At 38.0% G+C, this 52,094-nt stretch overlaps 1 protein-coding gene and 1 pseudogene across 1 annotated transcript; both read left to right on the top strand.

The window, feature by feature from the left end:
- The first annotated feature begins 2,558 nt into the window (after positions 1-2,558).
- Positions 2,559-21,738, top strand: LOC149016076 (ureide permease 2-like; annotated as a pseudogene).
- A 3,508-nt stretch (positions 21,739-25,246) lies between these two features.
- Positions 25,247-27,236, top strand: LOC149016075 (uncharacterized). The gene is made up of 3 exons (XM_089156667.1): positions 25,247-25,830; positions 25,922-26,105; positions 27,153-27,236. Exons 1-3 carry the CDS (start codon positions 25,247-25,249, stop codon positions 27,234-27,236), a joined length of 852 nt encoding a protein of 283 aa, XP_089012793.1.
- The last annotated feature ends 24,858 nt before the right edge of the window (positions 27,237-52,094 follow it).

Genomic DNA, 52,094 nt, shown 5'->3' with positions numbered 1-52,094 from the left:
ACCTTGGGATTTAAGTTCATTTCATATAGACATTCAATTAAATATTATTTCAGCTATGTATCTACTAAATAAAAATGAAATAAACATCTAAAATGATTGTCAAGAACATTTAATTCCATGAAATTGATGCGTACTTCTTTCATTTGACGGAGGTCATGGAGACCAATTGGTTCAGCTGCCATTGAATATCTTACTTTCCCATAACTTCAATTTAACTTATAACGATAAATCCTTTTCTCTATGGAAAACAAAAGGTACTCTCCATTCATAATGTTGAACGCACATATGACTGGGTCGCTTCTTCTGATGCCATCACTTTAACTCTTGTTTTCAAGATTAAAATCCATGATTGCATATCATAATCATTCAATACCTATGCCATGAAAATGAATTTCTTCAACCTTACTAAGGTAATAGATGATTGTGATGAACTAGAAGTTGAATGCTTGCACTCTTGAAGACCTTCATGTTGCAAATTGGATGTTGAATATTTTTTAATGCCTCCTTTAGTAGTTTGAGTCTTCACGATGTTTGATTATGAATATTGCAAGAAACAATATAAGGTTTATAATAGGGACTTCTTTTTGTTATATAATTCGCGGTGCTTGAAATAAAAAGCTGAGCACAATTGCAATATACTAGCATATGATATTGAATATCTCGAGTATCAATATAGAAGTTTCCAATCTCTTTCGGACTTCAAGCTAATGATACACCACTTTCAGAGGGCAGGTGACAGGGATGAACACTATTATTGGATTGTGCAAACACTCTTTGCTGGTGCTTGCTTCTCCCTCTTCTCACCTACATTTTAATCTTGCTACCAATGATCAATAGCATATCATAAAAACAGTGGTTCCTCATTTGGTGGTGTACACTGCATTCTTCTACTTCAAATTATCATAGTTCATTATTTCTGTCATGTTAACAATCGTATTCTTGTACTACCCCATACTCAAAGTACCGAAATCTTCTCTGATGGCTTATCTAAAGGATTGTGATGGTTGATTGTAGGCACTCTTGGCAGGCCTATTGTGTGGTTTTGCAAATTGTTTGCAATTCATGGTAGGTCAAGCTACAGGGTTTGCAAATCAATTCTGGGTCCTAAATGATTCTTCTTGAATCTAGTCCCTATCGGAACTTAAATATTAGTTTTGGTGAGTAGAGAATTAACATTAGCAGGAATAGAAGATTCAACATTCCAGTAACTTTTTACAATTCCAATAGGTTCACAGGTATAAAGAACTTAAATTAACTGTCTATCAAGCAAACAAAACTGCTGCATGAGGTTGGAATATGCTCCTACCATTAGATTTTGTTCTATGTAGAAACTGATGGATGTAAGCATTCATAAAGAACAAACATAGTATTATGGACTTCCTACAACTATGTTAAGGGAATATCTTAGTAATACTTGTATGCCACTTGGCATTTTATTATTGGTTGATATGTTGTATCTTGGTCTATAAATAAGAGTAACTCCTTCAGATTAACTACTAATCTGAAGATTCTAACATGGTATCATCGAGCCGTTCCGGTTTATTGGGTTCTTTTCCGTGTGGTTCTGTTTTCAGCCGTATTCTTGAAAGTTCTTGAACTTTCTTTTTCTATCTTGCTTTTTGTCTCTGTTTTCTTGAAACTCACCGTCTGCAACAAAGGTTTTCTGGTTGTGAATAGCGTCTGCAGATTCCATAGAAATCTGGTTTTTTCCCATACTCAACAAGAGATCGACCTATTTCGAAGAGGTTTTTTCGTCTACGTTTCTTCAAGATCAACAGAAATCTGGTTGGCTTTTCTTCAAGATCTATCAACAACGAGTTGTGAATGGCGCTACTTCTTCTTCAACCACTGCTTCGTCTTCTCCTTTGCCTGGCATCCTCGTCCATCATTTTTTACCGATTAAACTCTCTTCTTGAACTATCTTGTATGGAGGTCTCAATTTATTCCTCTCTTGCATAGTTCTGGTTTAATGTGTTTCATCGATGGATCTTCACCTAAACCACCGGAGTTTCTCTCGGACTCTTCTTGTGATTTTCCCTTTGTTAATTGCAGGCCACACATGATCAAACCTCTGAGTTGGATCACGCCAACAGAGGATGTCACGCAAGTGGTTGGTGTCCCCCGAGGTTTGGAAACTTGAAACCACAATGCGCTCATCGGCGCCGGAGCAACATCCCTCATAACGGAAAGGATCAGATCAAGAGGCACTCCCCGCATGAAGAAGATTTTGATCAACTTCCGGTGGAAGCAACGATGATGAGATGGGACCCGGTGGTCGGGAGTATTTCTTGTAACCTATACTACTCGGGAATCTCCTACGATGCGGATCTCATGGTGGAGTGAAGAGATCGAATCCACGTTACAAGAATGACCAAGTATGGCCAGCGGTGTCAAGAATGGCCACTACGTGAGCTCTCACGCCCACCATGGACGAATGTCTCGCGACGGCAGGGTGACGGACATTCGGGTGGAGGTTTTAGAGGATCGAAATTATCCCATAGTCGGGTCGGACGAGCCTTGAGAAAAAATGGAATATTTGTCAACTTTGTGGCGCAGGGATGCCAATGACAAATCATCTCCTCAAGCGAAAGCCTCCTCTCATGAATGGTCGACAGGCTACCCACCACATGACTCCTAATATTGCCTCTATGGACTCGCGGGCAGATGGTCTCGCGATGGAAATGGGGCAGGTTTGAAGATTCTAACCAGGCTCTCTCTGCACAATAATGGTGGACTGATAAGATGCCGATGTCTCATTACAATCAATCATCGTTGAGGTGAAGATAATCGTCTCTTTGAATTTCATGATAACCGCTTATGTTAAGGATGATTCTGGAGAGTACCCCAGGCCGGAAGGTGGTCTCATCGATTGGATCTTCTCACCGGATCTTGCGCGGTGAGCTCCTCATTGCGGCATCACGGGTCAACATCCGATGCAGTGAGACGATTACAGCAAACTAAACCGACAGACTCTAATACTTGTATTAACAGGACGTGTAATCTGTCAACGGCAAGGCCACAACGACCTTTAGTTCTGCTACTTCACCCCTACAGCTGATTCATTCAGATCTTTGGGTCCTCACCAATGCTCCACGGACAGCACTATGTACTTTCATTGATGATTTACTAGATACACGGGAGGGGCAAGAAAGTCGAGCGCTGTTCAATGAAAAGTAGTGGAAAATCAGGGTACAACTATAAAAAGTCAATCCGATGGGAGGAGAAATAGAAGCGCATGTGGGTCACAAGACGAGCCACATACCAAAATGGCGCGAAAAAACATCGCAAGTGATAGGGCACGCGCTCATAGCATTACCAACGGACGAGCCTCAGAGCGTCAAATCAACGACCAAGTGAGCCGAGCACATAGTTCCGAACTCCAGGGTCGGGGTGACCACGCCAACTCATAAGTTAGTTCACCTAAGTGGGTTATAGTCCAACAAAGGGTTCGCTGATAACCAGAAACCGAAAAGATCAATGTCACGATGAGTCTCAACGGACCCTGGCCCAGCGAGGCCGCGGGCCCCTGTCCCCCAAAACACACTCCAAGATCTCTATGACAGGTCAGCAGCCCCTCCGCGGATGTTCTACCTGAAACAGCAACTAAGAGTGAGCCAACACAACGCAAGTGATGGGCCAGATGAATGTTGTATGCTAATGGGTAAGCTATGATACTACTGCACACTGCTCTGCACACCAAATGGGCAGCAATGCATCAGATACACAGGGCCAGCCTTACTAAATACAGATGGGCCAGCCACTAAACACAGATGGGCCAGCCAATAGATAAAGATGGGCAGCCAAAAAATACAGATGGCCAACCTAATGGATGCAGATGAGCCTGCTCACGTGGCTATGTCTCCAACTGTTGGATCGTCACACCTATGATTACTCGAGTAGGATGGTACGTGTCCTCGTGTCTACTAGTCGTACTACAAAATACCTCCCAGGCCATCATCTCGATAGTGAGCCCAGGATCACAGGCTGAAGCACATGAGTGGAGGGTGCATGGATGGGAAAATGCACGGTAAGGACAGGATCTTACCCCAACTCTACCGCATCCATTGGATGTAAATGGATATCGACTCAAAAGAAATCGATGGTAGTGTTGAGCGCACAAGGCTCGGTTGGTTGCTAAAGGTTTGCCAAGAATATGGAGTTGACTATCGAAACAGTCCGGTTGTTAAAACCACTACCATCGTTATTTTCTTTGGGTTCACGTGGTTGGGTGATTCGCAACTTGATGTTACTAATGCCTGCATGGGTCCATTAGTGAGGATAATATATGGTACAGCCCATTGGTTATGTTAATCCTCAATATCCCGATATGATCAAGCTGAAGAAATCCCACACGGTTGAAACAGCCCGGCGGTTTCATCGTCAGCTCCTTTAGAATCGTTGGATTGTGACTCAATACGATTTTATCGGATTGATCCTTTGGCCCACTACATTTTGATCTACGTTGATGATATTAGTCCTGGGCCTAGTAGTGTTGCTGTGATACTCTTGGCCCAGCTGCTCATGAGTTTGCCATAAGGACTGGTCCAGCCCGCATCTTGGTATTGATCTCACACCAAATGCTGATGGGCTTGTTGTCTCAACGAAAATATTTGCGGCTTCCAACGTACAAATATGGTTGATGTAAACCAATTGGTTCCCATGGTTTCTTCATCTTGTCTCGTGATGGTGTCATCCAACCAATTGAATATCGAAGTATTGTTGGTGCTACAAATGCTACCCACTAGACCCGATCTGCTATGGTTAATAAACTCTACCAAGTCGTCCGTCCGATGCATTGGCTGCTCTCAAGCGTGTCACGCACATCAAAGGCACCTTGTCATGGTACAACACGGACTCTACATGGATTACAGCCAGATCGATGGGTGGGTGTTGATGACCCAAATCCCCGGTGGATTTATATCTTGGGCTCCAACTTATATCTGAGCCGAAGCGGTGTGCGATCTAGTCAGAGTGAGTTGAGCCTGCCACAGCTGAAATTGTTGGCGTGTTACGAACACAACATGTCCCCCGTGTGTGGGGATAATATTGGGGCTGCACGTCAACAGACGCCGCACCAAACACGTTGAAAGATATGCGCAAAAGGCCAGGGATTGCGTTACACCGGGATGACCAGGCCCCTACCCTGTTTCCAGTCCAAACTCAACCTTTGATGGATGCTGAGTTGCGGGGGGTAAGGGAATATCTAGTAATACGTATCCACTGGCGTTTATTATTGGTTGATATGTTGTATCTTGATCTATAAATAAGAGTAACTCCTTCAGATTAACTACTAATCTGAAGATTCTAACAAACTAACACAACAAACTCATAAGCTAAAATTTGAATACATCTTTTAAAGAGAAGATTAACATACCTTTGGAACTGATCTAGGTGACTAAAGAGTGAAGAACTTGTCCAAAGTTTGAGAAGTTAAATGGTGAACCCAATTATCTAAGGATATAACCTGCAGAAGATAAACCTTACATTACATTTTGAAGTTAGAATATTTTGCAAGAATCGATTTATCTGGGACAAGGCTTTTCGTTGATGATGCTGTTTAGAAAATTTTTAACTCAACTCTTCCAACTGAATGTGATTATCACATTATTTTATGCATCTCTTTCTCCACCTCTAATACCAGAAGACCTTGCCCAGAGCCTTATATTCCCATCTAATGTGGAATAATTGAATTTGAACTGGACTTAAGCTATTCTTAGTTTTTGCTGCAGGAAGATTAGCCTTGTGTTTTGTTTGCAATGGCAGGTAGGCTTGTTCTCAGCCTTGGCAACATAGCTCTCAAGCATGATACACTTCATCTGAACAATTCATCTTTTCCTTAGTCAGGAAACATGCTTCTCACAGGGTTAATTTGCAAAGTTTGAACTATAATTTGCTTACATGGTATTTAAAGAAAATTACTTCTCATTGAATGGGATGTAATAGTGACAACCTTGAACTACTTTTTAGACAACAAAATTAACAATGCCAAGATTTCTTTTTCCTGAAGAATTTTTTTGTCTAGGATCTGCTCTTCATTGCGGAAAATAAAGCAAAACTTACAGGTTTCTCAAACAGTAAACATGATGGAACAGGGTATGTTTCTTTCCTTTAGTAGTACTCAAAGCTTTTAGAATCGCTGGCAGATCAATTCGTGTCAACATTTATTCATCTATTAATTGAAAAATGACAACTACGAAGGGTACAATTTTTGGGTCCTAACTGATTCTTATTGAATCAAGTCCCAATCGGATCATAAATTTACTCGAACTCTAGATAATTGTGCAAAGCCTGCTATACCAATCTCAGAAATATATTGCATGGTAGACATGGGGATTAAAGAAAAGATGAGAGAATAATACAGTGAAAATTCCAGTGATATGCTATAACATAACCTTTTGATAGGGCTATAGAAACCCTAGGGATTGGATTACTAACAACCCTAGACAATGGTACAGAATTCACTCTTTTTCTTTCTTTGCATCCAAGATACTTTGGTGCCTCATTCAGAACATAAGTACCCTGTCTCTTCTATATCTCTAAATAAAATGAAAATCTAGAAAGAGCGAAAGATGGAAATGGGATCTAGAAAACAAAAGTAGCAGCCTAGAGAAGGTGAGAATTGGGACTGCTGAATTCCTCATCAAGCTTGAGAACACAAGAGCCATCAAGGTTAGTGGTTTCACTACATTGCCAAAGAAATTATTCTCCTCTATTTGTATTAACATATACATCTTCATACTTACACGCATAGAACAAAATTCCATAGAAACTTGCAAAATTTTCACCGAAAATTCCCATTTTGGGGACCTTGAAACAAAAAACTAGGGGACTGAAATAAATCCCAAGTTTCGATCGAAACCGTCAAAATTTCGTCTAAACCTCGAAACCTGGTTCAACCTAGCTAGACCAACTGGTTCATGAGTTTTCAAATTTTGTGGGAAACATGGGAAATTTCGTAGAAACCTGGGAAATTTCGTTGAAACCTAGGATTTTTTCCTGCAACTTTGCAAGTTTCGTAGCTTTCCCATATTTTCAAATTTTTTTGTTTCTTTCATGTTTTCCCAAATACCCCCTCCATCAAGACTTTCCTATCCAAATTGTTTATTCCCTCAGACTAGTTATCTTAGGCATGTTGATGACCAGACTTATAAAGTTATAGTAGTCGATTACCTTGACAACTATAGGCATAAAATTTCATGGGGTGTCTATGTTCGTTGGTTGGAAGATAGGATATTACATGCATAGTACTGCTAGGCTCACAGGATTGATCCGTCGAGACACTCCTCTTGGCACTGAGTTGTACTTTCCTTTTATTGTTAATTACTTTGTATTAGATGTTTTGAAGTTAGAAATTATATATTGAATGTTATGTACCTAAGTAGTTAAGTTTATAGTGTAATTATCGGACAACTCTACATTGATGTTATGTACATTAAATGACATATCTACATTAATTTTTTTTAGAAAAATACAGCCAATGTGTTCTTTATACTCTAATTAGCTTAAATGCAAAGTCCCACTCTAAGATACTCCCTAAAATCTGTCGAAACTTCATGTCGAAATCGCACAAAAAAGTCCTAACTTTCCTCGAAATTTCCTAGTTTCCCACCTAGATTTCCCATTTTCACCTAGTCACAACTTGAGTTTCCCTCAAATTTTTTTCTATGCTGTTACATGGTTAGCCATATAGAATGTGAAATCTTGCAAAACCGCAAACTAGAAACCCATATTGTAGGGTCAAAAACCCAAAGTGTGAGAAGAATACAATTGTGGGCCATCCGAGTTGAAACCATTGGATTGGACTCCGAAACAATGGAAGTAGATGGAGATGTTATTGAGTTGGGAGTTCTGTCAAAATCTGGAAGAAGATCTAACTCGAACATTGATGGACTTGGTAAATTGATCAAGAGTATAGTGATGGCACAAGTAGAAGGTCTCGAAAAATCAGGTAAGGCCATTCTATAACTTAGAAAAGGACCTAAGATTGAGTTAGGGCTTTTGGAGCATCAAAATACCACTCCTCGAGCAGAAGTACCAGGGGTGGGTTGCCTGCCCTGGTCACCCCAGGCGACCCCCCAAGTGGGGCAAAAGGGAATTTTGGGTATTTGATGTTTTTGAAGCCCTATTTAATGATTTTTCGTTCTAAAGTGTGTCATTATGTTCTAAATCCGTTAGAGCTTCTCAAGAACCCTCTTCAAGGTGAAGGAAGGTGTGGAAATTATCCGTCAAGGTTTTCAATTGTCATTTCACTTTCTAAAAGGTTAGTATTCATTTTCTTCGTTCTAATTCTCCTCTTTTGATTGATTCTACCTATTGTCAAGACCTATAAGAAGTTTGATACTTGCTGTAATGACCTATCTCTTCTATCATTTTTACTTTAGAGTGAATCTTCATTCACTCTAGCTCTTCCATGAATCTCACGATAAGATTTTGGAGAAGACCTAATATAGGATTCATTAGATTTTCATCATTGTTGCTTTGTTTGATCTCTAAACTATGTTAAACCATAATTTAGTATGATTTCAAACCTAAATCTTCTATCCTCTTTACTCTAAAGTAAATCTCCATTCACTCTAGCTCATTCGAGAATCTTGTGGTAAGAATTTGGAGAAAACCTAATATAGGATTTGTTAAGTTTTCATTCTTTTTGCTAGGATTGATCTTTAAAGTATGTTATATAATGCCCTACTATGATTTCAGATTTTCTAAATAATTTTGGAGTAGTTTAGAACTCAAACGAGAAGTTTCCTGTTGATTGGAGCCAATTATGTCCATACACAGAGCCTTGGACGCCTTGCCCTAGTCACCCTAGGCAACCCATCCATGTTTTGGTAGTTTCATGGGTGGGTTGATTGCTCTGGCTGCCCCAGGCAACCCACCCTAGCAACCCACCCACTGCCAAATTTATTGTTTTTTCTCTTTTCAACACCATACCTCAAGGGTTATTTCCAACTTTTAACCAACATGTTTTTAGGTATTTTTGAGAAGTGTGAACTCACTCCTTGACCTAATTTACAAAGGTTCCAAATCGATAGTAAGGTGATGACGTTCATTTGCACATAATCATAATGTTTACATTCTTGTTTATTATGGAACTTGAATATATGATTATATATTGCTGTTTTAGGGTTTAGGTATGATTATTATGACTCTAGAATTTTAGAACATAGATGATTAATGATATTATTCATATATGATCAATATGTGATTGTTTGGACTTGGAAATGACTTGTGACTTGAGAATGTAATTGAAACCATCTTGTAATGTGAATGTATGTTGTGATTGTGAATTGGGGAATACCATTCGAGTGTTTTTGTCTTGGGACATTAGGGGAGGTGGTATGAGACACAATCCTATGATGTCACCTTTTCGCTTTTCATGGTCACTGAATGTCATAACAAGGAAGTCTAGTTGTGTTTGGTTAGAAACCTCGTCATATCACACCCTATTGGCGTGGGTATTGATGCCAAGTGACTCATGGCAGTAGTGTGGGGGTCGTGGGCACTCAAGACTGGTGGTCAACCCGTGAGAGGACACAATTACATTGTGGGGGCCATTTATTGGTAGGGTTGCATATAATAGATTTGAGCTCATGGGCGCTCAAGTCCGGAAGCCAACCAGTGAGAGGACATGAGAGTTTCCCGTCCATTATATGTGGATGACCCATAGGGTTAAGAGTCAGCATAGTCCGAGCTGGTTGGTGCTATAGGATACGATGACTCTAGTAGGGAAGGATACCAAACCAAGATTGTGAGATGCATGAGAGGAAGTATTTGAACTTAGGTTAATGTGACTAAGTAGTTGACTTGCATTGGGCTAGGTATAACCTTGACATGCGTTAGTACTCATACTAATGGTGGTGAGAGAGTGGTGACCTAAATCCCAGCCATGGTGATAGTTTGAGAGGGATGCCTTGACCCCTTACCCAGGATTTTAAGACCGGTAACCAACCCATGAGAGATTAGAATGACGATACCTTCTTAGAGGAGGCCGGTATTCCATCTTAATGCTTGTCCACCATTAGAGACTAACATCTGTTAGAGTATGGTTGCATTTTTGCATTTTGTCTCATATCATATTGTGTTATGTTATGTACTGATTTGGATTATAATTGGTTATTTATTTGTGAACTACTTGTTGAGTTTTTTTGAGGTCACCTTTTGGAGACAATGTTGTTTTAGACTTTGCTGTAGATACAAATGTTATCGAAAGCCAAGAATACGAGACACCAATGATCGATCCGTACGGTGTACAAGGTTTTGGAGACTATGATGTTCACAGTGAAGAATGTTCATGTCTCAGCTGTGTGTACTAGAATTAACTTGACTCATGAACTGATTTATTCAGTTTGTGATACAAAGATTTTTGAATTTAGAAACTATATTTTACTTAAGGATACATACCTAATGTAACACTTTAGAATAGTTTTGATATTTCTTTATTTTTTCCAGTTGTATACATTAGGTTTAATATTACTTCCACACTGATTATTTGACATTACTTTCGCACTCTGATTTTGGTTTTGAGATCCTTAACTTTTGATTTAATTATTTAATTATATTAATACATTAATTTAATTCTTGCTTATGATTGGACTATTGTGTGGAATGGTTGAATGATTGTCTGAGATTTGATCTTTGGGGCTGTGGATCACACCTCTAGGTATTCAGGTAATTGGGTACCGGCTGGGGGGATGTGACATAGAAACCTCTAGCTTACCACTACTCTAGAAGAAAGGAATCAACTAATGTCTTAGATAGCAGGTGATAGGGATGGGCATTATTATTGGACTGTGCATAACACTCTTTGCTGGTGCTTGCTTCTCCCTCTTCTCACCTGCATTTAACCTTACTAACAATGATCAGTGGCCTACCATGAAAGTAGGGGTTCCTCATTTAGTGGTTTACACTGCATTCTTCTACTTCACATTATCCTGGTTCATTATTTCCATCATCTTAACAATCATCTTCTTGTACTACCCCATACTCAAAAGTACTGAAATCTTCTTTGACAGCTTATCTAAAGGATTGTGATGGCAGATTGTGGGCACTCTTCGCAGGCCTATTGTGTGGTCTTGCAAATTGTTTGCAATTCATGGGAGGTCAGGCTATAGAGTATGCTATTGTTGATTCTGTTCCAGGTAAGTGCATCTATATTTTTATGCTTTCATATCCAATCTACATTTATATTGGATTCGTTTGGTTGGCCACTATGTAAGTATCTATCTTTCTATTTATCTATTGTATCTCTCATTATCATCATAGCTTGTCAGCAATGTCATCACCATTGAAGGAAGATGTGGCAGTGACCATTGGTTCAAACGATTTACAACCAACATGTTGGGATTCCAGTAGAAGAGAAGAAACAATATGAATTCAACAACATCACTAATTGTTTGCCCCCAATTGTTATGTTTCTTTCTTCTGATTCCAGCAGTATTCCAGCCGTGAAAGGACCCTTTCTTATATCACCAATACTTATCTCTACAAGTTGTACAAGAGTTTACAGAAAAACTAGCATAGGAGTCAAGCAAAACATGACAAGTTCCAGAAGAAACCTAAGACTCTCTCACTAAGATTCCTACTTTTATTAAGAGCACAAGAAAGCAAGATGAAGCTGGACAGTCTATACCAAATTCCTCATTTGGTGCTTTACAGATCGAGAATGCATCTCATCCTTAATACTCAAAGCCCAGAGAGGAAAACTACAGTTCCCAAAGAAAAGAAGAGCAACCCTTTACAATTTGAACAATAAGCAACCAATGTGGTATACCATTTTAATCACTGTGCGTGTAGAATATTTGAAATGCAAACAAAATTCTAAAAGAAGGGGTGGGAAAAGAAAGAAAAGAGAAGAGCACTGAGGAAAGAAAACATTTGGAAACCTTCCCCTCCCCCTCCTCCACCCCAAATTGTAACTCCAAAAAGACATTTTGGAAGTATTTTATATGATATCAAAACACTCAATAAAAATTGATTAGCATTCATAAAATAATCTAGGAAAGATAGCATGTCCAAATGTGACATAAGCCAATGCATTAAGAGCATAAAGAATTTACTCAGAAGTTCTCAGGGCAGTGCTTTAGTGAGTGGTGGAGGGAAGGTTTTTTTTAAGCCAACTGATAAAACTACAGTGCATCCTGCGCGGCTTGCTACACTTTTCTTGCTCTGCCCCTAAACGGTTAGGGCTTTTTGCCGTGGCTTGCGGAAGAGGGCATTTCCATCGCAAAGGATTCAATCCAGCCACAGGTTCCCCTATGGCTGCCTTGTTTCTACTTCACCCCAGTAACTGAGTAAATGCGAAGACCCAGATGATCTTCTAATCTACGACTGCCCTCCCCGATCTCATGTACGGGCTCCCATTCATGTCAAGTTCGTTTGCCTCCCTTCCGCTAGGACTGTTCTTTTCTTCCAACTAGCACCCATCAATAAAACATATACCAACATAAAGGAATATGTAATATCCATGAACATAGTTATGAAATGTGATAGCAATTAAAAGGCTTTAAACTTGGAAACTCATGATAATACCCAAACAACATACCTTCTTCTCTGCAACTAATTTTAACTTCTGCCCAGAATAGCTCTTGAAAAAAAAAAAAAAAAAAAAAAAAAAAAAAAAAAAGAAAAGAAAAAGAAAAAGAAAAGAAAAGAAAAAGAAAAGAAAAAAGAAGAAGAAGAAGAAGAAGAAGAAGAAAGAAAGAAAGAAGAAGAAGAATATTTGTATCAAAATCATTACTATATAAGGTTAGTGCATCAAATGAGTTTTCGCACTTCATGACAGGTTTGGCCTACAAATGAACTAAAATATTACTATATTAAGTTAGTGCATCAAATGAGTTTTCGGCTCTTCATGACAGTTTTGGCCTACAAATGAACTTATTTTAGTTGCGAACCAACACCAACCAACTTGGCTATTTGCATAGTAGATGGGCTTTCAAATTGTACGAAAAGAATCAACTAGAGAACGAATTAGGTTGATTTATATGAATGCTTCTCATATACTGATACATATTATAATTACATATTGATACGAAGAAAATTGCACCGAACCCATCGGTCGGGTTCGAACCTTCTGTTTCGGTTAGACCGCTATCGGGACCCACCTTAACCTAATATAAACGATTGTAAGGGCGCCGCACTTTGGCTACCAACCACGAACGACCTCCCAAATCTTGCAGTAAGCGAAGCTAACTTGTAGGAAGCAACTATCGTCAAGGCGGTGAGGGAATCGTGCTAAGATCGGTAACTACCCACACTCCCGAATATCTAGGGCAAAACCCTATGATTAGACGGTCATCTATAGAGATCGAGAATTCACTTAACGGTCGAGAATCAGAGGTAAAGTCTATATAAACAACTGATCTACTCTCTCTAGAGGTATCTAAATCGTTTCCCAACTATTCGTATTTATTTTTAGACTCTGTATTCAGCCAGAGCATTGTGATCAGTTCAACGACTGACTTAAGCTTCGGAGGTGGCCTTCCGACCCCAGCAGTTGGGCCACATCTAACCCTGTTTTGCAGACTATCTAACAGATTCGGAGGCTTAACAATTTCCGGACGTATCACATACCTTCTATGTCAATTCCCCAAATTTAGGTCCCCTTTTTATCCTCTTGATCACTCCAAGTGTCTTGCCATTCTATTAGCTTTGACAACAAAATTACTTGTCATATTGAAGTTCACATTAAAATGATGTGTTGGAAATAAAAGATGAATAATGCTCGAGTAATCCCACCTCATCCCTTGAGTGTGAAGCCGATTGATTCTGTTGGAATTTATTAATATGATTAATAAATTAAATGCCCAAGGGCAATATTGGAAACTCACTATTAGGGCGGTTACAAAATAGGGTTATATATTTTGGTAACCACCGCATTAGTGAGTAAGTGTGTGATTCATTCGCACGAGATTTATCTCTGAGAAACGGCGGCTCCATCTCTCTCTCCCTCTCTCTTAGAATCGCAAGCTTGAAATTTTTTTCCTTTCCTCGTTTTTGATCTTCATTCCATTAATCCACGGCATTTGGGTTGTGGATATCATTCCCTTTCCTAGTGATTGTGGAATCGCTCCGGTAGAGCTTTGGTGGTTGAACGAGAACGTGGATCTAGACTTCCGCTGCGAATACTTCATAAAATGGAAAGCGAATCCAGGTAAGAAATCTTTCCCCCGTCAATTAAACAATATTGATATATATGGAGTATTACCAACATTGGCATCAGAGCCATTGGTCCCACATTTTTGTTCCTCCCCATTGTTTATTTTAATTGTATAGATCCAATGGGAGGATCAAGAATTTAATACAAAACCCATGGGAGGATTGATAGGGTTTAAGGAAACCCTTATTTTGGTTCGGATCCGAGTGGGAGATCCTTGTGAATTTCCCTAATGAAGATTTGCATGAATTGATAATCCATGATGATAATTTTTTGTTTAAAATTTATTGTTGGATTTTTTTCATGTATTTTTGGATGATTTTTTGGGTGAAAAAAAACGTGTTTTACCATTTTTGGAAAAAATTTCGTTCATAAAAAAATCCAGAAAAACACCGTTTTCTGGTCACGAGATGGGGGGGATGTTTCCGCTCTAGGTAGACGGTCACATCCCCTGCCCTCGCCGCAACGGATTTTTCGCCTGGAAAGACGTGGGCATGCCGCCTGCGAGTAATGCCGACGGATTTTTTCGCCTGGGCAGACGGTCATCCGTCTGGGCATAAAAGGGGGACGGAATTCCGCTGGGGCAGACGGCATCCGTCTGGGGAGATGGATTTTTTTGGATATTGGTTTGTCCAGTTCAGAATGTGTTTCTAACTTACTGGACACCAATGGCCCGACAATCTGTGTGATGTTTGGGCATTGAGGGCCTATTGGGGCCTAGTGGGAGCTAATGAGGTAGAAGTGTTCTGTGTGAACCACCTCATAGCTTTAACATGATTGCATGTTTTATTTTAATAAAACTATTTTTTATTTTGGGTCTATCAATCATGTTTCTTGCACAGAATGAAACTAGTGTATAAGTCTATGTGGGTTTGCATGAGAATTTGATTGAATGTTTGTTAGCATCTCTTTTGGTTTAAATGCTTATCCCATAGGTTGACTATGCTAGTGTGATTTGCTATTGCTTGAGTTGTGTTTTATGCTAGAATAGTTGAACTCATCCTAGTATGTAATGTCTCTAGAATAAATAGCTGCTACCAAGAGCATTGTTGCTAACTTCACGAAAGGAGATAAACCGAATGAGATGTATTATGACCTTTGGCACCGAAAGGTGCAGTATCTCCTAGAAGAATATAACATGCTGGAAACCGTAAACTAGACCATGTCCCCACCTGAGGAAGGTACCATTGCACAGTATAGCAGGAACCTTGAGCTTTACAATGCCTGGAAGAGGAAAGATCGGGTAGCCAGGATTACAATCCTGAGCTCCATGAGGGATGACCTGATGCTTCGTTACGAGAAGCATAGGACTGTAAAGTCTTTGTGGGAGGCTGTGAAGTTCCAGTATGGAGGGACTTCCACCACAAGAGGCCGCCAGCTCAGACTCACCTTTGACGGTTATAAGATGCGCCAGGGTCACACCATGAGGCAGCATATAACCATCATGTCTAACATGATTAGTGAGTTGAGCGCATGTGGGCGCCAGAAGACTGATGAGGAGCAAGTCTCCGCAGTCATCAGGTCATTGCCAAAGACTTGGGAGCATATGAAGATCTTCTTGACTCATGTTGATGAGGTCAAGACATTTGATTAAGCTGCCAAGCACCTTGAGCTAGAGGAGGATCGGATGTTGGCCGATGTCCCTCACGCTGAAGTAGTTGCTGTTGAAGCAAGCACTAGTAAGGGTGCAGGCTTCAAGCGCAAGAAGGAGAGAGCTCAACCTCAGTGGTCTAGGCAAAGTAACAGAGGTGGGAACAGAAACAAGAGTGGTTTATGAGACATGGTTTTAGAGTTGTATTTGAAAACAATTCTTTGGTTTTGTATCTGGGTGATACAGTTTATGGTTATGGTTTTCTTCTGAATGGTTTCATTGTATTGGATACAATTGATTATTCATTTAATTCTAGTAGTGCTTTTGTTTGCCAAGATACTGTGTGTATTGATTATAATTTGTGGCATGCTAGACTAAGACATATTGGCTTAGATAAGATGAATAGATTGGCAAGAGAAGGTCTCTTAGGCCAAGGTTCACTATCTGATTTGCCAACCTGTGAGTCATGTCTAGCAGGAAAAGCAACTAGAAAACCATTTAAAAAGGCTTTGAGAGCCTCTGTTCCTTTAGAATTTATCCATTCAGATGTGTGTGGACTCATGAATGTGCATACTAGAAAAGGACAGGCTTATTTCATCACATTCATAGATGACTATACACGGTATGGTCACATTTATCTAATTTCTCATAAGTCAGAAGCTCTGGAATGTTTTAAGAAATTCATGAGCTTAGTTGAGAATCAGTTAGATAAAAATATTAAAACTCTTAGAACGGATAGAGGTAGAGAGTATCTCTCCGATATGTTCAAAGGGTTATGTGATGAAAAGGGGATATCTAGACAACTTATTATTCCAGGGACTCCACAGCAAAATGGGGTTGTTGACAGGAGGAATAGAACCTTGCTAGACATGGTGAGATCCATGATGGCGCAGGCAAATCTACCCATCTCTTATTGGGGAGATGCTTTGCTGACTGCGGCCTATATCCTCAACAGAGTTCCAACCAAATCGGTTCCTTCCACACCATATGAGTTGTGGACCGGAAGGAAGCCAGATTTGAGTTACTTGCGCGCATGGGGATGTGCAGCATATGTTCACTCTACTTCTCACCAATATGGAAAACTTGGACCCAGAGGAAGAAAGTGTATCTTTGTGAGATATTCTGAACCCTCAAAGGGCCATGTCTTCATTGGACTAGATGAGAATGAGAGGAGAACGGAACTTGAGTCTAGGGATGCAACATTCTTGGAGAATGATTTTCCATCTTTTTCAGGAGTTAACAAAGAATCATCGGAATTCTTTGAGATACAAGATAGTGGTCTTGTCACTCCAGGGATTCAGATTATGGATAATGAACCTGGGGTTCATCCAGAAGATCCTAGTGGGAGTGGGAGTGCAGATGTGATAGCTACCTTAGACGGTGAGCGATCTGACATGCACTTGGGCCGTAGTGGGCGCGGGCTAGTTCCTCGTCGACGTTTCGACATAGAGGATGAAGTCTACATGGTAACTCCTGAAGAGATCGACTGTGAGATGACTTCAGTCGATGAGCATGAACCAAAGAGCGTGCAGGAAGCTCTTGCGGGGTCAAGCTCAAATGAATGGTTGAAAGCAATAAAGGAAGAGTTGGAGTCGATGAAAGTTAATCATGTCTGGGACTTGGTTGATTTGCCGCCAGGCCGAAAGGCAATTGGGAACAAGTGGGTTCTCAAGATCAAATGAAAGGCGGATGGATCTATTGAGAGATTCAAGGCTCGTTTAGTGGCTAAGGGCTACACCCAACGAGAGGGCGTTGATTATGAGGAAACTTTTTCCCCTGTGGTTAGGTTTGCCTCAATTCGCCTTATACTAGCCATTGTTGCTCAGTTGGACTTGGAGCTTTATCATATGGATGTAAAAACTGCTTTTCTCAATAGAGAACTTGAGGAAGAGATCTATATGGATCAACCTCAAGGTTTTGAAGCAAATGGACTTGAGCGCAAAGTGTGCAAGCTTAAGAAGTCCATATATGGCTTAAAGCAAGCATCTAGACAGTGGAATGTGCGCTTCCACCAAGCTATGATGGAAAATGGTTTTTCCATGCTTGAGGAAGACCACTGTGTTTACACCAAGAGATCTGATAATAATTATGTCATTCTGACACTGTACATAGATGACATACTTATGGCTAGCAATAGCAAGGAGCTATTGGAAACCATTAAGAAATGGTTGTCCTCCGTATTTGATATGAAGGACATGGGTGAAGCAAGCTATGTGCTTGGTGTCAAGATTGTCAGAAATAGGCAAAAGAGATTACTGGGTTTATCTCAAGAGACCTATATTGACAATGTCTTGACGAGATACCAGATGCACAACTGCAAACCATATGATACTCCAGTGAAGAAGGGTTTGCATTTGAGCCTTGATATGGGTCCTAAGACTCCAGAGGAGAAAACCAAGATGGAAAGAGTTCCATATTCCAGTGCAGTGGGTAGCCTTATGTACACTATGATGTGTACTAGGCCGGATATTTGTTATGCAATGGGTTTGGTTAGTCGGTACCAATCAAACCCAGGCATAGAGCACTAGAAAGCAGTCAAGAGGATATTGAGATATCTCAGAGGAACGAGTAACTACGTGTTGTGTTACTAAGGATCGGATTTGCGGTTAGTTGGCTATAGTGATGCCGACTGAGCTGGAGACATCAATGAGCACAAATCAACCTCTGGATATGCTTTCGTGCTGAATGGCGGGGCCATTTCGTGGTGTAGCAAGAAGCAGGCTTGTATATCCCTCTCGACCATGGAAGCAGAGTATGTGGCATGCTCAGCTGCGGTTCAAGAGGTTGTTTGGTTGAGGAAATTCCTTCGACATACTGGGATTGTGATGACATCCAAAGAGGCTGCCCTTGTCTACTGTGATAGTACGGCAGCTCTTAGCTATGTCAAGGACCCCAAGTATCATGGGAAGACCAAACATATACAGTTGAGATATCACTTTGTTAGAGACATTACATCAAGGAAGAAAGTTGTACTTAAGCACATATCTACTAGTCAGATGGTAGCTGACCCTCTTACCAAACCTATAGCCAAGGATGTTTTTATTTCTCATGTAAAATCCTTGGGCTTGCATAGATTGTGACTTATTTTTGTACTGAGACTTTCTTATTAATGAGTAATATGAGTTCATTCCAGCATTTATTCTTATTCACTTTCTGTGTGATTGTGTTTCTTCTAGCATAAAACAAGATATGTCAATAGGCAAGAGAATGGCTCACTCACACGAGCATTCGCCTCTGGCGCCTTGGAGGCGAGCAGAGATGAGACGGATTGTGAATGACTTTGTGTAGGTCAATTCATAATCATGATGTCGCCTTGATTTGGAATCAAGATGAGTTTCTCTATTGTGAAGAGAATCGACATGAATGTTCCCACTATTCATGTTGCCTATAAGATCCAGGTGCGAGTACTTTATGTGGCACTAGGGTGGCGACAACAAAGAAACTCGGGTTAGGCGCAAGAGGTTGCGACTAGACTAAGACCTGTATGGTGTTGAGATGGACATACGTTCTATTGTATATAGAATGCTCCACCATAGCACATATATCATACTATGTGTGCTTAGTGATCATTGGAAGTAAGAGGATGGATCCCTGTTCCTCTCATTGTGTGAGTCCTGGACCTTATGGTCCATTAGTGTTCTTAGTGACTTTCGACGACATCATGAAACGAAGGGTTGATGTGGCTACTTTGGGGTGTTACCTATGGTCATGATTGATTCGACCTAAAGGGGCACTACCGGGAAAGGAGTCAATCCTAAGTGTAGTGATGGTCTCTGAGGCGAAAGGAAAGGTTTGATTCAATCGCACCCTAAAAAGTGTTCATTGGCGCCAATCGTATGTGTTACAAAGAGTGAACATTTTAAGGACAAGAAGGTGATCTCTTAGAGGGATCGAGATACCTTTAGTCTGGTGAGTTTGAATAAACCTAGGACACTGTGTTATACTAATGCTTATTTTATTTGCTTCTATGAGTGATGTGCCATTCGCCTCGCGCTCCCGGGAAGGTTTCTAGTTTGGGGCTCACGCGTGCAGGTGTATCACCGGTCGCACAACCCATTTTGCCAGTATGACTTGTGGATATTAGTGTTTGGGACACAGGTGGTCTATTTATCTGGGATACATAGTGAAGAGATCAATATATATGTATATCTGGGATATACATGTGTGTCTGGGACACAAAGAGGTCTATGTATCTGGGATACATAACAGAGAGATTGAATATATATATCTAGGATATACATATGTGTCTGGGACACAAGAGGTCTATGTATCTGGGATACATAGCAGAGAGATTGAATGTGTATATCTGGGATATACAAGTGTGTCTGTGACACATTGAAAGATTAACACTTGCCCTTGTGCAAGTGGGAGCTGTTGGAATTTATTAATATGATTAATAAATTAAATGCCCAAGGGCAATATTGGAAACTCACTATTAGGTAGTTACAAAATAGGGTTATATATTTTGGTAACCACCGCATTAGTGAGTAAGTGTGTGATTCATTCGCACGAGATTTATCTCTGAGAAACGACGGCTCCATCTCTCTCTCCCTCTCTCTTAGATCGCAGGCTTGGAAATTTTTTCCTTTCCTCGTTTTTGATCTTCATTCCATTAATCCACGGCCATTTGGGTTGTGGATATCATTCCCTTTCCTAGTGATTGTGGAATCGCCCCGGTAGAGCTTTGGTGGTTGAACGAGAAAGTGAATCTAGACTTCCGTTGCGAATACTTCATAAAAGGGAAAGCGAATCCAGGTAAGGAATCTTTCCCCCGTCAATTAAACAATATTGATATATATGGAGTATTACCAACAGATTCCTTGGGGGCTCTCAATCAATCTAGAGTGTAATGCTAAGGTGAGTATAGAATCAACATTAACAAGAATAAAAGATTCAACATTTTAGTAACTTTTTACAATCAACAAAAATCTATAAATAATGATCCTGAAATATTAATTGTCCTATAGGTTCACAAGTATCAAGAACTTAAATTAATTGTCTATCAAGCAAACAAAACTGCCGCATGAGGGTGGAATGTGCTCTAACCATAAGTTTTTGTCCAATGTAGAAACTGATGGATGTAAGCATTCATAAAGAACAAGCATAGTATTATGGACTCCCTACAACTGACATAACAAACTAATAAGCTAAAATTTGAATACATATTTTAAAGAGAAGATGATCTAGGCGATTTAAGATTGAAAAACTTGTTCGAAGTTTGAGAAGTTAAATGGTAACCTAATTATCCAAGGTATATCCTGTAAAAGATAGAACTCACATTACATTTTGAAGTTGACGTACTTTGAAAGATGGAAAATGGTGAACTTATGGTTAATAGAGAAAATATATTGATTTAAATCTTAGGAAGCAACGGATTAATACATTACCTCCACTGAAGACTACACTTTCACTAGTTCAAAGGTGGAGCAGATTAATCTAGTTCACCTCCATTGACAAGGAATGTAAGAAATGGGAAGAAGAATGGCCTTGACACGCTGCTTCCTCTTCTTTCACTCAATTCAGGACCTTCCAACTATTGTAATTGACGGAATGCTTACTGATTGCCAATGAAATTGTGTTGTTCAAATTAGGAATTTAATACACGTTAACATCCATTGATTCAAATGTTCATGTTGGCTTAAACGTTTTGTAATCCATGCATTAGAAAAAAGGACTTCTAATTATTATTTAATTATTAGTAAATGATCCATTAATAATATGAATTATCATAAAGACAATGATGAAATTCACCTCTCTTGCATTTGTTTTTGTCTCTGTTCTGCTTTTTCTTTATCTGTTTAATGGAGGAATATCCTTTGGTACTGGAACCAAGGATGGATTAGAGGAATGGGGTTATGTTCAGCTTCGATCTGGTAAGTATTTCTCTCTGCTTAATCAAATTTCTTGGTTGGTTGGTTTTTCAGGAATAGCCTTTGGTTTGATTTTTTTCGTGGGTTTCTTTTCATGGAGGAATAGCCTTTGCTACTAGAACCAATGATGAATCAGAGGAATGGGGTTATGTTTAGGATCAACCTAGTAAGTATTTCTCTCTGCTTAATGGGGTTTGTGCGTCTGTGTGTGTGTGTTTTTTTAATCTTAGTAATTAATTGGTTCAGCTGTAATAATATTCACATTTGATCGTTATTCCTTGGTTGGTTAATTAGCTGTAATTTAAGTTTACCATTCTGGACATCATTTATTATTAATTTAAATGTCTAATTGATTACATATATGTACGGCTATTATAAAAGCATGAACTCAAAGAACATGGCTACATTATGTAATATTTATTATTCATGAATAATATTAATTGAAATGCAATAATTATTATTAATTGATCATATTACCTAAAACACCCTGAATTAATAATAATAATAATAATAATAATTACCTATAGAATCCTTATTATTATCATTAATTGAAATGTAATAATTACTATTAATTGACCATATAATATTATTATTATCATCATCATCATCATCTAAAACTACTATAGGTTTGGTTGTTTGCAAATCTTTCATTGGACAAATTTGTCCTATTTATCACATATAAAACCATCTTTTGCTTACTAGGACTAGTGAATTTGTTTTTTACTAAAAAATTGTGAATTTGTTGTTTATAAAGACTTTTTTTTTTGGGGGTGGGGGTGGGGTAAACGTTCATTCATTCATTCATCATCTACAAGAACAAAACAAAAAATAAAATAAAAGTTTCATTCATCACAAGATTTGTAGCTGATTTTTTTCTTCTTGGAATTGAGGTTCATCCGGGTCAGTTTACACACACCTCAACTACATCCTCAAGGGAGCTTTATATAATTAATATAGGCGAGGCTTTGCCCCTAGCCTCGAAGGGATTCGAACTCTAACCTTTATACATGAAAGTGTTGGTCTTTTGCCAATTAAGGCACCCCTCGAGGTTACTTGTAGCAGATCTTTCTTTAACCAAATTTTAATTGAAAAAACTTATTTTTAATCAACACATTCGATTAAAAATTTTGTAATGACTTGAGGAGTGGATGTGCTTCTAGCATAGTAGTGTCATCTTCCTATGTATAGGCAGTAAGTCCAAGGAGATCATGGGTTTCGAACTTCCATCACCGTTAACACCCCCCCCCCCCCCCATCTAGTGTCACCACGATCCTCCAATTGGGGCCTTTTGTAAAAAGAAATATTCATCTCTCAATATGAAAACCCTTAAACAATTGGTTTGATGATGAAAAAGAAGACTTGGAGGAAGAAAAAAATAACCTAATCAATTTGTCAATTTAGGGTTGGTAGAGTGGTAAGATCCATACTTCTCGGTGGATCTTTGTCACATGGCTTGAAGATTGCCTTGAAGCAGTTCATGCCTTCAAAGATTCAAGGTTTCACCTCACATCTTTGCTCATTGGTGCCAAACACATCTTCTAGTGTATGTCTAGGAGCTAAGAAGCTGTTCTCTTTGACATAACACATTTTTCAATCCAAACATTAGGTTCCCCTAAGTTTTGGGGATGTGCAAATTCAGGAAATTTCTCCCCATGTACAAGATTCAGTGTCAATAGACGAGCTAGTCACAAATAATAAGAAATGCAAGAGTCTGCAACTTGTCATGAGACCAAGTTTTTTTTCCCTCTTTTAAGCTAAATCTATACTTATGGGTATGTATCATTGTACATTGCATCGTATCGATGTATATTGCATTGTATTGTCATGTATCAGCTGAAACATTGAAAGACGTGAGAGACAATTAGGAAAAACCAAAGAATAGATACGTATCGACATATATCATATCGTAGGCTTGTGATACTGATACATGTCTGTTGGTATGATACGATACGATACATACTGATACTTTAAACCTTGATCCTAACAGGTAAAGGAATAAGCTCCCTTCACACCTCTCTACCACATGTTTAGGACCATATTTACCCATCTATGGGCCACATTATCAATACTCATAAATAGACCCTCCTTCTTAACATATGGTTGGGAGGTATAAGGAGAGCACAATTGTCTACCCATTGGGGGGGGGTAGACAATCTAGAATCACTCTTTCTCTCCTTTAACACCCAAAATAGAATCACTCTTTCTCTCCGTCCCGTTTTCGGTCTCAGACTCTCTCTCCGCCTCTCCTCCTTCCTTCTTCTCTCCCCGCCTCTTTCCACCTCTTTCCGCCTCATCTTAATCTCTAGCTGAGGCTCTCCGCCTCTCTCTCCTTCTCTTTTTGCCTCTCTTCGCCTGAGGCTATCAGCCTCTCTCCATCCATTTCCGCCTCTTCCACCTCTATTTTTCTTTCTCCTTTTCACTATCCGCGTTCCTTTGCATCTTCCTCATTGCTCTTCTCTTTTTCATCTCTTTTTTCTGTTTTTTTTAATCTCTGTTTCACTAATGAAGCTTCCAGTTATTTAAAAAAAAAAAAAGAAAAAAAGACAGTGGTTGATGCGAGCTTTGGTCGTGTATTTTGCAGATTTGGTGTTTTTTATGCCAGATTTTGTTTGTCTACTGCTATTGGTGGTATCCATGTTTGTGGTTTCAAGATGGGAGTTCAGAAACAAGATCCGGTGCTTTTTGCTTCAACAATTGAGTTGGCACCCTTGTGGCGTGTTTTGTCTTCGCCCGGCGTGTTCTGTATCCGCCCTTGTGGCGTGCTCTATTTTCACCCTTGAGGTGTGTGGTATGTAAGCCCTTGTGCCATGTTTATGTCTGTGTCGGTGTCCACCTTTGTGGTGTGTCTCCGATGGCAGTGGTGGATATGTATATCATACCCATTAATGCTTTTCTGGTTCTGTGGTTGTCACAACCAGTATTCTAAGGGTTTATTTGCCTCGACTCATCCTTTAGCTTTTGTTTGGTGTTTGTGTCTGAATTTTCTTTCAAGTTTATGAATGAAGTGTTGAACATTTGACCCCAAAAAAAACACCCAAAATAGATGGTCATAAGTAGAGCAATAGATCTGAACCATAGAATGCTTTTCAAGACATTCTTGATCAACAAACAAGTTTTACTTACTATTGCTACTATATGTAATGTTTCATGTCTAAGGCTGTCTCGGTATTTATAAGTGAACTTTGTCTTTTCGAAGTGCAGCGATGAATCTGGGCCTGCTGGTTGCAGTGGCTCATCTATGGTTATGAGTTATGACTACGTACTTCTTAAGAGGAGGGGGGGGGGGGGGGTTACTCACACTTTTTTCTTTTTTTTTTTGGTAAAAATCCAAACGCACCTTCATCGTTGGATTAGAGGAAAATCCAACGCCTACTGAAGCTTCAAGACCAAACGGGATCACGAATAGGCCCTGAGAAAAATAAAAAAGGGGAATCTACCCTGAAGAGGCAAGACAACCACTGCACCCCCGGCGAAAAGGTGCCTCAGGCCTCCAGAAGTCACCACCAGAAGCCACCATCTGAAAGCCATCTTTTGAAACACACCTCCATTTCCTCTATAAATTGGACTCCGCTTGGTCCCCTGATTGTCACTTCCCATCCCTCAAAGCGCTTCTCAGTATCTTGAACAATGGCCACTTCTGATATCACTGTTGATGAGTTGAAATGGTACCATGGCATCGACAGAGACATTTTCACTGTTTTGGTACTCAATCTTGGGCGTGATATTAAAGAGTCAATGAGGGTCGTTGCTCTGTGGTTGTTCATAGAGGAGTTGGGCTATCCAAACATCATCCGATCCATGCTTTCTTCTGCAGATACCATCATCGATTCTCTGGCAAAAGAAGCTGTTCTTTGCCTGAAGGCTATTGAAAATAATGAATCTCTCACGAGTAATGATGTTCTTGCGACTAAGCGGCTTCTGAACATAGACATCTCTCTCATATTCTGTCCTCACTACACTGTCTCTGCAGTTTCCAAAATCTCTGAGTTTGTCACTGACATTGGACAGAAAGTGTTTGATGATATTGTGAAGCAAGCAGCGAAGCATCAAAAGCGATTACGAGATCGCCGAGAAAAAATTGCTGCTGAGTTAGGAGGCCAAACTTCTAAGGAGAGGGTTTTGGAAAGTAACCCTAATGAGAGGACCATATTGGTGACCTTTGCTAGGGGATACCCTATTTCAGAAACTGAAATCCAGGACTTCTTCAATATGTCCGTCTCTCTCTTCCTCTCACTCTTTATATACTCTGATGTTCTTCGTTTGTTTCTCTTACACGTTTTTCTGGGTTTTTTTGGATCGTAGGAATCTTGAAGAGGATGCTGTAGAGAGTATCTGCGTGCAGAAAGTATCTGCCCCTGTGCAACCCATGTTTGCTCGAGTGGTTTTCAAAAAACATGAAATCATGGAAGCTCTCTTTGGAGGTAAAGACGATGAAATCGACAATGAAATAACATTCAAGTTCTGGATTAATGGCAAACATGCCAAGGCAAGAAGATATCTCCCCAGCAGCGAGTAAATCAGCGATGCCACCGATGGCAATGGTTTAGAATAATCTGGGCTTGATTGCATGGACGCTTTGATGTATTTTCTAGCCTCTATATATTGAAATAAAGTTCATGTTTTAGGGTTACATAGATACTGTTTTTGTTTCTGTTTTAGTTTCTTCGTTATGTTGAAAAATTAGGGAATAGTACGCAAGTAAAACAGAAGTGAAGGAATTAAACGAGAGAAAATAGACTGAAGATCGAGGGTTTAACATAAGAGACTAAATTTCCACTTTTAATCCAAAACCAAGACAAACGTGGTCTTCACATGAATGAATACATTCAACTGTTCTATATTCCTCTGGCGTTTCTAGATAATACCTCTTATGCCTTTTCCAATTTGCTTTACATGTATACACACATCCAACTATCCAAGCTAGGGAAGTGAGCAAGGGAAGAACTAATGAAAACTGTCGGAGAAAGTGAGGGAAAACACAAACAAATTGGCTAAAGTCTATAAGGTTACAAACATTCCAATAAGAGTGCCAAGGTGATCCTGATCAAGGTTAGAGCTGCATAAAGGTTCAGTGTTTGACTAGGAGCACCTTAATCTTACCATCTTATTGATAATTCTTTTGTAAAAGTAGGACAACAATATGTAATTATGCAGGATGCACTGTTTTATTGTTAGCATTAGGGCCAAGGTTAGGGTTAAGTGTTTAATCGGACCCAGAATTAGGGTCAAGGCTGGGTTAGGATAAAACATCTTCTATACAGAATTGAAGGAAGGTTTTGACAGAGTCTCCATCACCCTTCAGGGTAAAGTTCTGTGCTTCTTTCAGTCTATTTAACACAATGGTAATAAGACCCACCTCTGAGTACTAATAAAAAGAATCAGAGATGGGATCCAGTAGCAAAGGAAGAAGTGGTGATGGTGGTTCGCTAGACAAATGTAAACTCTCCATCGACAACAAGTCTTTCGTACCTGCATCAAGCAGGTTTGATGCTTGTTTGCTCTACTACAAGTTATGATTAATTATCTATTACAGGCACGCATGTCGCTTTATGGATTGCAAAATCAGAATGCTGAACGGAGATTGTTTCAGAAAAACACTTCCACTGGATTGGACTGACGGGGTTATATAATCTACTTGCCTTTGGTTCAGAAATCTTTCACACGTGAGATTGCTGGCCTCCACAAGTGAATCTAGAGGACAAGAGAGTCATGCACTCATGCTGCTCTTCTTTCTTTTCTCCCAAAGTCGAAAACAGCCTCTTCACAGGGAGCAACGACATTTGGCTGGTACGTGGATACTGTTGCTACATGATCTCTCACCATTGACTTGTTTATTTGTGTCTTTGGAGTGCACCTTGCGTGGAACAAAATCCCCAGATGCCCAAAAATGAACAAAATTTTGCATTGGATCAAATGAAGTCTAGCAATCAAACAAAGAACAAAAAAGACAGTAAGATTAAACTGAGATTTAGTACTTCATTCGCAGTTATCTTTGTAGCTTTGAGACGGTCTTTGCTTTAACTTTTTCACTAGTAACCCAAATTCAGTAGGCAGACCTAGATATGGACGACCCATCGCCATAGTGGAATTCTCAGCATCCTGGAGAACCACCACCTCTTGAATTTGATGCGAGTATTTGGGCTAAATATGAGGCTTGACTTCGGCAAATTTGTTGCTTGCCCTAATGCTTTGCAGTAGATTTCTCGGAAATCTTTCAAGCAATTTATCTTCTGTAAATTTATTCTAGAAAAAAGCTATCAGCAGTCATTTGCAAACAGTGAGTGAGTAGCAGCATATCCCCTATGTCTCATCCTTACCCCCTTTCATTCACTTCCCTTTCATATTTATTGACAGAGGATGAAACCTGAGAGCATAAAGGAAGAGAAGGTCACCCTATCTAATACCTCTAGATGGATAAATAGCTCCCTTAATACAACAATTTACAAGGAGATTATAAGAAACATAGGTTATTAAGTACATAATCCTATTTACCCACCAGTTACAAAAGGAAGTACACTTTTCAAGAATTTCTATTCAACTACGTCATATGCCTTTTTCATATCCAAAATTTCAACGCCAGTTTTTTTTTTTTTCCCCTTTATAAAATGAAACAAATCATGTACAACAAGTACATTATCAGAAATAAGTTTGGTTCGAATGAAAGCTATCCAGTAGCAGCTTCCTTGATTATTTGTAGGCCTGCTGGTCCCCTCGACTCAGTGTTCTTGTGTCTCTCTTGTTGGGGGATTTCTCTGTCATTTGTCTACTGTTCAACGTGGTGTGGCATATGAAGGGCTTATGTTTTTTGATTCATGAGAAGGTTTCTCCTTCATCCAGCTATGGCTCCAGATTTTCTTCACAACCTTTTGGGGTTGGCCGAAATTCTGCCATTAACAGCATCACCGAACTTCATTTTTTCGACAACCTTCAAGTTCACAGGGCGTAGTTATTCCTCTTATTACATGCTCAAAGCTCAAGCACTTCAGGCACACTGCAACCTTCTTCTCCAATCTTATTTTGAATCCGGCAGTCGTCCCTCCTTCACCACGTGCCTCAACCAAACTCCATTTCTTGCAACACCCTCTTATCAGGTTATGTCAATCACAGTGAATTGATGAAGCCCTCAAACTCTTCTTCATCACACCCAATCTGACCCTGGATCATGGAATATCAAAAAACAAAGAACCGTGGAAGCCATTACGCGTTTCATCCAAAATGTGTTTTGACTCTACTAGGCTTGATAATTTACCTTTTATGCTTGTAATCACATGTTGTGATGTGGGTAGGAATGTATACGGAATGGATTTGGATCGAATAGTGATAATACCATATCTACATCCTATTATGTTCGGGCGGATTTAGATAATATTCTATCAGTTTTTTGGACGGATTCTTTCGGATTCGGATGATATTTAGATATTTATTTTCTCAAGTAGATTCTTCTAAATGGGTATGAATATAGATTGAATACAAGTTTTCAACTACCGACTAAAATTTTACCATTTTATTTGTGGGCTAGATTTGAAATTGTGCTTCTTTCTAACTTTGTGTGCTTTTCTGTTTAGGTTTTCCCTGGTTCTTGTAATGCGCTTGGAAGCTAGTCTCAATCCTTTTGTTTCATCTTTTGTTAACATATCCCTAACTAGTAGTGTTAATTGTTTGTATTTGAGGTGTTGCGGTGGGTGCCAACTCCTTTTTGTGTACTTCTTTTTGGTGGCTGTGAGTGTGGCATCAATGATCTTCTTATGTTGGAATGTAAGGGGCATCCATGGAAAGTTAACTATTTCCCACTTGGGTAAAATTTGTAACAAGTATCATCCTGAATTGTTGTTTGTTTGTGAACCTCATTGTAAACAGTTTAATGATGTAAGCTCAAAGTGGTCTGGTGTACTTAAATCATTTAACTCAATCTTTGAGGTTCCTAGAAGGGCGAAGAGGTTTTCAGGGTGGCTTATGGCTTCTTGCTCAACCTTCTCTTTCACCTACTATTTTCTTTTCGTCTGAACATTTTGTAGCAATTAAAGTAATTGAAAATCATGTCTCTTTCGTTGTTGTTTTTCTTTATGCCCCTTCTCAATACTCTTTTTGCAAGACTTGTTGGTCGTTGATGTCCTCCTACCTTTACACTATCTTTGATCCTATTATCTTATGTGGAGACTTTAATGAAGTAATGTCACCTAATGATAAGGTTGGGGGCCCTTTTAACCTTCTCCTACTCTTCCATATCTTCACAGCTTCTTTCGTCCCATGGCCTCACGGTTGTGGGAGCCTTTGGATCCATTTTCACTTGGTCTAGTCATAAGCCCATTCCACACTTAACAAAGGAACGGCTTGACAAAGTCTTCATCAATTAATGATTATTGGGTAATTTTCATCTGGACCCCTTGAGGTTTAGTGTATGTCATTTTTAGTCCAAAAAAACTGAAACTTTGCATCTGCCTCCCCTGTAGTATGAAAAAAGTCAATTTAAGGACAAATTATCACTTTTAGGACGAATTTGCCCTTTTTTTTTTTCTTCTTAATTTATTTTTTTATTTTTACATTTTACGGGATTAAAAGTTATTAATTTACAAAATCAGACCTTCCTCTATTACCGATTCCCAAATCTCTGGTTCTTCTCTGTTATCAGAAACAAGGTTCAGTCGATTACAGAGGTCAACCGGCGATTGCATCCGAAACAGGCCGATGGAGATCTTCCGTTTTCATCATCAGTAAGTGTTGATTAATTTACTTACCAACAAAAAAAAAAAAGTGTTGATTAATTTCATTTTATTTCCTTTCTCTTTCTTTCTCTTTCTTTGTTTCGTTTCGATCAATTGAGAAATGATTAATAAGGTTTTTTCTCTTCTGTGAAACAGAGCTAACTCAGTTCATCAGCAATGGATCATTCTTCTCTGTTATCAGAAACGGTTAAAGGTTTAGTCGATTACAGAGGTCAACCGGCCATTAGATCTGAAACAGGCCGATGGAGATCTACCGTTTTCATCATCGGTAAGTGTTGATTAATTTCATTTCCTTTCTCTTTTTTTCTCTTTCTTTGTTTCGCTTCGATCAATTGAGAAATGATTAGGAATCTTCAATTAATGAAAATTTCTTTTCTGGATTTCTTAGGAGTTGAGATCGCAGAGTGGTTTTCTTGTAATGGAATTAGTTCCAACTTGATTACTTACCTCACGGGACCGCTTCAGCAGTTGATGGTTACAACGGCGGTTAACGTTAATACCTGGACAGGGGTGTCTCACATGCTTCCTCTGTTTGGAGCTTTCGTTGCAGATGCTTTTCTCGGTCGATTTCAAACTATCCTCTTGGTTACACTCTTCTATGTTCTAGTTCCTCTCTCTCTCTCTCTCTCGCCTTTCCTGATGTGAATGATGATCCATTGAGAGTTGGCTTCTGGAACAGAATCAATGGTGGCTTGAACAGACTTGAATTCACCTTTGCCCTCGAGGTCGACCTTTATTGTACGATTGGTGCCGATCTTCTGCGTCAAGAGTGGCGAATCTATGACTTTATCAGCAGTTAATGCATGAGCTACGCCGGAGAAGAAAGATAACACCAAGACCAGTGTCAAAGGTATCATCACCATCTTGAAGTTATTGGATTCAGTCGATCTAGAACAATTTTACAAAAACTCCTTGCCTGTGGAGGCTTTCCTTTAATTCTTTAATATAACTTGGAATGATAACGACCCAACTGAAGATTGGTCGTTTGAGAAAGAAATCCATCGATTTTTGTTTATATTTTACTTGATCTTACGTATGAGATTAATCTTCCACCCATTAATTTTCATTTCCTAATCTTCAACTAGGATTTTGAAAATAAAGATTTAGAATCAGTAGAACCAAGATTTGGGAATTTGGGAATCAGGTAATGAAGGAGGGTTTGATTTTGTAAATTAATAAACTTTAAACTCTTAAAATGAAAAAAAAAAAGGGGGGGGCAAATTCGTCATAAAAGTGATAATTTGTCCTTAAATTGACTTTTTCTATACTACAGGGGAGGCAGATGCAAAGTTTCAAATTTTTTGGACTAAAAATGACAAAGACCAAACCTCAGGGGATCCAAATGAAAATTACCCATGATCATTTGATGGCTTCTCTACCTAATATACAAGTTACCCATTTGGCTGCCATTGGGTCATATCATTCCCCACTTCTTATCAACACACTTCCTAAGTTGCCCACTAGTAGGAAGTTGTTTCATTACCAGGTTGCTTGGCACTCTCATCCTGATTTTCTACAAGATGTTGGTAAGCATTGGGATTTGCAGCATGGTGAGTGATTCACTTGTAAATTTGTCAATTTATCTCGTATTCTACGAATTTATAATTATTCTAAATTTGGTAATCTTTCTTCTTTGAGTGAAAGACTGGAAGCTGAATTGTATGCAATTGAATCTTCCCATTCTCCTGATTGGGTGGATTACAATCAAAAGAAGGTTTGGTTTCAAAAATCTAGAATGCAGTAAATTCGGGATGGTGATAGGAATATCCGTTTCTATCATATGGCTTCTAAAGTCCATCTTAAGCATAGGAAAATTGAGGCTGTTTGTGATGGGGGGGGGGGGGGAGTGGTTCTTTGAGCCTAAAAAGATTGCATCTTGTTTTGCTGCATATATGTCTCAACTTTATATTTCTTCAAATCCTTCAATGTTGCATTTGATTGATAATCTCTTTCATGATGATCCTATTGTTCATGCTGCTACTAATATCACTGCTATACCAAATGTTGATGAAATTAAACATGTAGTGTTTTCTATCGGTGCTTTTGAGGCTCTAGGATTTGATGGATTCCAGTGCTTCTTTCAACATTTTTGGCATGCTATATATTCTGATATTGTTATGTTTGTACAAAATTTCTTTCAGAATGTTGTATTACCTTTTGGCACTAATCACACCTTGCTTTGCTTTATTCACAAAAAAGAGAATGCTATATATGTTAATGACTTTCGCCCTTTCAATCTCTGTAATGTTTCCTACAAAATCTTGGTGAAAATTATTGCCTTGAGATTGAAGCCTTTGCTTCATAATTTCATCTACCCTTGTTAGGGTGCGTTTGTTCCCACCCGTCAGATCATGGATAATATTTTCCTTGCCCAGGAAATCTTTTATTTCATGAATAAGACAAAGGCCAAACTTGATTTTCTCGCCCTGAAGCTGTATATGTCCAAAACATATGATAGGGTGGAGTGGTCATCTCTTCAAAAAATTATGCAGTGCCTAGGTTTTAATAACTAGTGATGTAGATTGGTTGAGGAGCTTGTATCATCTACCTCATTTTCGGTTAAAATTAATAGTTTTCTTTTTTCTTGGTTCACTTCTTTTAGGGCCTTCGCAAGTGGTGCCCTCTTAGTCCATATATTTTCTTTTTATAATGGAAGTATTATCTAGACTTTTAAATGCTTTCCGAAGCTTGGATGCTTTTAGGGGTATCACCATTGCACGAAATGCCCCCAAAGATTTATTTTTGTTTTTTGTTGATGATACCTTCTTATTTTGTCGAGCTTCGGTGGAGATGTGTGTGATTAAAACTGCTTTTGATCTATTCTCTTGTATTATTGGACAAGTACTTAGTCTAGAGAAGAGTGAAGCTTTTTTTACTAAAGTTGTGTCCCATGATATGCGTGATCGCTTGTTAGCCATTCTGAACCTCAAAGAAATGTCCTCCAAAGCTGTCTATCTAGGTACTAATCTCTTCAACTCTAGGGCTCGAACTAAGAATTTGGAGGTATTGGTTTGTAAGGTTCAAGCAAGGCTTGCAGGGTGGAAAGCTAAATCTCTGTCTTTTGCGGGAAGAACGCTATTGATCCAATATGTTCTTCAAGCTCTTCCTATTTATCATATACAATATTCTTTGTTTTTAAAAACTATTTGCAAAAAATTGGATTCTATTTGTTAGAGATTTTGGCTTGGACATACTGATTCAGGTAAACATCTCACCCTCATTGCTTGGGACAAGTGTTGTCAACCTAAAAACTTGGGAGGGTTGGATCTCAAAAATTTAGAGCTGGTTAATCAAGCTCTTCTTTTAAATAGGGATGGCGCCTTCTAACTGAAACTGATTCTTTATGGGCTAAGTCTCTTAAAGCCAAATATTTTCCTCATTTCTCTTTGTTTGATCTGAAGGTTTGAAACAAAAAGGGGTCTTTAGTTTGGAACAGTATTCGGAAGGTGATTCCTTCATTGGTTAAAATGGTTAATAGAAAGGGATACTTACTATTGCCCTGATGTACTTTGATTTTATTACTACTATATCCTCTGCACTTTTCAAAATTACTAACCCAACCTTTTACTTTGTGTACAATTACTAATGCCCCCTAGTCCGTTGTGAGTGCTTCAAACAATCCTGGTCGGCAATGGGGGACCCGTCAAAAAAAAAAAAAAAAAAAAAAAAAAAGACACCACCAATAAAGAAAGAATGATTGAATAAAACTCAAAGTAGAAACCGAAAAGGAAGGAAAATCGAATTCAACTCAAATTGGAAACTGAATATCACATAAAATATTTTCAAAATAAATGAAGTTTAGTGAAGGTGGGAAACCAAATCGGATTTGGATTTTGCCCATTTCTTTAATTCAAAATAAATGAAGCTTAGTGAAGGTGGGAAACCAAATCGGATTTGGACTTTGCCCATTTCTTTAATTCAAAATAAATGAAGCTTAGTGAAGGTGGGAAACCAAATCAGATTTGGATTTTGCCATTTCTTTAATTTAAAATAAATGAAGTTTAGTGAAGGTGGGAAACCAAATCCGATTTGGATTTTGCCCATTTCTTTAATTCAAAATAAATGAAGTTTAGGGTAAAATTGACATTTAATCTGGTTTTTATAAATGGGGTAGCATCGTCTTTTGATTTCTTAATTTTAATGAAGGACAAAGTAGACATTACATATTCAAACTTAACAGCTACTTAACACCGTTATAAGGAAGATGGGCAACAATAATTTCATAAAGAACAGGGTTTTATTAGTGATAAAATCAAACTACAGGGGGCAACAGTAATTATCCCCAATAGAAAAGTGGGTAATGGAGGGACAACTTTCTTGTGGTTTGATCCATGGAATTTCCTTCTTTTGCTCCTCATTTGGATCGTGAGTGTCTCCCTGTGACATTGCGGAAGGTCTCGGTGGTGGAAGCAGTTACACAACCTAGACTTATTTCCCATCATATGCTTTCCCTGGGTGCTCAGGAAATGTCTTTTTTTTTGTCATCTTTTCCATTTACTCAGGAGGCTGATTCATGGGTGGTTGTTCAATCTACGGATAATCAATTGACCACGAAATTAGCATATCTTACTTCGCTTTGCCAAAGTAACATTGGCCCCAGCCATCAGTTCTCTGCTTGGTGGAAAATTTTTTGGCAGCTTCCGTTACATCCTAAATTTAAAATTGTCTTTTGGCATGTTTTTTATGCAGGTCTGCCAGTCAAGGAACTGCTGGCTAAGTGGACCCGGGCTGATCCTGTGTGTGTACTATGTGATAGCAGTGGCAAATCAATTTGGCATCTCTTTGCTGAATGCCAATGGACGCGAAGGATTTGGGCCTCGGGACCACTAGGACTCCAAATGGAAAATTTCAATATGACTGATTTGCGAGACTTTTGTGATTTTATGTTTTCCCAGATTATGTTGGATAAAGCCACACTAACTTGGTTCTTCTCTGTTTTTATTATTACCTATTATGGTATCTGGCTTGTAAACGAGACCAATGCCAATAGAATTGCACCCCTCCCTAATCGAGTCTTAGAGTTTGTTAACAAATGGATTAAAGATCTTAGTCTTAGACTTCCTAGTAACAACTTTCTAGATACTTCTCATAGGATTCCATACCCTGATGTTTGTTGTTGTGCCACTTTTAATCTAGTTGAATTTGCAAATGATAATCTCCTCATATGTGTAGGGTGTACTTCTGGTCAAGGTGACTGGACAGGATGTTGCTGGGCTATTGTTGTGCATGGTATCTTGCACCGATGTGTGATTGGAAGATTCCATTCACGAAACCAGGTGCAAATGGTTATTCGGGGTCTTTTGGATGGATTCTCTTACGCCAACTCTTCTGGTATCCACATCTCGAGGGTATGGACAACTCTTGAAGCGTTACCACAATATATTCTCAACTCCTATAGGGCATGGCGAATCAAATTAACAGAGGATCTCTTTAACTTAGCAAAGGCCACTGCTAATATTAGGATTGAACAATTTCAAAAGGGGGAAGTTCAAGTTTAGTTGTGTAATCTTGCTCAGAATAGCATAACTAAAACTTTTAGGAACAAATGGGAAGTTATACTTCCATAGATTTATGTAAATGCTCTATGTAATTTCTATTTGTTTCTATCAAAAAAAAAAAGAAAAAAGAAGCAACTTTGGTAGTTATTTTAGTAGAAAATCTAGAAAAATAATCACATATTTCAAGTAAAAATTGATACAAATAAGAAAAACAAATCCAAATAAGTAATTTAATCGGATAATTTTATCAGAAGATAGATAAAAATCAGTAAGAAAGGGGTATACCATATTTGTATCCTATTAGTTATCGGACAGATTTGGATACCCCTAAATGGATGCGAATGCAAATTTGGGAATAGATTTTGGTCATCCATTTACACCCCTAGATATGGGTATTAGGCAGCAAACTCATGGTGAGACTGTTGGGTTGGTATTCGGATGTTATTTGTTGGCACTAGTCTTCTTAGAATGTATACAGATGAGGGAGAAACAGGAATTGCAATGCAAGTATTTGATGAAATGCCTAGTAGAGACTTGGTCTCATGGAATGCTTTGCCTAATTCAGATGCTTTTATAGTTATTCTTAACTTCTCTTCTGAAGACCATGACTATTTGTTGGGGTAATTGTATTACAAATTCTTCAAACATATAAAAGTGAAATTGCAATACAATTGAGAGATGAAGATCTTTAGCAAATTTGAAGAGCTTGAAGTAGCAACCGAACGAACCACTGATTGATGAGGTTGAGTCACACCTTGATGCTGTCTTTAAGGTAATGGATGCACCCTACTACCAAGGGTTCTTCGCACCACCACCTCCAAGATAAAGCAACCTCCAACTAGAAAATGAGGTAGTTCTTCTAGTCCCTTAAAGGAGCCAAAAGCTAGAGCACAACACTTAGATAACTCAAGAAAGAAATGAACTTTGTAAAACAAATAATGTGAGTGAGGAGTGTCTCTATACCACACAACATGCAAGGAAGGGTTGGGTTTATATAGGCCCAAACCACACCTCCTCACAAGGGGAGAATCAATTCTCCACTAATGGAGAATCAATGGTTTGTCCCTCCTCCACTAATATGAATAAACCCCCTTGACCTAACATCCCCACTACTTGGGGAAGTAACTCTCATATTCACTTCTTTGGAATGAATAGGATTTAACCCATTCAAATACCTTAACCCCCACTCATGGTAATGGCCATGAATGGTCATGAAGTTGAAATGAGAAATGAATGTCAAGAGTTAGAATTTGAGTAATTCCACCATTCAAGTAAATCCACCTCATCACCATGATCAAGACCTTTAAGACCCATGACCAATGTTATGAAGAGCCTCATAACCAAGGTCATGAAGGGCCTCCTTTACTCATGGTGCCTCATTACCACCCTTACCTCATGTGCCTCATTACCACCCTTACCTCAAGGGTCCCACACACAAACAAAACAATTAAATAAAAGAAATGCAAAAGCTAATTTTGAAACTTAATATATAGATAATATAGATTTTAATAAAAAACCTAACAATCCCCCACAAGTTTCAAAATTGCAAAAAAGGACTCGTGTGGTGACTTTATTAGACACTCAAGGACACATCGTTGTAGGTGTCTTTCGGACTTGAACCTACACTAGGTCTAATGAGTCGTGCTACAAAGTACGGGTAGAGTCAGACTCCTTGAACCTTTCCTCATTAGTGTAGCTGACCGCCCCATCATCCATGTCCTAAAGGTCGACTTTTGGAGCTACCTTTTACACTACACATTGGACTTTTGAACCGGCCATGTCCCTTATCTTGGATTCATGAATGTTTAGAGCACTCGCCTATAAGTTCTCATTAGTGGGGCCAAACCACCTACATCCACTTAGGTTAGTCTCTCGATGTGCACACAACTAACACACCCCCACATTCCTTGGGATTAGACTAATTAAGAGCTTCGCTCAACCTTACCCTTGTGGTAGTACTATTACCTTCATCTACACCCTAGAATGGAATAATTATAAATAGTAGTACTGAACCGGTCTTCCCATGACTTCGTTTTACCCCTTGAACCTAATTCAGGTATTTAGCCTCTTCACATAGGTAGGGTATCCATAATGTGACCCGAGGATTAGGCATTAACCCCATTCCGTAGATGCAATACACAAGTTTTTGACAGACATAGCCTTTGTGAACATGTCAGCTGATTCCTTCGACTTCACATAATCGATAGCTATCATTCCTTCATCTATGTCCTGTCGCACAAGATTGTGTCTAAGGCGTATATGCCTCCTTTTACCATTGTATATCTTATTCTTGGCTAAGTGAATAGCCGCTTGGTTATCACAATGTAGTGATACCGATGGCGGGTTTTTCCCACAATGGTATATCCGCCATTAAACTTCTAAGCCATTGAGCCACTTTCGCCTTCTTTAAAGCTATGAACCAGCTTCCATGGTAGAACCTGTTCCACATGATTGCTTTGTGGACTTCCAGAGAGAGATTGCACCACGTGCTAGTGTAAACACATACCCACTAGTGGCTAAGGATTCGTTTGTATCCGAAATCCAATCAGCATCGCAATACCCTTCTAAAACTGTTGGTTTACCACTATAGTGTAAACTATAGTCTATAGTACCTTTTAGGTACCTTAGTAATCTATCAATTGCATTCCAATGCTCTTTACTAGGATTTTGAGTACATTGACTCAACTTTCCCACCGCAAGAGCAATATCCGGACATGTACAATTCATAAGATATGAAACTGAACAATGATTTGTGCATACCTTTTAGGTTCTTGGTTCACCCAAGTTCCTTTTCAAATGACATCCCACCTCAAAAGGTGTTTTGACGGCTGAAAGTTCATGGTAGTCATACTTTGTAAGTATGTTTTCCACATAACGAGCTTGAGATAGTGAAATACAATTCCCTTGCTTGATGATCTTGATCCCAAGAATCATATCAGCTTCCCCTAAGTCTTTCGTGTCAAAATTAGACATCAAGATATGCTTAGTTTGATTCACTATTGCCAAGCTCGTCCCTATTATCAACATATCATCTACGTATAATAGAATAAATACGCCTTTACCACCGTGAAACTTGCTATGTAAGCACCTTTCGGCATTGTTGATGATAAAGCCATTTGAAATTAGAGCCTTGTCTAATTTTTCATGCCATTGCTTAGGCGCTTGCTTCAATCCATATAAGGATTTTCGAAGCTTGCAAACTTTTTGCTCTTGTCCTTTTACAATACAACCTTCTGGTTGTTTTATGTAAATTTCCTCTTCTAAATCACCATTTAGAAAAGCAGTTTTTACATCCATTTGATGGATGACCAAGTTATGTATTGACGCAATTGCCAACATAACTCTTATTGGGGCAATTCTTGACACAGGGGCAAATGTGTCAAAATAATCGATGTTTGGATTTTGTCTAAATCCCTTGACAACAAGCCTAGCCTTGAAACGATCAAGGGACCCATCACTTTTTAACTTCTTTCGAAATATCACTTGGTCTCCAAAGTTTTAGAGCCAATTGGTAAATCTACCAATTCCCAAGTATTATTCGCCAAGATTGAATCAAGTTCACTCTTGATTGCCTCCTTCCAAAAGATGGCATCTAATGATGTGATAGCCTCTTTATAATTAAGAGGATCCTTATCTACCAAGTAAACGAGCCACTCATCATCCTTATATTTGGGTCTTTTGAGTCGTTTGCTTGTTCTTGATTGATTTCCATCACTAATACCCAATTGATTGATATTCTCTTCAATTGGATCCAACTCCCCATTGATCAATTGGCTCTCCTTACTTATTGGTAAGGCGGAGTTAAAGGGGAAAATTCTTTCAAAGAACTCAACGTCCCTTGATTTTATGATGCTATTTGATTCAATAACATCATCCATGGATTTAATTACCATGAATCGGTATGCCGTGCTATTTATCGCATACCCCAAGAACACACAATCACATGTTTTGGGACCTAGTTTTCTTTTCTTGGAATCCGGTAATAACACCTTGGCCAAACAGCCCCAAACACGTAAATGTTTTATACTTGGTTTTCTACCAAACCATTTTTCAAATGGAACCATACCGGTCTTGTTATGTGGGATTCTATTTAATAGATAACATGAAGTCAACATGGCTTCCCCCCACATATCAAGTGGTACATTAGAATTCAACAGCATGGAGTTCATCATCTCTTTAAGAGATCTATTTTTCCTTTCCGCTACCCCATTTGATTCCGGTTGGTAAGGAGCGGTCGTTTCATGGATAATTCCATTTTCCTCACAAAACTTATCAAGATTAAAATACTCAGTCCCTCTATCGGTTCTAAGTCTTTTAATCTTCTTGCCAAGTTGATTTTCAACTTCTGTTTTGTAAGATATAAATGCCTTTCCGGCCTCATCCTTTGATTTGAGCAAATAAATCATGGTATATCTAGAATAATCATCTATGAAGGTGATAACATAATTGTTTCCTCCCCTTGACTCATATGACTTATAGTTACATAAGTCACTATGGATCAATTCCAAGAGATCACTCTTTCTATCCATAGTCTTGTGAGGCATTTTGGTTAACTTAGCCTCTACACAAGTTTTACACATGTCCTTGGGAGATTCCACCTTTTCAGTGATCATCCCTAACTTGCATAGTTTGGTAATATATTTTACACTACTATGACCTAACCTACCATGCCACAAATCAAAAGAATTAGACGAAACAACAAAGTAAGCAGAAGAGGTACTAGCCTTTTCAATTATAACATTGGAAATACTTAGTACAAACAATCCCTCACTAAGATATCCCTTTCCCACAAATACATTGTTTTTAGTGATAATTGCCTTATCACTTTCAAAAGCCAACTTCATTCCTACTTTATTAAGCAAAGGAATTGAAATTAAATTTCGCCTAATATCCGGCACATGGAGAACATTGGTGAGAACAATAGTTTTTCCCGAAGTAGGTTTCAAAGTCACCTTACCTTTTCCCATAACAGGGGCACTTTGGGAGTTTCCCATAAATACTTTTTCATCATTTGAGCCCATGGAATAGGAGGAAAACATCTTGAGATCACCACAGATATGTCTTGTAGCACCGCTATCCAACACCCAATCCTTTGTTTTTTCAACCAAATCGGCTCTGATCATAGCTACAAACACATCATCTTCAACTAGGTTCACCTTTCCAACTTTTTTCTTCTTGAACCTACAATCTTTCTTAAAATGGCCAACCTTTCCACAAACAAAACAAGTCAGTTTCTTCTTCTTAGAAGACTCATCATATTCTTGATGACTTTTCCTCTTCTTGTTTTGCTTGTTGGTTTCCACCAAGTTCGCTTTTAGGCGACTTTCTCCAAGGTCTTTTTCACCTTTGTCTTTGAACCGGTTCCTTTCTTCAATCTTGATCCTTACAACCAACTGGTCTAAGGTCAATCCTGTCTTCTTATGTTTCATAGACATCTTGAAAGCATTCCATGAAGGTGGAAGTTTCTCAATCAAGGCACCGGTTACAAATTCTTCAGGTAAGACCATTTTCTCTTTTGCTAGCTTCCCAACCAGAATTTGAAATAAATCAATTTGGGTTGATATTGTGTCACTATCTTTCATAGTAAATTTTAGAAAGCTAGCCACCAAGTATTTCTTTGAACCAGCATCTTCAAGAGAATACTTTTAACCAAAGCATCCCAAATCGAATAAGCATATTCTAATGAACTATACACATGGTATAAGTCATTAGATAATGCATAGAATCGATTCTTGCATTGGTAGTCCGCTTGAATCCAAGCCACCCTTTTGCCCTCCTTAGCAGGATCAATACTTCCGGCATGGGTTCGGCCATGGCAAATGCCACCCAATTTGGGATAAGGCAAATAGCAACATTTGCCTCCACCTTTGAAGTTTTGACCTCCAAACTATTGATTTCGAACTCGGTGACAATCCTCATCTTACCCAAATCCGGGATAAGATTCATCACGTTGGAATTACATTAGTGGGGATTGAATCATGAGTAGCAAGGAATAGATATCTCATACCATCTATGGCACGAAAGTGTCGTCACCTTGTTTGTTGACATTACCTTCAACGGTATTGTTTGAAGGATCTCCTCCGTGTTAATTCCATCAACAACCTCAATGTTGTTGTCTCCGTCTTTGTTGAAGTCGCCATCTCCAAGACTTGCCATTGGATCTTCCAAATCAATTACCTTAAACTTGTTGGGGTAATTGTATTACAAATTCTTCAAACATATAAAAGTGAAATTGCAATACAATTGAGAGATGAAGATCTTTAGCAAATTTGAAGAGCTTGAAGTAGCAACCGAACGAACCACTGATTGATGAGGTTGAGTTTGATGCTGTCTTTAAGGTAATGGATGCACCCTACTACCAAGGGTTCTTCGCACCACCACCTCCAAGATAAAGCAACTTCCAACTAGAAGATGAGGTAGTTCTTCTAGTCCCTTAAAGGAGCCAAAAGCTAGAGCACAACACTTAGATAACTCAAGAAAGAAATGAACTTTGTAAAACAAATAATGTGAGTGAGGAGTGTCTCTATACCACACAATATGCAAGGAAGGGTTGGGTTTATATAGGCCCAAACCACACCTCCTCACAAGGGGAGAATCAATTCTCCACTAATGGAGAATCAATGGTTTGTCCCTCCTCCACTAATATGAATAAACCCCCTTGACCTAACATCCCCACTACTTGGGGAAGTAACTCTCATATTCACTTCTTTGGAATGAATAGAATTTAACCCATTCAAATACCTTAACCCCCACTCATGGAAATGGCCATGAATGGTCATGAAGTTGAAATGAGAAATGAATGTCAAGAGTTAGAATTTGAGTAATTCCACCATTCAAGTAAGTCCACCTCATCACCATGATCAAGACCTTTAAGACCCATGACCAATGTCATGAAGAGCCTCATAACCAAGGTCATGAAGGGTCTCCTTTACTCATGGTGCCTCATTACCACCCTTACCTCATGTGCCTCATTACCACCCTTACCTCAAGGGTCCCACACACAAACAAAACAATTAAATAAAAGAAATGCAAAAGCTAATTTTGAAACTTAATATATAGATAATATAGATTTTAATAAAAAACCTAACACTATTGGCTGTCTCTTAAAAGCCAAAAGAAATTCATAATCAGATCAACAAAAGCTTATTAATGCCTCCCTTTTCCTTTTCTCAATTGTGTTTACTCATCACAGATGCGGAGCAATTGGCTAGGATGGATGAACGAATGTTCATATTTCAAGCAGTGGATGTATATATATATAAAAGGAAGAGGGGTAGATGAATGGACATGTGAATACTTTAGCTAAACCATAGTCAGATCTATTAAATAAATCTAAATCGTCCAAAAAATTCATATTTTTCCTCATATTATTTGGATTAGTTAAGTTAACCTTTTATCACCAGTTAAATTTACGGGTTGGTTGGTGGTTAGAGTTACGTCTCTTTCTTCTTTCTTTGTTCCTTCTTTATTTCTTCCTCTGTTTCTTCTCCATTGGCTTCGCTGAAAATTCTCTTATAAAAAGCCAAAAAAAATAAAATAAAATAAAAAAAAATAAAGAAAAGAAAAAAATAAAAAAGAAAAAGAAGAAGAAGAAGAAGAAAAGGGAAAGAAAGAGAACAAAGAAATACCTAAAGAATTCTCTTGAAAAGAATAGGATGCACAATAATGGAGATATAATTTAACACAAATAGTTGAGAATTCCAGGCAAGATATTTTTATATTTATTTTCCTTTTTAAGAAATTAACAAAACCTCCATTGTTTAACTCCGGGGAAGAAAAAATTCTCTCAAAATTTCCACGGTTTAACTCTTGACAAGTAACAAAGAAATTCTCTTAAAACCTTCATTGTTGAACTTTTAACAAGTGAAGCAGAAGGTCTCTCAAAACTCCATTGTTTAACTCTCAACAAAAAGTGAAGAAGAAATTCTCTAAAAACTCCCAGTGTTTAACTCTCAACAAGAAAATAAGAAATTCTCTCAAAATATCCATGACATGATGACCCAAATTGACCCCAAGATCGGATAATCAAAAGAATAATGGCAGTTGTAGGAATTTACCAGTTGATTCCTTTATCAGGACATCACAGTCGACAGATTTTGGTGAAGAGAATACTAACAACTCAAATCTTATCCATCCAAGTTCCTGTAACCAGTTACATATTCAATCTTTCCAAGTATCCATTTTATAAAGAGTTTTCACATCTTTCATTTTTAATCTATACTCAAATAGAGTACATTTTATTCTTTTATCTCTCTCTGGTAATTCAATGTGGTAAATCCATTCGATCTTGGAAGCCGATTTTTGTCCATCAGAATTATAAACAAATGTTGTTTCGTCCAATTTCTAGAAACCTATCCCGTCTCCCACTATCCTAACTGATGATCTCGATTTGTCTCCATGGGTAAAGAACTCCTATAGCTTGATGAACACAAGTGAAAGGGTTTTTAGTGAAAGTCAATAGAGAATGAACAGAGGAAAAAGAAAGAGGCCAACAGGTGAAATTAGGGTTAAACTTAACTAACCCATAAATAATAGGAAAAAAAAAAAAGGAATTTTATTGGACCATTCAGATGTAGTTTAACAAATCTGACGATGAATATTTAAAGTTGTTCAGCTAATCTATTCATATGCCCGTTCAGCGACACTTTAGCCATATATATAGAGAGATTTTCATAATTTTGTTTTGTGCCAGTAGAATACACGTGAAAACCCCTATTTTATGGTGATGGGGTGGGGGTGGGGGTGGTGTTAGGGAAGTAGATCCCTGTTGTGCTGTGCTGACCTCAAGTTATTCTCTGTCTACCATCTTTCAATTTCAATTAGCAAGAATCTACCATGATCATTCAGATTCACTTGAGGTATACTTTATGATCCATTAGATCATTGAAACTATTAATTCATTGGTTTATAGCAAACGAACGAAATTGTCTAATCAATTTCAATTTGGATAGGCCCATACACTGTCCATCTTCCCAATTATACCCCTCGCGCAAAACAAATATGTATTACAACCAATCAATATCCATTCTACCTGCATGAAATCGAACTCATTCGATGCACATGAAATTTATTATACAACTGCCAAGAGGTTAACTGTGAGATATCATGCAATAAGAGTTAGCATAGCTAAATGAGCTAGCTAGAACTTCAAAACTTGGCTTGAGTTCTCATATCTGATTATCATTTCCACATACAGTAAACACTTAGGCCTCCAAATGTATCAAAAATAATTTTCACCTATAATATCCCGTATTCATATTTGTTTGTTCCTCTTCCATCCCCTTCCAAAAAGGATACTTACACAGAAGAAAAAAAATCAAAAGACTTAGAGAAATAATAGGATGGTACATTCACATGAACAATTCGGAGAGATTGGAGAAAACCAACAAAAAGGTAAGTGTGCACTTTTTTAATACCGGAACCTTGGTGTGAATCTGGTAATGAAACAAAGGATCGATAAAGCCCAAATTTAATGGGTAGACACAGCCTTCAATGACAAAGGTCAACAAATAACGCTGCAATCACCGGCAATACGATCGAGCACGACCTAACCTATCGATGGAAGACGACCGTGAAGAAGATTTCTGGTTTGTGATCGACTTACCAATTAACACCACAATTTGGGGTTTTGTCAGCACACGATTTTAATTAACTGGTTGTATTAATTGCCACTTTATTAATTTAATTCATTTAATGCAGAAGGTTATTTGGCAAATTACATTTTTAGATATTCTTTTTTTGTTGACTTAAATGTTTAGTAGTTTTAAAAGGTAAGGGGTGTTTTGGGAAGTGAAATGTAACCATCATTTCTCAATTCGTACTTTTATAGTAATAATAATAATATGATAGTATGATAAAATATATATATATATATATATATATATATATATATATATATATATATATATATATATATATATATATATATATATATATATATATATATATATATATATATATATATATATATAGATAAAAGCATATGAACTCAATGGACATAGGTATATTTTGTTTTCTTCTAATACTCTTTTGTATGTAATCAATTATACTTTTGAATTAGTAATAAATGATGTCTAGAATGGTAAACTTAAATTACAGCTAACCAACCAAGGAATGATGATCAAATGTGAATAGTATTACAGCTGAATCAATTAATTATTAAGATAAAAAAAAAAAAAAAAAAACACCCAAAAACACTCACACGCACAAACCAAGGAATTCGATACATAACCCCATTCCTCTGATTCATTCTTGGGTTCTAGTAGCCAAGGCTATATGAAAAGAAACCCAAGAAAAAAATCAAACCAAAAGCTATTCCTGAAAAACCAACCGACCAAGTAATTTGATTAAGCAGAGAGAAATACTTACCAGGTCGAAGCTGAACATAACCCCATTCCTCTAATCCATCCTTGGTTCCAGTACCAAAGGATAATCCTCCATTAAACAGAGAAAGAAAAAGCAGCACAGAAACAAAAACAAATGCAACATTGTCTTTATGATAATTCATCTTATTAATGGATCATTTACTAATAACCAAATAATAATTAGAAGTCCTTTTTTCTAATGCATGGATTACAAAACGTTTAAGCCAACATGAATATTTGAATCAATGGATGTTAATGTGTATTAAATTCTTAATTTGAACAACACAATTCCATTGGCAATCATTTAGTTTAAACAAAATAGACAACGTGTCAATGCCATTCTTCTTCCCATTTCTTACATTCCTTGTCAGTGGAGGTGAACTAGATTAATCTGCTCCACCTTTGAGATAGTGAAAGTGTAGTCTTCAGTGGCTATTAATCCGTTGCTTCCTAAGATTTAAAACAATTTTCTTTGTTAACCATAAGTTCACCATTTTCCATCTTTAAAATTACGTCAATTTCAAAATGTAATGTGAGTTCTATCTTTTTACAGGATATAATTTGGAAGATGGAAGTGAGAAGGATCAAAATGATAACTAGGTATGAGCAACTAAAACATGCATACATGTACATAATAGTATAGAGAGAGGGATCAAAATGATAACTTCTTCAGCTCAACACAAGCACGAGAAAAGTGTCACATCTTCAGATAGTTATAGCATTTGACTTTGCAATGATCTCTCTTTCTACCATGCTTGCCTCTATGCCACTTAGTAGATTTGCCTCCAGTTGGTTCTACGTTCAAAGCGTTTTCCAGATTTCCTACTCTGCCTTGTCTCTTGCACTTAGACTTGTTGAAACGTTGTTGAGGAATATGCAAATACATTTGATCTTACAATTCTTTTCTAAGAGCTGAAATGTACCAAAGGTACTTTCTTTAAGGTATTTAAATACCCCAATTTGTGCAATACGGGTTCTACAGTGTCTTCACCCCAAAATCAGTTAGCTCAACTTTTAAGGTTGCACCCCAGAAATGTTACTTAAGGTGTATCAAGTAATGTTCACTACTTGACAAAACAACAACATGGAGAGAGAAAAAGAAAGAGGAGGATGAAATTCGTTGTTCAGAATGAACACGAAAAAGAGTTTATATAGAGCCCCAAAAGCCTTGTGGTGAAAGGGTAAGGTCAGCTCTCTTCTAAAGGGTACCTTTCAGCTCAAGTCCCTTCAAGAAGGTACCTATCCAGCTAACCTCCCTACAAGAGAGTGCCTCTCTAATGGCATCTCCACGTATTCGTCCAGCAGTGGGCTCTCCAGAATAGGGCCCATGACAAAATGGGCTTTCGGATCAAAGCCCATGACCCAAGTCCCCAAGTCCCAAGTCATATAGATTTAATAATATTTATATACATTTATATCTATATAATCATGGTAGGGTCACAATAGGATTCAGGCTCGGTTCGTGTCACCAAATTAATAATACACGGGCCCTTACTATATATAAACCATATAATTAGATCCTCTCAACCCGATATGTGACTAAATAAAACCATGGATAAAAGACACGATTAAAACAGATATTTATATAAAATAACATTAATAAGTTTTAAACATATTTACAACAAGACTAAGATGTCTTGCTTTGTCCCCTTTTGGCAACAACAACTTATTTTAGGGTCGCTTGTTGGTGTTTTGCCTGCAGTTCCACATAAGCAACAACATCTTTGAAAGTTTTGATGTCATTGTTATGTATGAGAAACATTTTTATTTGGACTCAGGAATCAAATAATTTCTTAATGACTACTTGAACTTGTTGGTCATTTGTAAGGGTGTTCCCAACATCATCCAGCAGTTTCCTAATCATGTCTATGCTTGGGTTCCTTGTGGTATATATCCAACTTCAAGGTCATGACCCTTAACATCGTAGTTGATGTACCTTCATACTCTAATTTTGTCTGGTCCCATATAGACTTGGCAGTAGAGTATTTCTCAAATACACTAATCATATCTTCATGCATACTACTAAGCATGAAATAGCGTATCCATCGATCATTTCTAAACCAAGTTTCATAAACATCATTTTCTTGACAGTGTCAGGTAGTATTACCCTCTTCAAGTTCTTTATTTCAAATGACTAGAAGTCTAAGTAACCTTGTCCATTGAGCATGTATAGAATCCTATGATGTTATATGTCATAATTGCGTCTCATCCAACTTACAACATTTGTCAAGGTCTGCTATCTCATTCAGGTTGGCCATCACTACATTCACCAGTGCCCAATAGGACATTCAATACACATTTAGATCTTGCTTAAAAAACCCAATTAAAATTAATGGTTACCTACCCACACAGTGATACTAAAAACTCACTAAGCTCATAATCAAATCTCATGGTTTAATAGTTTGAGATAGTAATGAGGTAATTAGCGAACAATTAGTACGGATGCAAAGTTCTTTGTTCAAACACATCAAATGGTAATCTAAAGCAATAGAAAGACAGCTAATCAATTTCATGTATAAGAAATCTATTGATCCCTCTAATGTTTAAGTCTGTGTTGCTCTACATTCCCTGACCCTGTGTTGCATGTTTCAAATGGTTTTATTGATGGCGTTCTAGTTTGTGATTCTACATATTTATTCATGTAAGTCATATTTGTCCCAAAGTAACTAAGAATTTTTTTAACAGCATTGTCTGTGAATGGAAATTCCTTTAAGGTATTTAAATGTAACAGCGATATTTTAAGGAATTCTTGTTGGGGAAGAAATGGGCCAAGGTAATCATGATCCAAGGTCGGGATGATATATCAGATCAGGATTGACAGTTTGATTAAGACCATCTGACCCTACTATCTTACAGGTAATTGGATGGCTAAGGTCATGATTTAGTGTTTAATCCGACTTAGGGTTTGGAAATAAGAAACCTATTGCTCTGAACATTAGGTCACAGCTTCCTATACAAAATGATCATACAATTAGGGGTGTAAATGGATAACCGAAATTCGCTATTGAATTTGCATCCGCATCGCTTTAGGGGTATCCGAATCCATCCGATTACTAATAAGATACAGATATGGTATACCCACTTCTTACTAATTATTATCCGTCCGATAAAATTATCCGATTAAGTTATTTATTTAAATTTATTTTTCTTATTTTTATAAATTTTTATCTATGATATGTGACTATTTTTTTTAGATTTTCTACTAGAACTATCAAGTTTCTAAATTTTTAAATTTCAAACCTAGCCCTCACAAATAAAATGGTAAGGATGTAAATAGATAGTCGAAAACTTGTATTTAATATGTAAATTCACGTCTATTTAGAAGAATCTACTTTAGAAAATAATTATCCGATTATATCTGAATCTGACTGAATCCCTTCGAAAACCGATAAGATATTATCCGAATCTGTCCGAATGCAATAGGATGCAGTTATAGTATTACCACTATCCGATCAGAATCCGATCTGTTTACTCCCCTACATACAATGTTTCCCAATCTTGTTTTATTTTTGTTTGTTAAAATGAAACTATTTCCATTCCAACAGCTAAAACAAAAACGATGTTTGCTCATTTTATTCATACCAAACTACTTTTGTATTTTAGAAATAAATATTTTATTATAGATCGAATTTATTGGGACGCTAGAATGGTAGATGAAGCCTACAAGAAAGGTAGAGGAAGTTTTTTATGGGCGGGGCCTACCCTTGACTGTGTATTGTTAAAATCACATTAAGTAATGAATCTCTTTTGCATAGTGACAATTTAATTTAATCACAAAACAAATATGTATTACAACCAATCAATAGCCATTCTACCCCCATGAAATCGAACTCATTCGATACACGTGAAATTTATTATACAACAGCCAAGAGGTTAACTGTGAGATATCATGCAATAGGAGTTAGCATAGCTTAATGAGCTAGCTAGAACTACAAAACTTGGCTTCAGTTCTCATATCTGATTATCATTTCCACATACAGTAAACACTTACGCCTCCAAAGGTATCAAAAATAATTTTCACCTATAATATCGATCCCATACTCATATTTGTTTGTTCCTCTTCCATCCCCTTCCAAAAAGAATACTTTCATTGAAAAAAATCGAAAGACTTGAGAAATAATATGATGGTACATTCACATGAACAATTCTGAGAGGTTGGAGAAAACCAACAGAAAGGTAAGTGCATTTTTTTAATACTGGTGGAACCTTGGGGTGAATCTGGCAATGAAACAAAGGAAAAAGCACAAAATGGATGAGGAGACACAGCCTTCGATGACAAAGGTCAACAAATAACACTTATGCTTCCAAGGCTTGGGTGAAATCCAATTTCACTATGATGGATGGTTACGATTACAACAAAATTCACTACAAAAAAAATTGGATTTCGTGATTTTTTTTTCCACCACTGAAAGTGGCAAAAACCGCCACCATTTGTTTCGTGGCGGTTTTTTAAACCGCCGCGGAATGCACTGCAGCCATTTAATATTGGTGGTTTTGGGTACCGTGCGTGTAACCTGCAATGTTCTTGGTGCAAGACATTCACTTTGTTTTTGTCATTCTAAGAGGACACCTTTTGATCACCTGTAAGCCTCCTCATTTTGTAAACTGAGGGCTGTATGGGTTGATTCTACAGTGCCTTGCTTCAATGCAGCTAATGTTGTCCAAGATGCTTTGTAACATAACTTTTGCTAGAAAGGATCCTAATGAAGCAGAAGAGGTCAACTCTTGAAGGCCTTTAGCCAAAGTAAAATGGGAGAGACACTTCATTCTCATATCTTCAGTCAAGTTACAACAAAATGAATAATTGTCAGAATGTTTTTAGAAACACTTCCACACAAAAAAGCACAATAGGGATCGACTATGTTCCAATTTGAAGTCTTGGTTTCAAGTGGCTACATTTAAGATAGATCAACAAAGGGGGAAAATATAAATTGATTATTTATCACCTCATTAAATAACACTAGTTTTATTTAATGGATTACCAATAGTAGCTCATACATATGAATCTGAAAATTAATGAAGTGTAATTAAGCAGTTGATTAAACTCACAACCAACTACGGCCGCTTCAGATTGACCCTGACTCCGCATGTATTGAGCCAAACCAAGTCAGGCTGATTCCATTAAGTCAAACTGACTCCTGTCCTTTGACCAATTTCTTTCAATTCTATGTTGATCCTAACAAGAACCAATGGAGACTGAAAACCTTGGCTCCACAGTGGTTCATCATCCAAGGAGAAGGGAAAAATTGTAAATTGTTCATGTAAAATACTTATCCACTAAATCCAGAAAATTGCTGCCCAATATTTAAATTTTGAAAACCTTGAAAATGTCATCACTACAAAATTTCATAATTGTTACTTTCAAAATAAGCACCTCTGCCCCAACATTGTCATTGCAAAAAAATCGCTCAAAGAGATCAAAATTTACTAATCCAGCCAATAAAGATACTAGATCTAACTAGTAATCAATCATGGGTTCTTTTCATGTAACATAAATCCATGACCCAACTCAACCAAAACAAATCACAATGACAAGCAGCAAGGAATTGCAAAATATGATTCTGCATTCCATAAACAAGTTTATGTTTATGAGCAAAAAGACAATCCAAGTGGAGCCAAACCCACCACAAAATGATTTTCCAATCCAATGATCAATCAATTAATAAACTACAGGCAAACAGCATTAGAGAATCCAAACAATGGTATTTGTTACTACCTAGCTCCACGATGCACACAAGACAAACCAGAGTAAACATTCAAGGATGACAGACTAATCTAACAATGAAAAAACCACAAAACCTGCTTCAATCGCAAAGGATGACAGACTAATCTAACAAGTTTTGTATGCGAAAGGAAAAACGAAGATATAATGCCTCATTTATAGATATTA

Source organism: Hakea prostrata, chromosome 5 (genome assembly GCF_041222555.1).
Source record: "Hakea prostrata isolate BN-2017 chromosome 5, UWA_Hpros_2, whole genome shotgun sequence".
Lineage (NCBI taxonomy): Eukaryota > Viridiplantae > Streptophyta > Magnoliopsida > Proteales > Proteaceae > Hakea > Hakea prostrata.
This window is presented reverse-complemented; position numbering and strand designations above follow the sequence as displayed.

Bases quoted from the DNA above. Each gene is read 5' to 3' on its own strand.
- LOC149016075 (XM_089156667.1), top strand. From the start codon at position 25,247: ATGGCCACTTCTGATATCACTGTTGATGAGTTGAAATGGTACCATGGC. The intron at 25,831-25,921 runs GTCCGTCTCTCT...TTTGGATCGTAG, and splicing joins ATCCAGGACTTCTTCAATAT to GAATCTTGAAGAGGATGCTG. The intron at 26,106-27,152 runs GCAAGAAGATAT...TATCTATTACAG, and splicing joins TTAATGGCAAACATGCCAAG to GCACGCATGTCGCTTTATGG.